The sequence below is a fragment of the Lygodium microphyllum genome, chromosome 22 (genome assembly GCF_053477565.2).
Source record: "Lygodium microphyllum isolate KBCC chromosome 22, Lygodium_microphyllum_v1.1.10, whole genome shotgun sequence".
In the NCBI taxonomy this organism is placed as follows: domain Eukaryota; kingdom Viridiplantae; phylum Streptophyta; class Polypodiopsida; order Schizaeales; family Lygodiaceae; genus Lygodium; species Lygodium microphyllum.
This window is the reverse complement of record NC_141156.1, coordinates 38,756,883-38,828,971: the sequence shown is the minus strand read 5'-3', so window position 1 is coordinate 38,828,971 and position 72,089 is coordinate 38,756,883. Positions and strand designations below refer to the sequence as shown.

Sequence of the window (72,089 nt, the reverse complement as noted above, 5' to 3'; positions counted from 1 at the left end):
AGAGTTTCTATTTTGCGAATGGATGGGTGTGCTTCTAGTTTGTAAGGGGATCAAATAACTTTTGATAACTGTTTATGCTTGTATTGATGCTAGGTATATTCCACACTTGGGGGGGAATTTTAGGGTAATTTCAAGATTTAGAGCCATGTCATTGAGTTGAATTGAATGAGACTCTTCTTTGTTTTATTGTGACAATGAAATATTTATATTGTCAAGAAAATTATTATTTTTTATTTTATTTGTTGATATGTAAACTATTTGTGCTATTTGTGTGGGAATTAAAAGTTATCAAAATGCATGAGTGTATCTTAGAGCACATGGATATTTTGGATACATACAAACATATCCATTACAAGTGTATATCCACATTGTCTTATTTGGGATTGTCTACACGGTTGTGGTTAAGCCTATTGATTGTGGTGTGTATTACTTAGCATGACTATGTTAGATATTATATGCAAAAACAATTTGGTTTAATGTGCATGCACATTATACTATTCATAGCTTCATAATTTTTTGGAGTAAACATGGCTATATTAGGCATTATATACAAATTCATCTCACTTTACCATATAGAGACTTATTTTACTATGTATAGCTTCACATTTATCTAGTAAAATTAGAAACCTAATTCCAATTTTAAAAACCCTAGTTACCAACTAGAAAACTTTCTGCATTTACTAGATACAAATCTATTTACCATCTAGTTCAGTGTCTAAAGTTCCTTGTGCTTGTATCATGGCTTGCAACCTTGGCGGGCGTGTTTCCCAACCATATGTGCACCTACCTTTTGCCCTTCCTTGCCATGCCTCAGATCCATGCAGCCCTATTGCAGCAAACACTTAATCGAGGGGGATAAAGAGAGTGCACCCCTGCAATTCCTAAATGAGGAGCAACGAGAGAGTGTGTGTGCATTGTGCTTCATCTCTTTGACTTATGTCAGTATGGAGATCTTCTTGCCCACTTCATCTCCTTGACTTTTGATGGTGATGGTGATAGTAGTAAACCTGCATTCTCTCTCTCTCTCTCTCTCTCTCTCTCTCTCTCTCTCTCTCTCTCTCTCTCTCTCTCTCTCTCTCTCTCTCTCTCTCTCTCTCTCTCTCTCTCTCTCTCTCTCTCTCTCTCTCTCTCTCTCTCTCTCTCTCTCTCTCTCTCTCTCTGTTAGTTAGTTAGTTATCTAACTATCTAAAATTAGTTAGTTAGTTAGTTTAATAACTAAACTAACTAACTAACTAATCAAGAATGGCAAGCTTGAAAACAGAGAGTTTAGATAGTATAGTTATCTATATTATTTATTTCATAGTTTATTATCTATTAGATAGTTTATTATTTATTATATAGTTTAATTATCTATATTATCCATTTGATTTTTTATTTAGTTTAGAGTTAGTCAATATCATCAAGAATGGTTAGTTAGTTAGTTATCTAACTATCTAAAGTAAGTAAGTTAGTTAGCTAGTTTAATAACTAAACTAACTAACTAACTAATCACGAATGGCAAGCTTGGCAATAGAGATTTTAGATAGTGTAGCTACTTGCTTTAGATAGTTTAGTTATTTATATTATCTATTTGATAGTTTATTGTCTATTAGATAGTTTACTTAGTTTAGGGTTAATTTAATTTTGTTACTTTAAAATATTGTTAAGCTTATGTACTATGTGAGTTTATATTATTTAAATTGTTTATTTAGTTTAGGGTTAGTTAGTTAATTTAGTTATTTATTTTACTTTATTATGTTATCAGTAAGTTAGTAAGTTTGTATTATTTAAATTATTTATTTACTTTTATTATTTAGGGTTAGTTTAATTTTTTATGGCTTACTGATAGAAACTCCTCTCTTCTATAAAGATTCATAATGTCTTCCATGTGAGCCACCTTTAGACTTTCCTTAACACTCAAGTTGATTATGTGGAGGAGGACATACAACCAAAGAGGTCATAAGTAATTAGCACTATAAGATACATGCCTTATACCAACGTTTAAAGTGACGCAAATGTTCATAAAAAGTTTTTCCCCTGTCATTGCTAAAAGCGTTGGTATAAATGTCTCTACAAAATCATCGCAAAAACCATCATTATTTGCATCACTAAATAGCGACATAGATAGCGACGATTTGCAATGTAGATAACGACGGCAATAGCGATGCATACAGAGAAATTGGCGATGCAAATAGCGATAGTTACAGAGGAAAAAAAAATATGTCAGTCCTGTGCTATATAATATTCTGCAAACTAATTACATGTTAGGTATGCAATGGTCATCAAGATGAGCGCAAAAACTACTTAAACCCACAATACTGATAACACATAGAATAAGTACAAGAATAGTGATGACAACTCATGGCATTACATGGAACCATGGAGAGAGAGGAGAGTCAAAACAAACATGAAAATCTATCTGTAAATACCACAATATGCGATTTTATACAAAGGATGATAAATACATCTAAGGAATACTACATGGAAGAGGCTTGTACAAATCACATGACCAAAAAAGAAGAGGATGTTCCCCCCATGAATCCAAGCACGCGCTACAAATCCTCACCATCTAAAAGCTCATCCCGACGTAAAGGAGCGTCAAACTAACTCTACAAAATGAACAACTAGACATTAGTCCACCATCCATGATGCATCAAAAGAAAAACTAGTGAATACAAATAAAAAAGATGATTGACTTACTAGGTTGTCGCACGCATACCTGTGGGATCGCGGTTTGTGATGGAGTGCTGCAAAGAAAACAAAATACAATTATTAGAAACACAATTATTAGTACAAGTGATATTCCAAATAAGAAAGTGAGAAGAACCAAAAGAAAACTTACAAAGTCCTCCAGATAAGTCCTTTAGTTGCCACTTCCCAGATGATGCACGACCCCTGCCTCCAATCGTGTCCTTGTTGACTGCTACCGTTATCGTCCTAGAGAATTTGTGGCCTCCTCCCCGAGTCTCTACCAATCCTCTACGTCTAGCCACTTGGGTTTGAGGCACCACTCTTGAGTACCTTGTGTGCGTGTCTCGATCGTCTATGTGAAATGTATGCACACATACACTCTATCATCCACCCAGTGAAAGACCTCTCTGTCATCGTAGATACCGGAAACTCCTCATGCAAAGATGCCACTATAAAATCATTGCTCCCCTTCAATATATTTTTCCAATGGGCCAAAATGTTGTGCCTAAATACTTGTTGGCACAACTCTCTCGTTGCAAGACATCACCCTCCTCCCCTCATCGTTCATGATTACAGCACCTATCTTGTCATCTACAAGGTATCCATACCCTGCTGGGGTATGTCTAAGGTGTGTCCTCTCCCACCTGCAAGGGCTGAAAATACACAAAAAGGATCTCCAAACAACACTTACAGCAAGGTCCTTTCTAATGATCAAATTCGAGACATGTAGGCCAAAGGTTTATGCTTTAAGTGTGGAGAGAAGTGGACACAAGACCATAGGCTGAAATGTAAATCTAAAAATAGCAAGCTCAATTTTGTCATCATTGATGAACCGGATGAAGATAAAGGACAAGAGAATCAAGAGGCAAATGTGTTTCAAGTGGATGCAAACCCTATGGTTGAAGACATGCATGATGAGGATGATGGAACCAATGATGAGTTTTATGACATTGTGGATAGCTTTCCTTTCGATCCTGGTGGTTCTTTGTGTGCCATTTCTCATGATGCATGGACCAGTTGTAAGGGAGAAAATACTCTTCGACTTGAAGGGCTGATCAATGGCAAAGCAGTTCATCTTTTGATAGACACAGGTAGCACCCATAGCTTCATTAATACCAAATCTTTATATGGGCTGAAATTGTTACCTCAACAAATGCAAGTGCCATTGAAGATCCAAATTGCAAATGGGGCTTATGAGTCAAGCAATGAAATGTGCCTACAAACTCCTATTACTCTATCTCCTTCATGTACCATACAAGTGGACTTGATTACTTTGGAAATGGTCCTATTGATATTGTTATTGGCTGTGATTGGTTAAAGTCCATTGGAAAATTTTCATTGGACTTAGAGAGCATGCAAATGGAGTTCAAATGGAATGGACACCATATAGAATTGAAGGGCATTGGTCAAAAATAGTTGGAACTCATATCCATGAAGAAATTAAGAAAAGAAATCAATGCATGAGCATGTATCTTCACTCTTTTGCTTGCAAAAGTAGACGAAGAGCAGCCACCAAATTAGCCATTCTCTTCTTCAAAGAAAAAGGATCCAAGGCTGCAAGAGCTATTGGAGGAGTACAAAAATTTATTTCAACCACCATCATCTTTGCCTCCAAAGCGAGAGATTGACCATCCTATCGATTTGTTGCCTAATACCAAGCCCATCAACAAACCTCCCTATCACTTATCAAAGTTTGAAAGGGAAGAGGTAGAGCGACAAGTCAAAGAGTTGTTGCAAATGGGTCTAATTCAACCAAGTCAATCTCTGTTTGCCTCTCCCGTGCTCTTGGTAAAGAAAAAGGATGGATCTTTCCACATGTGCATTGATTATAGAGAGTTGAACAAATCCACGATGAAGAATAGATACCCGATTCCACATATTGATGATCTCTTGGATGAACTTAAGGATGTAAAGGTCTTCGCCAAGATTGATCTTCGTTCGGGCTATCACCAAATTCAAATGAAGGAAGGAGATGAGTATAAAACAGCCTTTAGGACCGAAAGAGGGCTATACCACTTCTTGGTCATGCCATTTGGGCTCTCAAATGCCCCCGCCACTTTTCAAGCTCTCATGAACAAAATATTGCAACCTCTTATGCAAAACAATCTTAGTATTTTTTTATGACATTCTCATTCATAGCAAGTCCAAGGAGGAGCATTTGATGCATGTACGAGAGGTCTTTAACATATTAAGAAGACACACACTCTTTGCCAAAATGTCAAAGTTTTCTTTCATGGAAGAAGAAGTGGAATATCTAGGTCACATTGTGGGAGAAAAAGGGATAAGAGTGGATCCTAACAAAGTGAAGTGTGTCAAAGAATGGCCTACACCGACTTCTTCTACCTCTTTGCAGGGATTCCTTGGATTATCATCATTTTATAGAAGATTCATCAAAAATTATGCTCATGTGGCGGCTCCTCTAACTGATAGGCTGAAGAAAGAATCTTTCTTTTGGGACTCCATAACCGACAAGAGTTTTACTGAGCTAAAATCTCTCTTAATTTCAGCACCTATTCTTGTTTGCCCGGATTTCTCTAAAGAATTTACTATATGTGCAGATGCTAGTGGAAGAGGAGTTGGGGTTGTTCCCTATCAAGACCATGGAGTTATAGCATATGAGAGTCGCAAGCTTGATAATAAGGAGGGTCAACTACATATCTATGAATAAGTGGTGCACAGATCGGATGCTATATGCGTACGTAGCGAGCGCCGGAAGGTCCCTAAGAACAAAAGAACTCTATTTTTGCACATAAAACAAGAGAGAAGACTTGCACAACATGAAGCAAAAGACTCATTGGGTACAATCTTCCCCCATGCCTTGTGTGAGCGCTCCACAAAGCATGTATTTGATATATTATTCATCTCCAAGCTCAAAAAATAGCCCAAATTTACAATTAGCATGCTTTAGCTTTTGTGTTTGCTTTTATCCAACTAAAGAATAAAGCGGTTCGGCGCCCAAAGGGTTGGGTTGTGCCCAAATACAATGTCCAATAACAAATATTTAAATCTACGTCTATGTGCATACAAAATAATAAATAAATGTCAAGTGCTTCAATAAATAAGCACGTCAAAATAAGTATTAGCGCCACGCCTAAGATACGCACCCATCAAAAATGATAATTTCTTCTAAATAACTTGAATACACGCTATTGCCCAGTGCTTCCCACCAGTGCTTCCCAATGCCACTGCTGCGTGCTCTACACATCAACTGAAGCATTCACAATTATAAGAAAAATAATAAAATTAAACCGACAAAAGTGAATACCTAATAGTCTTCAGCTACAAAATAAATAAATTGGTTAGAACTCAATCCTAACCTTAATTTATTACGAGTGTGCATTCTAAACTCATAAACGTCCATTAATTTAAATATGTATTTTACGGAATCACCCACTTGCACATTAAATTGAGGAGACGCCTAAAAAAGACAGGCGTCCCCCTCGACTTTTCGCACAAGGAATCCACCTTGTGTATGAGCCCCGGTAATAAATATAATTTTACGGAATCCACCGTGGAATATGCCTCCTAGCATCATCAACATCCGATCTATGCACTAGTGGTATCATAGCGAAGCTAAGATCGAGGGCTTTCAATCGCTTACCATCTCACGCGAAGGCAAAGCTCTTGAGACGATTGAGCTCTACAGTCAATCTCGTGGCAATCGGTCAATACCAGCGTGTTCCTGGCAGTGAAAAACCCCCTACTACGCTATTGGATCGCGAAGGACCAGCCTTTACAAGCAGAGGACCATGCGGAAAGCTTCTTTATCAAGTCTTCTATTCTCAGAAGAAAGAGATAAGAATTTTTAATTAGTGTGACTATAAAGCTTAATAAGCTTTTTATAAAGCTTAATCTCCTAAAATTCAACGACAGCGGCGACAGAATGCACTCGACGACGTCGACCGTGATCACGACATGCCGCCGTCCTGAAACGAAAAAATTAAGTCATTAAGCTTTTTCAAAGCTTAAAGATTTTAAGCTTCTCTAAAGCTTAAAACAATTTTCCTCTTTAAATCTTCTCATAACAGCAGTTTCCATAGAAACAATCACGAACTTGTTTTCAACCTCCCGGCAAGCCCCTATTCACACCTGCGTTGTGACAACATTGATTTCCAGCACACAGATTGCTATACGCAGTCTATACGCATGAAGTATCCTCTTGGAAGAAGATCGTGATATCAAATTCAGCATCCACAAAGAAGAAATATTGTAATAAGCCTTTTTTTTAAAAAAAATAAGCCTTGTAAACCCAACTTTGAGCTACGCTCATCCCACTAACAAGATTTTGAGTATGTGAGGTTGCTTTAAATTTTGCAGGATGTTTGATCAAACCATGGAAGATTTTATGGCCAAAGGTGATTTACCGGAATCAATGATGAAGCAAAAGTTGGACCTAATTATGATGCAGCTTCAAGAGGAACGAAGAGCACGTCAAACTTTGCAAGCTCAATTGGCCAGTCTGCAACGATCTACCGCCGACCAAGATGGACTGCAATCTAAAGATCTTATACGACATACGATCGATGCAACACTTGGAGCGCAATCTATTTGGAAAGAAATAAAGATAAGTAAAATAAATTTCAAATTTCGTACTTTCAATGGGTCACGCGATGGAAAGACTGTACTTGCTTTTATCAGTCAATTTGATGATTATTTCCATGAAGAACAACATGCTGAGAAAGAAAAAATTAAGTGTGTCATTAATCATTTAATGGATAGAGCATCCCTATGGTGGACTGTTGTCCGCAAAAGCATTGATTGTCCTACTACTTGGGAGACTTTCCAAAAGAATTTTTTGCATAATTTTCCTCCACCCCAATTCCACGAAAAAGTAATCAAACGGTGGGATCTTCTACAATAGAGGGATCGCGAGTCTATTTCACAATATACCGAGCGTTTTTGGAATGCTTTATTGCAACTTCGAATGCTCGAAGATGTACCTGAGGCAACCCATAAACACAAGTTTATGTATGGCTTCTTGGACATTTTTATGCGGAGGTGAACATGTTCAAGCCAATGACTCTCGAAGATGCAATTTCATTGGCCTATGATGCTGAAGACAAAATTTGAGGATGAGAGAAGCGACCAACACAATTCCCAACTAATGGTAACTTCGGTTCAAAATAATTCAATTCAAATTTTCGAAGATTCAATCAAAATTGTTTCCTTCCATCTTCATTCCGTAAATCTTGGACATGACCCCCTACTTTACCATCAAACAAAAATCCAAATCCTAAGCCATCTTTCTAGCCAAATCCCAATATTTCTAAACTTCCCACTATTACCAATAATGTGTAAGGCCAAATCCATAGTCTATTACAAATGTCATCAACCTAGACATCTAGCAGTGAATTGTCAATCCAAAAAGCTAACTATTCACATCAACTATTTGGGAGCGACTGAAGATGAAGACCATGAAGAAATGTTAGATTTCACGGAAGACGATGACGATATTGGTACTACTTCAGATACTTTACCAGGTATGCCAAATCCCCATTCTTTATTAACGATGAAATGTCTTGTGCATGGTAAAGAAAAGACTGTTTTACATGATGATGGGAGCATACACGACTTTATTTCTACAAAATTGGACAAAGAATTGAATTTACATACTGTTTCCACTCATTATCGCATCAAGGCTGAATTCTTAGGCACTAGATACAATGGAACACAAGAAGTGCATGACTTAGAAATTAAAATTTGTGATTATGTTGAACGTAGAAATTTCTTAGTTATGCCTTTGCAATCTAGTGATATTATCTTAGGAATGCCTTGGCGTCATAAGTCTAATCCCGATATAGATTATTCCATGCATTCAATGAAGATTCATTCTAATGGTAAACAAATCACATTGCATGGTATGCACACTTTTGATAATTTTCTATTACTTAGTCATACACAGACTAAACGTGCATTACGAAAAGGTAGCAAATCCTACTTAATATAGGTGAATGAAATTGAAGCTAAAGAAAATCAGATGCATCCTAGGCACGCACAATTTCTTTCACAATTTCAAGATTGTTTTGCTGATGACTTACCACCTGGCTTACAACCTATACGTCCCGAAGATCACAAAATAGACCTAATTCCTAGATCAGAACCACCATGTAAAGCACCATATAGACATAACCAAATTGAACAGAAAGAAATTCAAGTCCAAGTTGAAGAATTGTTAACCCGAGGACTCATTAGGCTTAGTAGTTCTCCATTTGGTGCACCTGTCCTATTAGTGAAGAAGAAAAACAATACTTATAGGATGTGCATTGATTATCGTGCCCTAAATAAGATTACTATTAAGAATAGATATCTGATCCCTAGGGTAGACAATCTTATGGACAAACTACAAGGGTCTGCAATATTTAGCAAGATAGATCTTAAATTTGGATACCATCAAGTACGATTGGACACATCTGATATTTTCAAAACTGCATTTAGAACACAATTTGGACATTATGAATTCCTTATTATGCCTTTTGGTTTAACTAATACACTAGCCACATTCAATCGTATGATGAATCACATATTTTTGAAGCATTAGCATTGTGTCATTGTTTCTTTGATGACATATTGGTTTTTAGTAAGAATGAGAATGAGTATTATGAGCATTTATCTTTGGTTTTCAAATTATTGAAAGATAATCAATTATATGCTAATCCTGAAAAGAGTGAATTTTTCAAAACGCAAATTGAATACTTAGGACATATTGTTTCATCTAAATGTATTAAAGTTGACCCTAAAAAGATAGAAGCAATTTTGAATTGGCTGATACCTAAAAATATGCCCGAATTACATTCTTTCTTAGGTCTTGGTAGCTTTTATAGAAAATTTGTGAGAAATTTTTCATTGCTTGCATTACCTTTGATAAAATTATTAAAGAAAGGTATTGTGTATCATTGGTTCGACAATCAACAAAAGTCCTTTGATTTACTGAAACATGCTTTAACTCATGCTCCTGTATTGCAATTACCTGACTTTAATAGACCATTTTTCCTAGTAGTCACTAACGCTAGTGGCTCTGGAATAGGAGCAATCCTTATGAAAGATTCCCATCCCATAGCCTACTCTAGCTGTAAACTTAAACCCTCTAAACTTAAGTATTCTACCTATGGTAAGGAATTGCTATATGTAGTACAAGCTTTATGTCAATGGAAATACTATTTGATGGGATCTGAATTCATGATCAAAATTGACCAACAAAGTATTAAACATTTCCTTAGTCAACCACAAATATCTGACTGACACATTAAATGGGCTGCTTTTATTCAAAGTTTTCATCCACTTATCCAATATCAACCCGAAAAAGAAAATGTTGTTGCCGATGCTTTAAGTAGAAGACCGACTATTCATAATATCTCTATGATATCTTTTGATTCTCTTCTCCCTATGAAAGATACCTATGACCAAGACCCTAGTTTTCAAGTTGATTGGAATAAATTAGTTGCAAATAACTGGATTCCAATTGATTCATTCTCTTACGCTAATGGATTTATGTTCTATGAAAAAAGGTTATGTGTAACTGTTCCATTTCGATCATTTGTCTTGTATGAAATTCATTGTCCCCCATATCAAGGCCATAAAGGAATTATTTCTACTTCGCATACACTGATTGAAGATTTTTATTGGCCACACATGGAATCTGATGTATCTAACTTTGTATCTGAATGTTTAATTTACCAAAGAGTTAAACGACACCATGGTAAACAATATGGTTTATTAATGCCTTTATCAATTCCAGAACGACCATGGAAATAGATTTCAATGGATTTTATCACTGGTTTGCCCAACACTAAAGCTAATCATGATATGATTTGGACTATTATCGATAGGTTTAGCAAACAAGCATATTTCATTCCATGCAAGAAAATGTTAACTGCATCTCAAGCTGCTCATGAAAACTGTTTTCACTAATCATGGTTTGCCAAAAGTTATTATTTTTTACCATGATTCTAGATTCTGCAATAATTTTTGGATTACTTTGTTTGCTAATTTAGGAAGAAAGATTGATTTTTCATCTGCATTTCATCCTAAAACAAATGGGCAAACAGAAGCTACTAACAGTACAATTTTAGATCTTTTGCGTGCATACACAATTTCAAAACCACAAACAGATACACATTTACATTTACTTCAGTTTGCATACAATAACACACCATATACAGCTACACAGAAAGCTCCATTTGAAATCATTTATGGATATAGATTGCCTACACCAGTTACATCATTGTCAAACAAAGTTCAAGCTGCTGATGATATTCCTAACATGCATACTACTATTTTTTATGAAGTTAAAGATATGATTGCGAAAGCCTAGCAATCATATACAAAACAAGCTAAAAAGAAAAGAAAAGCTATGAGTTTCAAAATTGATGATTATGTTTGGTTACACATTGAAAAGAGAATATTACAAAGTGTTAACAAACACCCTGTTGTAAAGTTAGCTCCTAGATTTTATGGACCTTTCAAGATCATTCACAAAATCAATGACAATGCATTTAAACTAGAATTACCACAACACTGGAAAATCCACAACACTTTTCATATCAGTTTGTTACGACCTTTTAGAGGCCAATTACCTATACACCCTGTCTATAAAAACCCTCCTTTGTTAGAAGAAGAAACTGAAATCCTTAAACCTGAAACTATTCTAGATACTGACTTTATGACTACCAGAACTGACCGTAGATATTCTAAATATTTGGTTTAAGTTTAAAAATCATCCTGTTGGAGAGGCCCAATGGATGTACACTCGAAACCTAAGTACTTACCCCTCACTATTGGCTCCACATTAAGCTAATAGCAATTGAGGATAATTGCTATCCCACCCCGGGGGTATGATGCCAGGAGGCATATTCCACGGTGAATTTCGTGAGGTTTTGTGGTGGATTCCGTAAAATTATATTTATTACCAGGGCTCATACACAAGGTGGATTCCTTGTGCGAAAAGTCGATGGGGACGCCTGTCCTTTTCGGGCGTCTCGTTAATTTAATGTGCAAGTGGATGATTCCATAGCGGGTGATTTCACAAAATACATATTTAAATTAATGGATGTTTATGAGTTTAGAGTGTGCACTCATAATAAATTAAGGTTAGGTTTGAGTTCTAACCAATTTATTTATTTTGTAGCTGAAGACTATTAGGTATTCACTTTTGTCGGTTTAATTTTATTACTTTTCTAACAATTGTGAATGCTTCAGTTGATGTATAGAGCACGCAACGGTGGCGTTGGAAAGCACTGGGCGATAGCGTGTATTCAAGTTATTTACAAGAAATTATTATTTTTGATAGGCCCATATCTTAGGCGTGGCGCCAATATTTATTTTGGCATGCTTATTTATTGAAGCGCTTGATATTTATTTATTATTTTGTATGTGCATAGACGCACGATTTAAATATTTGTTATTGGGCATTGTATTTGGGCACATCCCGACTCTTTGGGCGCCCAACCGCTTTATTCTTTAGTTGGACAAAAGCAAACACAAAAGCTAAAGCGTGCTAATTGTAAATTTTGGTTATTTTTTGAGCTTGGAGATGAATAATATATCAAATACATGCTTTGTGGAGCGCTCACACAAGTCATGGGGGGAGATTGTACCCAATGAGTCTTTTGCTTCATGTCGTGCAAGTCTTCTCTCTTGTTTATTGTGCAAAAGTAGAGTTCTTTTGTTCTTGGGGACCTTCGCTACGTACGCATATAGCATTCGATCTGTGCACCAATAAGAGATGTTGGCAATTTTACATGCTATTAAAAAGCTGCATCATTATATATATGGCAGCCATCTCAAGGTTAAAAGCAACCACCGTGTGCTAAAATATTTCCTTTTCCAACAAAATTTGTCTCCTAAACAACGGAGGTGGCTAGCTACTCTTCAAAGCTATGATTTTGAAATATCCTATATGGCTGGAAAAGACAACATTGTAGTGGATACTTTATCAAGAATGTGGGCATGCTCCATCTCTACAATTTCAATTGTGCATAAGGATTGGATCAATGATATTCAAGAAGAGTATTTACTTGATGAGCGAGCATCAAAGATGATGAAGGAATTTTAGCAAGGCAAAGGAGAAGAGTATTCCAATTTCAAATGGCATAACGGTCTTCTATGGTATCATGGTAGAGTCTACTTGACACCACAATCTTCTTTCAAAGACCATATTTTGCATGAGATACACTCTTCGCCTTTAGCGGGACACCATGGGCTGTTCAAAACCTTTGATAATATCCTTAAGAGCTTCTATTGGAAGGGTATTTGGAGGGATGTCAAGGATTTTGTTATGCAATGTCTTCCATGTCAACAAAACAAGGACTCTTCTCTTCTACCCGGCGGCTTACTTCAGCCACTTCCTATTCCTCATGGTAAGTGGACTGGTATTACCATGGATTTTATTGTGGGATTATCTACAAAAAAGCATGGGTGGAATAGCATTTATGTGGTGGTAGACCGGTTGACTAAATCAACCCATTTCATCCCTACCAAAGCTCAATTTACAGCAAAGCAAGTGTCTGAACAATTTATGGAATCTATCTTCAAGCTTCATGGAATGCCAATGAAGATTGTGTCCGATCGAGACACTAAGTTTATGGGCAGCTTTTGGAGGAGTTTATTCTCTTCAATGGGGACTCTATTAACTCCTAGTACAGCATACCATCCGCAAACCGATGGGCAAACAGAAAGAGTTAACAAATGGTTAGAGGTACACTTGCGGCACTTTTGCCATGACACACAAAATGCTTGGGACATTGGCTTCACCTTGTGGAGTTTTGCTATAACAATACTTATCATATGAGTATTGGAATGTCTCCTTTTGAAGCTCTATATGGTTACAAAGTGCAAGTACCCTCTGCCTTATTTCATGAAGATGTGAATCCACAAGCTCGTGAGGAGTTAAAAAAGATGGAGGCTCTTATGAATCAATGCAAGGACAACATTTGGAAAGCTCAAGAGACCATGAAAGCCTATGCGGATGAGAAAAGAAGACATGTAGAGTTTGAGGAAGATGATTGGGTATTCTTGAAAGTTCCCAAGTTACGATATGCTTCTCTCAAAGGAGGGCACAATAAACTTGCTCATAGATTTCATGGTCCTTACCGCATTGTCAAATGAGTTAGGGATCTTGCTTATCGACTTGATTGAACTTCAAGCACAAGAATTCATAATGTTTTTCATGTGTCTTAGCTTGAAAAGTATGTTGGTCCCCAAATTCAAGTTCTTGAAGAACTCCTTCCCTTGGATGATGATGGTTTGATAATTTATGAGACCAAAAAAGATCATTGGTAAGAGGGAGAAGGTTCTAAGGAACTGAATTCTTGTGGAATACCTTATCAAATGGAAAGGTTTTCCTATCGAAGAATCTTCTTGGCAACAAGCATCATACTTGGAGCAATTTCCATGGCTTTTACAAGAGGACAGTTCATGAACATAACAGTAAACAACTTGCTGTAATAATTTCCTATCGGAAAGTTAATTGCCTTATCTTCATCAAAATTTGATTTTGAAGGCATGCCTGGATACTACATGTTGTCTTCTACATTTCTATATATAGCACATGAAAATCGGACATTTCTAACTCAAGATATGGCAAATTTTGTATACAACCTGTTTTGGACAGCTCACAACAGTGTATTCCATTTACATTGTCATTTCTTCATCAACTTCTTGATTCTTCATCAACATAAGAGCTCTACTTCAGCATGATTCCATATGCTTCAAGCTATCCCTGTAATCATCCTTATAATTTGTTCCCAATTCAGCTTTAAGGACAAAGTTCTTCTAGGCCGGGATTGCTTGTAATAAAAGCATAAAATACCTTAGTCTAGGATATGTGAGGGTTTGGTATAAAAGGGTGGAGATGTAACATGTGAGGCATCTTTTTGCCACTTTGAAGAATACAAGATTGAGGGATCCTTCCTCCCACCTATCATAGGGGTGTGTACTTATGTCCACCATAGCAAGAGGTGAGTATCTTGTTGCAGCATTCATCTTTGATTCTCGGCCATTCATGGCAATACATTTTCATGCCTAGCCACCTTGGCTATGGTTTCTTTGGCATATTTGGTGTATTCTTGTATTTTCCAATTATTTTGTTTGTTGTGAGAATTGCCTCTTTTACAGTGATCTCTCTCTCTCTCTCTCTCTCTCTCTCTCTCTCTCTCTCTCTCTCTCTCTCTCTCTCTCTCTCTCTCTCTCTCGCACACACACACTCTCTTTCCTCTCTTCTTCTTCTTCTTCTTCTTCTTCTTCTCTCTCTCTCTCTCTCTCTCTCTCTCTCTCTCTCTCTCTCTCTCTCTCTCTCTCTCTCTCTCTCTCTCTCTCTCTCTCCTTTTTCTTCATCTTCTCTCTCACACACACACACAAATTTTATGGGCTGGTTAGTTGGATAGAGAGAGAGAGGGAAAGAGAGAGAGAGAGAGAGAGAGAGAGAGAGAGAGAGAGAAAGAGAGAAAGTAAAAGGTTAGAGAGAGAAGTAGCTTGGTTAGTTGGATAGTTAAGTTAGTAGGTTCTATCTTCTTTATTGTGAGTTGGTAGGTTATTATAAGTTAGTGAGTTATTGTAAGTTTATGATGTTAGTTTGTGTTTATGTTGGTTAGTAGATTAGTTGATTAGGTGGTTAAAGACAGACAATGGAGAGAGAGAGAGAGAGAGAACAAGGGAGAGAGAGAGAGAACATGAGAAAGAGAGTGTCTGTAGGTTAGTTGTGTTGGTTATGTTAGTGAGAGAGTAGATTAGTTTATGTTTGTGTTTAGTTGTTATTAGTCATATTAGTAATAGGTTGTTTTATGTTGATTAGTTAGTTGTTAGTTGATTGTTGTTGATTTGTGTTTGTGTTGGTTAGTAGGTTAGTTGCTTGGGTGGTTAGAGACACACAGGGAAAGAGAGAGAGAGAGAGAGTACGTGTGTGTTGGTTGTTAGTTAGTATGTTAGTTAGTTATTAGTTGGTTGTTAGTTGGTTGGTTTTATGATATTAGTTTGTGTGTATGTTGGTTAGTAGGTTAGTTAGGTGGTTACACAAAGAGAGAAAGAGATATATATATATTTATTTATTTATTTATTAGTTAGTTAGCTATTAGTAGGTTCTCTATTCTACTCTCTCTCTCTCTCCCCTGCTCTCTCTCTCTCGTTCTTATTCTCTCTCTCTCTCTCTCTCTCTCTCATGAGGGAGAGAGAGAGAGGAGGAGGAGGTGAGAGAGGGAAGTAGGTTAGCTAGTTGGGTAGTTAGGTTAGTAGGTTTTGTCTTCTTTATTGTGAGTTGATATTGTGAGTTGATAAGTTATTACAAGCTAGTGAGTTATTGTAAGTTTATGATGTTAGTTTGTGTTTATGTTGGTTAGTAGGTTGGGTGGTTGGGTGGTTAAAGACAAACGAGAGAGAGAGAGAGAGAGAGAGAGAGAGAGAGAGAGAGAGAGAGAGAGAGAGAGAGAGAGAGAGAGAGAGAGAGAGAGAGAGAGAGAGAGAGAGAGAGAGAGAGGGAGGGAGGGAGGGAGGGAGGGAGGGAGGGAGGGAGAACAGGGGGAGAGAGTGTGTGTCGGTTAGTTGTGTTGGTTATGTTAGAGAGAGAGAGAGAGAGAGTAGATTAGTTTATGTTTATGTTTAGTTGTTATTGGTCATGTTGGTAACATGTTGTTTTATATTGATTAGTTGGTTAGTTAGTAGCTTAGTTAGGTATTAGTTGGTTAGTTAGTAGATTAGTTAGTTATTAGCTGGTTGTTAGTTAGTTTGAGTGCGTGTAGGTTAGTTATGTTAGTTATATTAGTGAGAAAGTAGATTAAGTTATGTTTGTGTTTAATTATTATTGGTCATGTTAGTAACATGTTGTTTTATGTTGATTAGTTGGTTACTTAGTGAAGGGAGAAGCCCAAGTGGAATCAAGAGATATGTGAGCTATGGTGGATGGAGCAAGAGAGCAAGAGCGAGAGACTCCAGATGTGGGAACTCCAACAGTCACAATGTGTGACCAAACTTCCCTTTATTCAATTATCATTGAAAGAATAAAGAATGAAGTGACAATAATGGGCATCTGTTGCCCTACATTGTGCAAGTGCGGGTACTGTCAATGTAGTAATACACAGGCAGCTAGGCAGGTGCCTTTACCCCCAATAACCTCCCACTTAAAGGCAAATGTGCCTCAAGTGAAGAGGAAATAAGAAAAAAAAAGTGACAAAGTACAATGTGTACATGGAGTACAACAAGATGAGGAATGGAGATTATCTCATCCAACACCCATCAACTTTCTTAGAAAAGCAAAATGCTCTATTGAGAGACTAAGTAGATTTGCAAGATTTTGGTCATTTGAAATCTTGACAAGGTCAACAAACTTGTCCTCAACGATCTCTCTGATAAAGTGGTACCGCACCTCAATGTGCTTTATCTTTGCATGGAAGGTCAGACTCTTGGCTAATTGGATAGCACTCATAGAATTTGAATGCAATGTAGGAACCACGTCAATCATACCAAGGTCTACTATCATCAAAGGGCCTAACTGAAGAGTCTCCTTGTTGCAAGTTTCAATGGCTACAACATACTCGACCTCTATAGTAGAGAGGGCCGTGCAGTTTTGCACCCCGGACATCCAAGAAACAGCACCCTCAGCAAAGATAAACACATAGCCAGAGGTGGATTTTCTACTATCTACATGTCCTGCATAATCAAAGTCAGTGTATCCCATGGCTCGTGTATCCTGTCCACCATAACATATGCACATATCATTTGTGCCCTTCAAGTACCTCATGATACCCTTGATGGCATCCCAATGTCACCTACCAGGTGTAGCCATATAGTATGCTACAACTCCCACTACAAAAGCTCTGTCAGGATGAGTGGCTATCATGGCATACATCAATGTGCCCACTGCGGATGCATAAGGAATCTTGGCCATCTTGGCCTTCTATTCATCAAATTGCGGACAATCAACCTAGCTCACCTTCACATGAGAAGGCAAAGGACAGCTAATAGGCTTAACATCCTACATATGAAACCACTCAGGGACCTTTTGGATATACTCCTTTTGTGACAAGTAAAGAAGCCCCTAAGAGCGGTCACACATAATGCGCATCTCAAGAATATATTAGGCATGTCCCATGTCTTTCATCTCAAAGCTCTTCTTGAGCTGACTTTTCAAAGCATCCAACTCATCAAGAGCTCTCCCAACAATCAACATGTCATCCACATAGAGTGCCAAAATCAAAAGGTTGTCATCATGAGCCTTCTTCATATATAAACACGGATCCATATCACTATGTGTATAGCCTTGGGAATGCATAAAAGCATCAAACTTGTGGTACCATTCCCTAGGTGCCTACTTAAGGCCATAAAGGCTCTTTCTGAATCTGCACACTAGGCGTTTCCTGCCTTTTTCATCAAAGCCCTTAGGCTATTGTATATTAATCTCCTCATGCAAGTTCCCATGTAAGAAAGTTATCTTAACATACATGTGATAAAGGTGGGATAGTCATCTTAACTACAGGAGAAAAGACTTTCTCGAAGTCAACACCATGCTCCTATTTAAAATCCTTAGCAACCAATCTGGCCTTATAGGCAGGCTTGGGGTGTCCAGGGATGCTCTTCAACTTGTGTACCCACTCGCATGGCAATGCACACTTTCCACTAGGCAAAGGAACCAACTTCCACGTATGATTTTTCTGTAAAGAGTCCAACTCTAATTGCATGGCCCTCTCCCAAGAGTAACTATCACCACAGTGCATGGTGTCATCATAAGTGAGAGGCTCACATGCATCTGTCACCATCACATAATCAACGGAGGGCTCAAACCATATAAGAGGATGTCTGGCTCTAGCAGAGCATCTCAAGGCAAGTTGAGGAGCCTGCACATTCTATCTAACATCATGGTCATGGACTACTAGAGCATCAATTGCTACTACAAGCTGTTTAGCTGGCTGTACATGAGTAGGAAGCTCCCACTGAAAGATAACCCTACGTATCCCGACTATCCACTCAAGCTACTTATGCATCTTTTGCTCATGGAAAACTACATCATGGCTGCATACAACTTTCTGAGTTGGTGGATCCCATAGGCGATAGCCCATCTCACCTATATTCCCATAACCAAGAAAGATACACTTCATGGACTTAGGATCCTACTTTGTGCACTTGTCCTTGGGTATATGGTAGAAATCCTCACAACCAAAGACATGCAAATGATCATACGAGGGAGGTTTTCCAAACCACATCTCCTTTGCAAGCTGAAAGTTAATAGAGTTGCAGGGAGATCAATTGATCAAGTGTACGGTAGTAGTCAATGCCTCATCCCAAAACTGTTGTGGTAAGCTTGCATGGCTAAGTATACTATGGACCCTTTCCTATAGTGCCATATTCATGCACTCAACTATACCATTCTGGGGTGGGGTGTACGGGGCGGTCAACTAACGCTTAATACCCCTCTCATCGCAAAATTGCTCAAAGGCTTTAGAGACATACTCACCCCCATTATTTGACCATAGGCATTTCAGCCTATACCTAGATTGATTCTCAACCAATGCAAGCCAGTGCTGAAAGGTAGCCAAAAGATCAGATTTTAGCTTTATGGGATATGCCCAGACCTTATGTGAGTAATCATCAATGAATGTGACAAAGTACTTGGCACCTCTTAACGACGACTGATAGGGCATAGGTCCACAAACATCAAAATGAACAAGAGCTAAAGGCTCACCCATGCGCAAAGTGCCAGACTTCTTATGCGTATTATGTATCTGCTTGCCATACAAACAATGATCACATGACTCAAAACACTTACAGTCAAGGGGCGGAAGATACTGCAAATGAGTAAGCATTTTCATTCCCTTTAAGGACATGTGCCCAAGACGACGATGCCAAATAGATAAATGTGGAACTGTAGCCACAAACAAAACATGATCCACAAATCCAAATACAACTAAGGGATATAAAGTGCCAAACTTGGCACCACGTGTAAGAACAAGGTTCCCACAGGTGATCTTCCAAGAAGAATGCCAAAAGAAAACAACGTAACCCTCATCATCCAGTGTGCTAGTAGAGATAAGACTCTTTATAAGAGCTAGTACATGTCGAACATTATGCAAAGTAAACATACTACCTAAACCAAACTGTAGTCAAATATCACCAATACCAACTATGTGCAATGCCAAGTCATTCCCCAAATGAACAGATCCAATCATATTGCAATAGGAGTGCAACCACTCTCTATGAGGGATCATATGAAAGGAAGCCCACGGACCCATCAACCAACACTGAGTAAAATCAAGTAAGGCATCAGTCAACTATAACTCATCCAAAGAAAATGTTGCAAGTATGTAATCATTATCAAAGTCACGTTGTTGCACTACATTGATCTCTTCGATCTTAACACTCGACTTAGCAACATGGACAATGTTGCAATCATCTGACTTGTCTTGCACTTTTCCTTTGCCCTTTCCTTATGCTTGTCATTGTGCAATTTATGGCACTACGGCCTAATATGTCCTACCTTCCCACAATAATGGCATGTCAAATTGGACTTACATCTACGGGACTTACTGCGAGACTATCCATGGGACTTAGAATGAGACTTCTATGAGTCTCCACCATGGCAGTCATTCCCAATCTTGCCACATTGGCAACCCCGAATAGTCGAAGCATGAGAAGTATGAGAAGCATCCACATTCTTCCTATTGATCTCCTCTGTCAAGAGTGCATAATCTACATCAAACAAATTCAGCCCATTCTTCGACATATTTACACACATAGCAGTATGGAATGTGTCCCAAGACTCAAGTAGTGTGACCGACAAGAACAAAGGTCGAAGATTGTCCTTAAAGTCGATACCCTGCAATGACAGTTGGCCAATGATAGTATGAAACTTGCTCAAATGCTGAGAAACACTGGTACCTTCTGTCATACGAAGGTCCATAAGCTATTTTAGCCAATACATCTAAGAAGTAGGGCTCTACTTATCATAGAGATTACGGATTTTCTCCCAAAGATCCCATGCAAACTACCCATTTGTGACAACATTATAGTAAACCTACTTGTTGAGAGACAGAATAATCGTGGAGCTACAAAGCTCATTTAAGTCATCCCATACATCCTAATCATGACCTTTAGGCTTAATGCTTTTACATTTGATTGGCCTAATCTGAGATTTATCCACCAACACCAGTCAAATTTGGGTCTTCCAATAGCCATAATTGCTGCCATCCAACTTTTCGATGTTGAAGATGGCACTGTCATTTGAATGACCAACCATAGTGCAAGAAAAAGAGGCACAATACATATCAAACACACTATTGTAATGCCTACAAGAAGCCCCAAAACCACTACCAAAACAAGCTGAAAACAATAAGTACAGAGCAAATATTGAGCTATCCACAAACTATGTCCAAAATAGCATCAAATGCAGGAGACAGCTCTCATAAATAGTACAATAGTCTGCAATTACAACATGTTGAAAATGAGATATAGCATACTCAATCTCACTGCAAATAAAATCCAAAGCTCAATGTAACATCTAAGTGTCAAGTAAGTGGCTCCCACTAGAACAAAAGTTAGATGCAAGACAAGCAAACAAAGCTCAAATCCTCACGTGAGTGGCATCCAAGCATCCAAGATACATCAAGTACATAGCCGGGAGCATAAGAACCAATAAAAGCTTCAAGCCCGTAAGGTCATTGACCTCTGAAGCATCCAATGAAGTCATTGACAACATATCCCAAATATCCTAAGCTTAAATGCATTCAGTAGCATACCCAAGCATAGAGCTTCAATGTCGTGCACCAACACATCCGATAGAATGCCCAGATAGCATGAAAGAGCATTAGGCATAGACTATCCATGTTAAAAGCTTGTTGTCCACAATATGTACAGTAATAAAATGACAATCATAAGATTGAGCAAAAGTGAGCTCAATCAAAGCCCAAAAGCATTCTAGGAGCATGGCCAAGCATGTGGTATCAACCGTAGACATCAATGTATCATCCCAAGTAGCCGAGAAGCATCAACAAGTAATAGACATATGCTTTCACTAATAAAATAACCTTCATCCCTGCTTACTACAACATTAAAAATGATAGTAAAACTGAGCCAAGTATGGGCTCAAATCAGTCCAAAAAGCATTCCAATACATTGGCCAAACATTCCCCAAGTGTTTAGCATCAAATGAGTATCCCGGGAGCATCACATATGCCAATAGCATGACATTTCCCAGATAAATAGCATTCAGCCCTCTTATGGCATTAATGATATCTATGAGAAAACTAAGCTAAAAGAGTGCTTAAATCAATCCAATAGCATCTCAAACCAATGATATACAATCCACCATGTATCCAGCAACAAAACATAGGTATACAAGTATCCCAAGAAGCATATACGAGCTCCAACATTGAAGATATGGCTATCCCTATTTTATGACATCATGCAACCCTATTTGCACAATTAATAGTTGAAGCTCAATGACTCAAAACCAATGCTCAATGTTAATGGTCAATGCCGAGAGGAGTGGTAAACAATGCCAAAGCCTTTGTCCGATGCTGAGGAGTGGTTGAGCAAGCACAAGTACTTGCTACCATTGTTGAAAAAACGTGTTTGTATTTCGAGCCTTGAATATTGAGCTAAATGCTCCCTGAAATAAGCTCAATGTAGGCTTAAGATTGCCATGAGATACCCCAATAAGTCACGAGAAGTCCTAGAGCAATGAGAGCTCAATATGAACCTCAAGAGGTGGAGCTATGGTTGCCAACGGTGAAACCCTGCTATAGGTAACTCGAATGAGAGCTAGAGCAATGAAGGATTAGGCTCAAGCTCACGTAGAACATAGCTCTGATACCAATTAAAGGGATAAGCCCAAGTGGAAGCATGAACAAGCGAAAGTGAGAGAGGTATGAGCTATGGCGCATGGAGCAAGAGAGTAAGAGAGAGACTCAATATGTGAAACTCCAACCATCACAATGTATGGCCGACCTTCCCTTTATTCAAATGTCACTAAAAGAATAAAAAATAAAGTGACAGTGATGGGTCCTCATCACTTGCAATGCGTAGGTACGGGTACTGTTAGTGTAGTAATACAAGGGCAGCTAGACACAGGCGCCTTTACCCCCAACAGTTATTAGCTAGCTGTTATTGGCTGAGTGTGTGTAGGTTAATTATGTTGGTTATGTTAGTGAGAGTAGATTAGTTTATGTTTGTGTTTAGTTGTTATTAGTTATGTTAGTTAGTAGGTTAGTTGGTTGGTTTTATTATTATTATTGTTCTTCTTCTTCTTCTTCTTCTTCTTCTTCTTCTTCTTCTTCTTCTTCTTCTTCTTCTTCTCTCTCTCTCTCTCTCTCTCTCTCTCTCTCTCTCTCTCTCTCTCTCTCTCTCTCTCTCTCTCTCTCTCTCTCTCTCTCTCTCTCTCTCTCTCTCTCTCTCTCTCTCATTTTATGGGTGAGTTGGGTAGAGAGAGAGAGAGAGAGAGAGAGAGAGAGAGAGAGAGAGAGAGAAGTAGGTTGGTTATGTTAGTTAGTTATCTAAATAGGGAGAGAGAGACAGAGACAAAGAGGGAGAGTAGGTTGATTGTGTTGGTTACGTTACTTTCTTAGTGAGTCAGTAAGTAAGTTAGTTAGTTAACAGAGAGAAAGAGAAAATGGTTTATATATCTCTCAAGGTTAACAGGTGCTTTTTGTCCAATATTGAGACCTCTGCACCAAATAAGAATGTGTGTGTAGAAAATATTGTACACAAAATGAAAGAGGCCATAAGGAATAAGGCAATTCGTCATGCACTCAAGTGTATTAGAGGGCACGATAGTTCTAGTGGTTTCTTGAGGATCATTCGTCACTTGTATGGGATATGGGATTGAAAAGCAGGTGAAGACATTGTCTCGGCGTCAAAATGCTTCAATTTCTCTTAGTGAGAACATTGGTGATCGGTTGCAAAAGATCAAGAGAATATTGGAAGAGAAGTATGAAGGGAACCTTGCTGATGGAGTAACGATAAGGTGAGTTAGAAGAGACCATGGGTTATATAGGTGACATTTACAAACACATCCTAAAAAATTGGTGGCCGTGTGTTGGATCTTCAAATGATTAGGAGAAGCAGCTGAAGGACATTATTAATAGTGCAGGTCATATAGAAGATGGAGTGTGTGAGTTGATTGCCCACAAGAATGAGAGCTTAGTTGCACATGAGAATATTGCTCTTGATGTGCAGCTTATTTCTTGAAAGTTTATCTTAATAGGTTTTCCGACGATATTAACACCAATGAATCACTGTGTAGACTCATCTTGCCATACTTTCCTTGATGATATATGAAGTCTTTGCATGACATTTGGAATGAGTTTTGATGAAAATCTCCATTTTGAAGTACATTGTTAAACTCTTGTTAACTATGATACTATTTTTAAGTCATTTCGATAGTGCATTCTTCCCTTTGTCTCACTCTCAATTACTGATGTTGTGACCTGGCCTTGAAGTTCCCTCGTGTGTTGATGCTCCGTTCTTCCTTTTAACCAATGTACCTTGGGGCTTATGTGGCAATATATGATTTTGTTAAATCAAACATGGTGGGTACAATTTAACTAAAGCACTTCAATTACTTGGTTTAGATACATAAAATAGTTTAAGGTTAAAGGTGTTGGGACACAAAAATGACTTCCTAGCATGTTTTTGTGTGGAAAAGTGATGTCGTCCTTGAATAGCGGAGTCAAGTTTTGCGATTGATTTGTTGTTCAGTGTGTGAGTTGATTGCCCACAAGAGTGAGAGCTTGGTGTGCCGAAGAACATTGCTCTTGATGTGTGGCTTACTACTTTGAAAGTTTATCTTAATAGATTTTTGACAATGTTAGCATAGATGAATCATCGCATAGGCTCATCGCTATAGCTTGCTTAATATATATGGTCTCTATGCGACATTTGAAATGAGTTTCTGATGAAAATCTCCATTTTGAAGCACGTTGTTAAACTTTTGCCGATTATGATACTATTTTTAAGCCATTTTGATAGTGCATTCTTCCCTTTGTCTTACTCTCAATTAGATGATGTTGTAACCTGGTCTTGAAGTTCCTTCATGTATTAATATTCCTTTGTTCCTTTTAACCAATGTACCTTGAAGCTTCTGTGACAATAAGTAGTTTTCTTAAATCAAACATGGTGGTACGATTCGACTAAAGTGCTCCCATTACTTGGTTTAGATACATAAAATAGTTGAAGCTTAAGGGTCTTGGGATACAAAAATGATTTCCTAGCATGTTTTTGTGTGGAAAAGTGATGTCGCCCTTGAAAAGTGGAGATTTGCAATTGAATTTGTTGTTGAGAAGTTATGTGCTTACACTCTACCACTACATTCTTTGATAATAAATTGTAATGGTATATCGTTCATGCTGAAATGAGTGAGTCTCTAAGTGTTCTAGAGGTGGGTAATGATACAATCGTGGGTTTATGACATTCCCGCTTGGTGACCCTTATATTTTATTGAAGGTTTGGTGTGGTCATGGAACAAATCAGAGCCATGGGAGATATTCCAAACATAGTGCTTTCAACTCCATTGAATCCAGTGGATTCGATAGAGTTAAACAAAACATCCACAATATCATCTCCTCGACACTTGCAACTTGGAGCCATTCACATGGGTATGACATTTAGTTGTTTTGATTGTGCTTGCATGATGGTGCTATGCATATTTTAGGAGATAGCCATTTGTATGCTTTGTGGTAGCCAAAACATAGGCTCCAATAGAGTGAATGTGTGAAAGATGAAAGAGGTGGCAAGGAGACAAGAAACACATGTTGCTGTGTGCAAAAACTACAAGGATTCAAAGAAACACGAGGAGTACTACAAGTTCTTCAAACTTTAAAAACCTTGAGACAAAGATGAATGAGTTGATGAAAATGCAAATGGGTCTATGTGCATGTGTGGATCATACACTTGCCATGTACTCGATAGAGTTGCATGAACAAGCTGTTGTGTATGAGACAAGGCACACCTAGAGTGTTCTACACGAGGTGTCGACTAATCTAGGTGGTGAAGTAAGGACACTCTCAATGGTTATTTCTAAGACAAGTAGGTGAACGAATCTACCAGTGAATGATATGCAAGCATCATTCTGGGGGCTCGAGGATAACCATAAGCCTATGATTTGCCAAAGGGGTTGCCGATTACCGTTATTGCAGTTTCAAATGAACGTTACTAGTGGATGATACGTGGGCATCATTCTGGGGGCTCGGGGATGACCATGAGCCTATGATTTGCCAAAGGGATTGTCGATTGCCATTCTTCCAGTTTTAAGTGAATGTTAGGAGGTTTAATGCCTTGTTGCAACAATTGAGTCATTAGTAGATGGGTGGTCACAGCAAGGAAGGGAGTCCTGCTTAGGGGGGAAACTTATAAGCTCATACAATATCCCATGTTTCAAAGTGCTTGGGTGAGCATTTTTTGGTGATAATATGTGCTTTTTTTGTGAAGCTTATGTGGGATGTGCTAAGATGTCCAAGACTTCCTTAGGAGGAAACTTATAAGCTCATACTATCTTGCATGTTTTAAAGTGCTTAGACTAATGGTTTTTTGTGATAATATATACTTCTTTTTTGTGAGGCTACATGGAATGTGCTAAGATGTGCAATGCTTCTGATGTACGAAGGCATATTCGAGTAAAGTGTCTTGAGTATGTACAATGTGATGTCTCTTTCTCAAGGTTTACATGGAGGAGTTTTGATAATGCAGGCATGGTTAGTATATTTACATTCAATACTTGATATTTAATATTTAAATGTTTAAATATTAATGGTGTATTCAATATGCATGTATGTATATATTGAGTCATGCCTTTAATAAAGTGTGTTGATAACATACTCTATGGGCATCTAATCAACATGGGGTGTTCACATCGAACAACTAGTAGAGATTATGACTTGCATGTTCGTAGGGGTGTGCTTAGCTCCACAAGGTGTGAACGATGGCAAGTTGCTAGGCTTAAGGTTCAAAGAGGGATTTTAGAGCATGACAAATCCATTCGTAGGGGCGTTCAAAATCTATCTTTCTATCAAGAGATTTCAAATACTTTTCCATCACCGATTGGTTGCAATGATCGACATCACATGGTGTGGAAAATAATGTGATTAGTATGCCTTTTTACATTGGGAATGCAAGTGGCAATAGTGAGCTAGCTCAATGATGGTTTGGTGTAGATTTGATTGTTGTTTTGGCATTAGCAGGTGGTTGCACTGGGTGGAAGCGTACGAGTGTGGAAAAACATGTGATTATTGAGTCACAAGTTAATAATGTTTCAATGTTTAACTACCAAGATGGAGGAAATCATAATGGAGTGGTTTATGGGAATAATGACCCCGTTGAATAGCATATTGATGTGTATTTGACTATGGTGCATATTGATCATGTTGTGCCTGATATTTTAACATTAGCCGATGGTTGTGATGTTAGAAATCACTACAATGTGAAAAATTCCATGGTTAATGAGTCATTTTTTATAATATTGCAAATTTTGATTTTTGAAATGGTGGGTTGTGCTCCATTTTGCGTACTTTGCATGTAACTGATGTTCATCAAGCATCAATGGTGTTGCTATTTCAAGAGCCACATGTGCATTCCATCGGGAGTATTTTTGAAATATGTGAGATTTATTTAGCTAAATTGTGGAGATGCAAGGCTTGGGTAAAAGGATCAATTTTGTTTGAAAAGCACCATTGTTGGAATGAAAAAGTAATGTTGTCACCATTGCAATGTTCATCACAGCCACTGCATGATTTGTTGCATGGTATTATGCACCCTCAGAGTAGGATATTTAACAATAACATACGAGCATACAACAATACTCTCGTGTTTGTATCCCTCGAAGCTAATGTTGATGAGTTGCCTGTTATCGGGAATGGTTACACCTTTAGAGTGCATGGCTCTATCTATCACTATATAGGTCCTCTACTTCCTAATATGCAATGTCGAGAAAGGCCAAGATTTGCACAGCTCTATATTTATGATACTGAGCACGAGTTGCTTAATCAGTTGGGGATCATGCATGATCTGTTACCAGATTTACTTGGGGAGCTGCAATCTATGATCCATCGACACAACGTATATGTGCAAGCTTTTAGGTCTATGGATGTGCAACTATAAAATAATCCCATGCGAGAGTTAAGAATGAGTATTTTTATGTTCAAAGAACCAACAAACAGTACTCGGCTTCTGTGGAAATTGAGGTTACTGCAATCATGTTGAGACAAGGTGATGAGACTGCTCTTGATTATCGGGATATTCATGTTTACACTCAGGGTGGTCGATGCATTGCTATTTCAAACTTACATAGAGAATATATGCTAATGCTATATGTTCTTCTTTTCACAATCAGTGTTGATGGTTGGCATGTAAAGGTTCCCTATAGTGATATCAGTGTTCTTATTAACACACATGAATTGTCCAATAAAAATTGTGTTATCCAGATGCAATTTTATGCATTTCGACTTCAAGTGCGTAAAGGTACTGAGGTACGCATATTGTGTGGTGGTCGACTATTGCAATAATCTATTGTTGATGCTTATTGTAGTATAAAGTAGTGCAGGTTGGCTTGGTGTTGTTAGAATTAGTTAGTGTTGTGATTCGAGGCCTATAGAGGCTTGGTAGACATGGTGGGGGCAAATGATAGTGGGCAAGTGCAAATTGTTGGTGCCTCTGTTGGTAGGAGAATAGTTTTGCAATCATCATTTATGTGTGGGCCAAGGCACATGTACCAATTGTATCAGGATGCCATGGCTATAATGCCATGCAAGGGGAAATCTGACCTTTTTATAAAAATAAGATGTAATCCAAAGTGGTTAGAGATAACTGATGCTTTGTTTCCTGGATAAAGTGCTTATGACCATCTAGATTTGATTGCTCATGTGTTTCACAAAAAACATGCTGATTTGATGCACACATTGTTGCGAAGAGACCTCTTTGTAAAGGTCGGAGGCTATGTTACTATGAATGAATTCCAAAAGAGGGAACTACCACATTGTTATACTTTGCTAATTTTTGAGCAGTCTTTCAAACCTTCTGGAGCATGTCACTATGATAGAATGGCTTGTGTTGAGTTGCTTGACAAAGTTAAGTTTCCAGCCTTATTTGAGACAATTTCAAAATGCAACATTCATGGCCCTTGCATATAATTGAACTCCAAGAGTCTTTGCATAGAAAATTGTAAATGTACTAAAGGCTACCCCCAAAAATTAGTGGGCATAACAACAATCGATAGTTCCAGCTATCCCATCTATCAAAGGTTAGATGATAGAAACACGATGATCATAAATGGTAATGTCATTGGTAAGCAATGGGTTGTTCCGTATAATCATTTCTTGAGTAAGAAGTATAATGCGCACATCAATGTGGTGGTGTGCTCAACACTGGCAGCTATTAAGTATTTATATAAGTACGTATATAAGGGGCATGACTGTGCAACCATCAAATTTTCTACTGGTGTTGATCCAACGCAATATGGTGGCAGTGTTTGTGAGGCGGATGAGATCCAGAGTTATTTGGATGCACGATATATTTTTACCTCTAAGGCATGCTGGTAGATCTACGATTACTCATTGCACAATGAAAAGCCTCACATATAGTGGTTGTAGGTGCACTTACCTGGTGAGAACTATGTGGTGTTTCAAAAATGTAGATAGTATATTAGATGTTATGCAAAATGAAGATCATTAGAAGTCTACTCTTATTGATGAATGATTTATGAGCAATCACGTTTATTTGGAGGCTAGAACTATCCACTATCAAGACTTCCCAGTATAATGGGTGTGGAACGCATGGCATAAGGTGTGGACAAAGAGGAAGTGTGGGAATACATGTGGTTGGATATATTTCGTGGAACCTACCTGTGGTGAGCTTTACTATTTGTGGATGCTTTTAACGGGGTATTGGGGGTGTACTTCTTTTGAAAATATGTATATTATTGACAATGTGGTCTATCATACTTATTGAAATGCTTGCATTGCAAGGGATATGTTGGAGAGTGATGATGAGTATGCTATGTGCTTGGAAGAAGCTGCCTCTGTGCAAACTGATACTCGATTTCATACTTTGTTTGTTGCAAATTTGGTCTTTTGTGAGCCAACTCGTCCTGGCCAATTATGGGAAAGATTTTTTGTGCTAATGGTAGAGGATATCCTACATAGATTGCAATCACAATGCGTGCACGCCTCTCTTGGTGTTATGCAATATGAGACATCTAACCTAGCTTTGTTACATCTTGAGGACCTTTTACGCCGTATAGGGCAAAGACTGTTTGATTTTGATGGGTTGCCAAAACCTCGTTAGCCAAATTCTCAGCTACATGCTAACCCCCTTTTGCAAGATGAATATGCATACAACACGTTTGAATTGCATAGGGTTCCTAAATCTATGGAGGCAATGTTGAATGATGGATAGAGAATCATCTTCAGTGTAGTTATGGATATTGGACAGAGAATCACCTTCGGTGCAGTTATGAATGATGGATAGAGAATCCCCTTCGGTGCAGTTATGAATGATGGACAGGGCTTTGGTGCAGTTATGGATGTTGTTGATGCAAATATTGGGGGTATATTCTTTATGGATGGCGTCGATGGATCTTGAAATATTTTCTTATATAAGTGCTTGCTTGCAAAGGTGCATAGTGGTGGTCATGTAGTGTTGGGTGCAGCGTTGTGTGACATTGTTGCTTGCTCTTGTGACGAGTGGTCGTACAACTCACTCATGATTTAAAATCCTAGTGGACATAAATAGTCGGTCCACCTGCAACATTCTTGTTCAAAATGACCTTGCTCAGTTGTTGAGACAGTCAACCCTTGTTTTGTGGGATAAGGGGCCTATGGCATCGATATGCCTTTGAAGTAGTTGATAGAACTTTGAAAGATGTTATGAGCTATGATACACCATTTGGTGGAAAGGTTGTTTTGTTTGGAGGGGATTTTAGGCAGGTCTTGCAAATTATGGTGAAGGGAACACATGACGATATTGTTAATGATGCACTGTTTTTCTCTGATTTGTGGCATTATATGAGGGTGTTAAGGCTATTTGGGAATATGTGGGTGTCAGTGGGCTTGTAATTTGGTGGACAATGGGTTCATTTGTTGGATTCAAGGGATAGGAGATGGGGTAGATATTATTAAAAACTGTGATAAGTTGTGTGTTCCACCTGGCATGGTGTTAAATGGACACTTTATTGAAACCTTGATTGTTGGTAGTGTGTCTACAGTGACGTATCAAGTGTGGGCGACTATACAACGTATTTCAGTGAGTGAGCTATACTTGCGTTGCGGAATGCAATGGTGGCTAATTTCAATGAGCATGCATTACATTTGATGCCAAGGGAGGTTAGGCAATATTACAATGCATACTCGACTGCAGTGACAAATGACTCATTTTTGTTCTTCATTGAGTATTTAAACATATTGGATCTTGGAGGTATATTTCCTCCTCATTTATTATTGCTAAAGGTAAATGCACATGTTATTCTTCTTAGAAAACCAAACTTAGGAAGGGGTTTGTGTAATGGTACACGGTGTTGGTGGTAAAGGCGCCTCCGCCTAGCCGCCTGTGTATTACTACACTGACAGTCACCGCCATTACACATTGCAGGTGGCGGGTGCCCGTCACCGTCACTTTATTCTTTATTCTTTTAGTGACAGATTGAATAAAGGAAGGCCCGGTCACACATTGTGACTATTGGAGTTCCCATTTCTTGTCTCTCTCTTTCTTGCTCTTGCTCTCCCGCTATAGCTCTCGAGTGCACGCTTCGATTCTTCTCACCTTTCGACTGGTATCAGAGCACAACTTCCCGACTCTTGAGCTTAGCTCATGGCATTCTCAGCTTCCTATTGACTCCCCACTTGCATTGGGTCTCCTTCCCGACAGCCATAGCTCATTCTCTTGAGCTCCCGTCACTCCCTGGCTTCCCAAGCTTCTTCCCGGCCTATTGAGGCACCATCAGGGCACTGACATTGAGGTATTGCTTCATTATTTTAAAGTTTTACTTCAGTCCACATGTCTAGGTAAACAGGGCAACCACCATTGAAGCTTCCAACCTTCACATCTCTTTGCCCCCGATTGTGGGCTGCTAAAGGCTTGTTCCCAGGCCCCCTTGGCTCATGTTTGAGCCCTTCAACCACTCTAGAGTTGCCACGTGGACCAACAGGACCAGCAACAACTCCACACAGATTTGTGCCTATTTTTTGGGCAGCCACACAATCAGCCACTTCAGCTCCAGCTCTAGCTTGGCATTGATCACTTGTTCAGGCTCCATTTCGGGCTTCTTGCACATGTATTCATACTTGGCACTGATCCTTTGAGATTAGGCATTGGTTGGTGGTGGCTGAAAATAATGTTTCAGGACTGTTATAAACAGTCCACAGACATTTGATGCTAGTGCTACATTCACAGTTTATGACTACATAACCGGTTTGATGCCTGTTGCATCCCGATTGACTTGGGGATTGAAGCTACATGTAATGCTATGATTTTGGCATGATTGTAGGGCTGGAAATAATCAGTTTATAACAGTAAATGCATGTTGAATACTCTTGGGTTGAAGCTATCTTTCATGCTTTGACATATGCCTATTGGTTCCGGGTGTATGTCTTGGGTTATGCTATGATGTATTGATCATTGAGGGACAACTTCAAGCTCATCATTGGATTCGGATGCTTTTGGAAGCTTGAGCTTATTTCAACCCACACTTATTGACATTGGTCTATGCTTGACAGTGGTCAGTGCTTTGACAATTATATGCTCCTTGGGTACATTCTTACCCGACGCCTATGGCTTGATGCATTTGTCTTGGCACAGTGTACCATGTACCTATTGAGCTTTAGTGCTCTCTGAAGACTTGGCTTGGATTCTCATTTGCTATTTCGAAATTTTGTATTGGATGTCATTTTGGTTGTCAGAGATATTTATTGGGATGTATGTCTTGCTCATGGATGCTACCTACAATTGCTTTGTAGCCGTCATGCTCTTGGGATGCTATTGAGGCATTGTCTTGGTTACCTGTCTTTGGTACTTTGACTTAGTTTTGATTGAGCTATTGAGCTCGTTTATTCTCCTTTTGTGCTAGTGGGAGCATCTTGTATGTTTGACCGACATTGAGCAGGAGGTTTATGCTATTTGAGTATTGTGTAGATACTTGAGACTTTGGGATCTCTTACACTTAAATGTTGCATGGTTCATGCACTGATATCTTGGAGTTGCTTTTGACCTGAGCTTGGGCTTTGCACTCTTGTGAGCATACACCTATTGGTGTCAGGTCTTGCCAGTGTTATGTATATTTTGCCCTATTGTCCAAGGGGTATGCCTACTCACTAACGGATGCTTTGGTGACATGTTTGGGTGTTTGCTCAGGGTCTTGATGACTGTTTGGTGCTGATTTATGCCAGTTTATGGCTAGTCATGTCTTGGCTATCATTTATTGACTTGGTGTAGTGATTTGGTTAGCAATTGACTCTCACAATACCTTGCTATCATTTATTACAGCAAGCATATAACTCCGGACTAACATGGATTTTTCATGCTGAAATATTCTGAAATGATGTACTTTCACTAGTACTTGGTGGGCAGCGACTTTGTTTACACTTTTCTTGCCATTTTCTCTCGATTTTGGTGATTTTTTTGTCATTTTCTGCAGTAAATAGCAAGCAATTTTGAACTGTCTGCAGTCTTCCAACCTGGATTATGGCGAGTTCGTCCACTAATCATGCTATTTTCAACATCACTAAGCTTGATAGTACGAATTACTTTTATTGGAAGAGCCAGATTTGGCAGGTGTTGGTGCAAAAATCGCAGATCAAACCATTGAGGTTCAGTGGGCAGCCGCCTGCAAGTATGCCAGATGAGGAATGGTTTGAGCTTGATGAGTTATGCAAGTCCACTATTGTATTATCTCTCACAGAATAGGTTCATTACAATGTATTTGAGGAAGAACAGAGTGCATGGCAGTTGTGGGATAAAATCAAGAATCTCTATGACAAGAAAAGTCCAGCGAGTCAGATGTATTGGTTGAAGCAGCTTATGGATCTGCGCATGAAGGAAAATGTGACCATGTCTACTCACTTGAGCCAGTTCCATGCTATACTCAAGAACTTGACTTCGCAGGACATCACTTTTGCAAAGGATGTCACTCCTCTTTTCTTGTTGGGTACTCTTAATGAGTCATGGGATGTATTTCACACTACATTATGTGCCTCTGCTGCTACCTTGAAATTATCTGATGTTGAGAGTGCTCTTCTGCAGTAAGAGGTTAGACATAAGAATTTGGATGCCTCTCGTGTGTCGCACGCTATGACAATTAGAGGCAGGAATGATGGATATGGAAAGCATGGCAGTGGTAGTGGCCGTGGATGGGATTCTCAGAAATCTCGGTCCAAGTCTCGTGGGAAGTCACGTAGCAAATCCCGTGGTAGGACTGTAGATGTTACTTGTCACCATTGTGGGAAAAAGGGCCATATTAGGCCACAATGCCATGAACTGTGCAATGAAAGGCGCAAAGATAAGGGGAAAGACAAAGTGCAGGATAAATCTTCTGATCGCAGCATAGTGCTTGCAAAGTCTAGTATTAAAATTAAAGAGATCAATGTTATGCAGCCTGAGGATGTTAATGATGATGATTATATCCTTGCAACTTCTTCTAGTGCTTCACAGATGACAGAGATACACTCCTTGTATGCACAGTGTTAGCTCTTGGACTCAGGTGCATCCTTTCATGTGACACCTTGCTGAGAGTAGTTTCATTCATATCATACTGTTTTGGGTTCTGTGCGCTTGGGTGATGATAACTCTCTTGATATTGTGGGCATTGGTGATGTTAGGCTGCAGTTTCCTTCTGGCAGCAGTTTTGTTATGCAGGATATACGTCATGTACCTGCTTTGACACGCAGTCTCATGTCAGCTGGACAGCTTGATGATGCAGGTTATCATGTATCTTTTGGAGACTCTGCATGGACTTGTGATTGTGAGAGGTGCCAAGGCTGGCAGCCTCTATCCCTTGATTGTATCCACTTCTTCCCTTGATCATGTTTTGTATGTGGGTTCTATCCCACATGTATCTCTTTGGCATGTCCATTTGGGCCATATATCTTTGAAGGGAATGAAAATGCTTTCTGGTTTGCAGTACTTACCGCCCCTTGATTATGCATGTTTTGATTCATGTGAGCATTGTCTTTATGGCAAGTAGACTAGGTCTACGCATAAGAAGTCTGGTAGGCCACGCATGAGTGATCCCTTAGCATTGGTACATTCGGATGTCTATGCCTTGTCAGTCTATGGGTGGTGCAAAGTATTTGTTACTTTCATAGATGATTTTTCACGGAAAGTTTGGGCTTATCCCATTAAGCCGAAATCCGATGTCTTGGTTGTATTTCAGAGATGGCTTGCATTGGTTGAGAACCAGTTTGGGTTTAGGCTGAAATGCCTAAGGACAGATAATGGGGGTGAGTATGTCTCACGTGCTTTTGAGCAGTTATGTGATGAGAGGGGTATCAAGCGTCAGTTGACCACCCCCTACACCCCCCAGAATGGTTTGGCTGAGCGGATGAATAGAACCATCCAGGAGCGTGTACGCAGTATGCTTAGCCATGCATGCCTACCACAGAGCTCTTGGGCTGAGGCAGTTAGTACAGCTGTGCATGTCATAAACAGATCACCTTCTAGTGGTTTGGATTTTCAGGTTGCAGAGGAGGTATTGACTGGAAAACCTCCCTCTTATGCGCATCTTTGTGTCTTTGGATGTGAGGCATTTTGCCATGTGCCCAAGCACAAGAGAAGTAAGCTAGATCCTAAGAGTGTCAAATGCATTTTCATTGGTTATGGGGATGCAGGCGAGATGGGTTACCATCTCTGGGATCTGCAGACGCGGAAAGTCATCTGCAGTCATGATGTAGTCTTCCATGAAGACAAGATGCATAGGTAGCCAGAGAGAGTTGTTGAGATCCGCAGGGTCATATTTCAGGAGGAGTCGAGAGCTCATGCACAGCCAGTTGGACAGCCTACAGTTGTAGCAGATGCTCATGGTCAGGGTGTTGGACAGGTAGCTGGGCAGGTAGTAGAGCTTGCCGTGAGACGGTCTACTAGAGACAGACGTCCACTTGATAGATTTCAGCCCTCAATGCATTACGTCTTGGTTACAAATGCAGGAAAGCCTTTCACCTATGATGAGGCTATGCGCAGGGGTGACAGTCACTCCTGGGAGAGGGTTATGCAGTCTGAGATAGATTCCTTGCATAAGAATGAGACTTGGGATTTGGTTTCCTTGCCTGAGAGCAAGAAGGCTTTGCCATGCAAGTGGGTGTACAAGTTGAAAAGTTCCCATGGACACCCCAAGTCAACATACAAGGCTAGATTGGTAGCAAAGGGTTTTAAGCAGGAGCATGGTGTGGACTTTGATGAGGTCTTTTCTCCTGTGGTTAAGATGACCACCCTGCGCTTAGTCTTGGCTTTAGTTGCTCAGCTTGACTTGGATTTATGCCAGATGGATGTCAAGACAGCTTTCTTACATGGGGACTTGCATGATGAGATTTATATGGAGCAACCTAAGGGCTTTGCAGAACCTGGCAGGGAGCACCTAGTGTGTAAATTGAAGAAAAGCCTTTATGGCTTGAAGCAAGCACCTAGAGAGTGGTATCATAAGTTTGATGCCTTTATGTAGTCACAGGGCTATAGCAGGAGTGCTATGGATTCCTGTCTTTACAGGAAGAAAGCCTGTGATGGTTATTTATTGATTTTGGTACTCTATGTGGATGATATGCTGATAGTAGTAGGAAAAGCTCATGATGAGCTAGATGCTCTTAAGGCTCAGCTCAAGAAGAGCTTTGAGATGAAAGATCTGGGACATGCCTCTCACATACTTGGTATGCGTATTAGATGCAACAGGCATCAAGGACTCCTCTACTTGTCATAGAGGGAGTACATTCATAAAGTCCTTGAGCGCTTCCGCATGCAGGACGTAAAGCCTATTGGCTGTCCATTGCCTTCTTATGTGAAGGTATCACAGGCTGATTGCCCGCAAACAGATGAGTTAAGGGCCAAGATGGCCAAGATTCCCTCTGCATCCGTAGTGGGTAGTCTTATGTATGCCATGATAGCCACTCGTCCAGATATTGCCTTTGCAGTTGGTGTTGTGGCACGTATATGGCTACACCTGGCAAGAAGCATTGGGATGCCGTAAAGGGTATCATGAGGTACCTGAAGGGCACTACAGATATGTGCATATGCTATGGCATCCAGGATACAGGAGTCGTGGGGTACACTGACTCTAATTATGCAGGGCATGCAGATATTAGGAAGTCCACTTCCGACTATGTCTTCACCTATGCTGGAGGTGCTGTTTCTTGGATGTCTAGGGTGCAGAAATGTATGGCCCTTTCTACTACAGAGGTCGAGTATGTTGCAGCCACTGAGGCTTGCAAGGAGGCCATTTGGTTGGGTCGTTTGGTTGTTGACCTTGGTATTAATGCCATCCCTACACTGCATTCAGATTCTATGAGTGCTATTCAGTTAGCCAAGAATCCAACCAAGAATCCGGTCTTCCATGTGAAGACGAAACACATTGAGGTGAGGTATCACTTCATACGTGGGGTCGTTGAGGATAAGTCTATTGACCTTGTCAAGATCTCAACTGACTAGAATCTTGCAGATCTGCTCACGAAAAACCTCTCTACAGAGCGCTTTGCCTTCCTTAGAAGGTTGATGGGCGTGGGATGAGATGACGTCTTTCCTCATCCTGTTGTACACGTGTACATGTTGTACTGTCTTTTTTCTTTTTCTTTTCACTCCTCACTAGGGCAGATTCGCCTTCAAGTGGGAGGTTATTGGGGATAGAGGCGCCTCCGCCTAGCCGCTCGTGTATTACTACACTGACAGTCACCGCCACTGCACACTGCAGGTGGCGGGCGCCCGATCATCACTTTATTCTTTATTCTTTTAGTGACAGTTTGAATAAAGGAATGCTCGATCACACATTGTGACTGTTAGAGTTCCCATTTCTTGTCTCTCTATTTCTTGCTCTTGCTCTCCCACCATAGCTCTCGAGTACAAGCTTCGATCCTTCTCACCTTTCACATGGTTGATCTATAAGGCCTTCAATAGAAAGGTGATACATGCTAAGATAATAATGGGGGCAAATGTGGGTAAAAGAGTTTTTATTCCTAGGATTACTTTTATTTCCAATGCTACACAACTACCATTTACTATGAAACTGAGGCAATTTCTCATCCGATTGGCATTCGCTATAACAATCAACAAGTCGTAGGGGGCAAACTCTATCCATTGTTGGGCTTTATTTAAAAGTCTTAGTATTTACGCATAGTCAATTGTATGTTGCATTTTCAAGGGTGAGATCTTTGCATGGTGTGAAAGTCCTATTGGGTGACAAGGATGGGGACATGACCACAAACATTGCGAACAAGGATGTACTTCAAAAGGTGCAGTGATGCGTGTTGCTATTGTTGACTGTGTAGGGTCATTGGTTTGCCATATGTATGAATTGCTTTTCATGCTGGTTAGCATATACTCTTTTGAAAGTAGATTATTTTTCACGTTTTGATATTTATTTGACTTTTGTAGATGCCTACCCTAGAGTGGGGCTATTACTCGGCTTCTCACTATCAAAAGGAGGGACAATGTACTTTGCATGCGGTAACGAGCAATGATGTTATAAGAAGGACACTTGCAAGAGTTGTTAAGCGTTTATATGATGTTGTAAACATAGATATTAAGCTTACAGTTTTTAATAAAGTTGTACATTGTGGATACACGCAATGTTTGCATATGTATGAGGTTGACCAGGGGAAGAGATTTCGACGTTGTCATACTAATAAGATACCGATGCATTGGATTCACGTATTTGGGTTGTTTTGTTACATTGCATCAACATTTATCGGTACTTATTGAATGGTTCACAAGTGTTCAGCCATGTATTATTATTTTGGAAATAATATGGCCTTTGTTAGTTATTCCACATGCTTATGTTAAGATTTTGTTCAAATGTAGGTGCTACAAAGAGAGATAGGACCATCGCATTCCCTATGCGATCACAAGCAAAAGTTGTGAAATCAACCTTTCCTCCGCCTTCGCATGTTTTGCTTGAGGATGGCAATTTGGCCAATGATTCCTCAAAGAGAAGGAAGCTTCGTTTTTGTTAGGAAACTCTAAAGCAATACCTTTTTTGTTGGCATTGGCCATTTACATGTGATGCTTGGAAACAGTCGGGTGTGTGTGGATAGAAGATAGGATATATTAAACTTGATCTTTGTGGCTTGCGAATGGAAAGTAGGATGTCTTATATCTTCCCTCCATGGCATGATCGGTAGAAAAGGCCAACGATAATGGCATAGGGCTCTACTTAACTTATGAATGCCTTGCTTGGAGATGAAAACGATTCGCGCTTAGAGAAAGTCCTTTTGTTTGCAGTGCTTGGTCTTTGCTTCAATGGTGATCCATTTTTTAGTATAACATTGCTATTTCTAAGTATCGTGCAAAGTAAGCATGTGATTTTTTGCCTTTGTGTAAGGGTGAATGTTTATAAGCACAATGCATGGAAGAGATTGTTTGGATTTCTGGCTTTCTATGTTGCAAATTTTATAAGCTGTTTTTAGTTTTAAGTTTGATGAGAGAGAGAGAGAGAGAGAAGATGAGAGAGAATAGAGTAAAACAAAAGGCAGAGGGAGAGAGGGGAGAGAAATAAGATTTATAGAGAGAATTGGGGTGGGGGAGAGAGATCGAGGGGAAAAATATCTAAATATAAAGAATTCGGGAGGGGGGGAGGGAGAAGGGGAGTGGGGCACAAGGAGAGGGAGAGAGAGAGGGAGAAACGAAACAATTTAGAAATGGAGAGGGGAAAAAAAGAAGAGAAAGAGGGAAAATGGATTATTGAGCGAGCCTCACGGTAATTTGGCTTGCTGTGCGCGCAGAACGGTCTAGTCGTATTAAGTGGGCTTCAAGCATAAAGTCTAGTAAGTCTGCATTTATTAAAAAACAAAAAGTCCATTTGCATGGGTGTCTTCCAGAAGGATCTGTAGATGGTCGTCAGAGTTAACACGCGTGTTGTAACTTGTAGTCTCGCGAATCGCAATTCAATACACTGATTGTAGCTATTACGACTTTTGATTGTCCACGCGCCATGATCCATCTAGGATTTGCACCGAGAGTACTGCTTAACAATTAGTGCTCCTCCGAGTACCGTCAGCCTACAGTCAGAGGCGAAGCAGACACATAGAAGACGACAGCGATCCATTGAATCACAAAGGCTTTGCCGTGAAAGACGGAAAGCGCCATATGCAGAAGCCTCCAAGGAGGCGTGCCGATCAAGCTTGCGATCTCGCGGCTATGGCGATGAGGCCGTCCGATGTGAGGTGCTGAGGCATGACTCCCATTCACGGCCTAACAAGCTCATAGCCACCATTTAGACGATCTCTGATCGCAGTTTTCGAGGCTGGTAGGTTTTTGATCGGGTCCTCCCATGCCTCATTTCGGGAGCTGCTGATACACGACTTTTTTCCTCGTATCAAGTCTCAAAGCGAGTAGCTGCTTGATTGGAAATCTAAGGTGCGTCCGGTTATCCGTCTTCTTCTTTGTACCACTATCTTTTCTCCTGCTTGTGCGTAACAGTGCAGGACGAGGATAGATCGCCTGCCTATCAGTGTCAAAGATTGCGTTTGACGTTGAAAGGTTCCTGAGACAGATTACTGGTATAGATTGCCTGATAGCAACAAATATGATCCGGGTGAAAGGTTTCTGAGACAGGCTAGTGGTGTAGATTGCCTTACAACAGTCAGCAGAAGCTCTCTGAGGACAGAAACATAGATTCTCTCATAACAGCCAACAGAAGCTTCCTATGCAGGCTTCAATGTTGGTCTAACTTTTAGGCGATCCATATACAACCACGGACTTTGTAGACTATTACCATTTTGAAGTCTTGACTGATGGAACTCCCGTTTTAGAGAAAGAGGTTCCATGAAGACGGCACTCTCCACACATACAGTAGCTTGAAACTTGTGCGGATTATCATTTAGCTTCTCTATAGTTTAAGTTGTACCTTTTTGCACAATTTGCACAATAATACATGTTTAGTATCCTCTTCTCTTAACTTTTTTGTTTGTCAACTTTTATTGCTGATCTTTGCTTTCTGACTTTGTGTATTATCGGACTTGCTACAAAATACTTTTAGGAGATTCATTAGTGTGTGCAACTTGCAGGTCTCATGTTTTAAGTCTCAAGTTTAGTTGGTTGGGAAGCTTTACAATATATTGTATATGTCTTTGTTGTCTGTTTTTGATATAAGAACAATGCACTGCAGGGATGATTGACCTATTCATGCCTATATACAATTTTATTGGACCCTGCTGTTATGGTCCGATGATCAGATACATTGTTTGATGTCAGGACCCAGATATACTGTGGCGAACCATACACGATTGGAAAATGCTCAAGCTAAGTGTACATCAGTTAATTTTGATGAAAGCTATGGCCTTAGTGTCCACATTTCATGCAGAACTGGGAGCTATGTTGTTGATTAAGCTGAATGCCTAACTTCAAGGCTAGACAGTGAAATGATGGCCAACAAGCTGTATCTACTGCTGTCTACCTTGAATCTTACATTGGAAACAAATCTATATGCACTCTTATCATGCAGGCGTTCAAAAATTACATCCTCTGTGCTATTGTTCATTGTACCCTTAATCATGATCATGATCTCTAGGACTCTCATCCTCAACTTGATTGTTCAAAGGAGAGTAATCAAACTATTCCTTGAACACTTACACAAAGACTAATTGATAATTTCAGGGAAAAGTATAGGCTATAAAGAGGGAGGACAATTAGTAAAGTTTGAGACTTGTGGTGGAATACAAAACAAGATGAAAGCTTACTTGTGAGGTGGAAGTGAAGACCGCCTAGAATATAGAAGCTTTGCTACTTGCTAGTTCTTACAATCAAGTTACTATGGAATAACAAATAGAAAAGTATTGTTGTGGGCTGCCTAAGCAAGTTCATTATTATGGTACAAAGACCAAAGTTCTCATGGGGATGTATATGTTTATTGCTTTGCTTTGGCATAATTAAGTTGTGCATGTGTGAGGTGCACATGTGAAGTGTAAGTTAATTTGGGCATGTGGACAATCCAAAATCAAAGTCAAGTAAAGGGGGACATTGGCAAGAGTTGTGACAAGTTATGTTGTTTGTGGGTGCCTAGTGACAATCTTGGTCTTAGGCATTAAATTGACCCTTAGAAATGATGTGTGGTGTCATTTGGGCTAAGAAAATTTAAACATTTAATGTTTAGACTAAGGTTAATGAAAGTTAGAGTAACTTTCAAGCATGACAAATGTGGATGGGCGGTGGCCAATTTGTGGGCAGGTTCCACAATTAATTTATTGCTAGAAGTTACAGTCTAGAGGCTGAGACTGCATTAGATTGTGTGCCACGTGGAAAAAGGAGAGAACTTGCCATCCAAGCTAGTTTGATTGGGGGTTGGCTGAGGTTGAGGATGGCTCATTCTAGCTAGGGTGATTGCTGTTGTGTGCATTTTGTGGGTTTTGGGATTAGCTTGGAGATAGGTGATAGCAGAGTGCACATGTGTGACAGGACAGGGGCAGCATGTTTTATTCTCTGCTTTAGTGAAAGGCAAAGGTAGAAGAGGAGGGCTTGTTAGCTATTCTGGGTTTTAGTCCCCTTTCAAAGCTGTTGGCGCCCTTAGAATTGGTGTTAGAGTTGTTAGAGCTGGACATTACTTGGACAGGCTGGCAGGAGCAGCAGGCAACATGTGGCAGCATCAGGCAGGTGATGTGGCAGCTGACGTGGCAGGCGACATGTAGCCGCTGATGTGGCAGTCGGACAGACTGGTCAGACAGTTTTGTGTCCAATCGGCTGCATTTAATGCAGCTAACCTGGTATTTCTGGGTATTTTTGCTGGCCTATTTATTGGCCCTGGTTTTTGCAGTCTTTGTCAATTGTGCTCCCAGTTTTTAGGCTGCAGACTGTGGAGACTGCCCTCAGGGCTGACAGAGATTGAGATCTTTGTCAAAAGATGACGTACCAGCGAGACAGTAGGGTTTGCGGGGAGGATCACGGAGTGAACTCGGCAAACATGGAGAAGAGAAGAGAAGAGAGAAGAAACTCTGATGAATGGTTGATGAAGTTCTGAATCATGGAGTGAATGTGATACAAGGGAACAAGGGTGCTGTAGCATAAGGAAGATGATGACGACAGCCACAAACCACGAACCACAATGTCCTCCTGAAGGGGTGTGAGGGTAGTGGAGAGGTTGGAGAGGAGGTGACGGACTGAATGAATCAGCCGTAAAGGAATGAATGAGAGAGTGGCCTATAAATAGCCATAGTCAGTCTAGGATGGCACCCCTTTTTGGGGCTGCAAACCCTAACTGCAAACCCTAAACGCAAAAATGCAAACTGTGGGTGAAGCATTTCTCAACATCCCCTCTCAGGCCCAAAAAGGAGAACAAGAGGAGTGAGGTGGAGATGCAATGCTACATGCTGAAGAATGCTCATGCAACAAGTGTCACTTGGACAGTGTCCCTTGTGGGGAAATTGTTCACTTGCCCAAGCGTCCCTAGTACAAAGACAATGAAAACGTGCAATGCATAGGAATGCCGGACTTTGTGTGGTGTTGAGAACCATAAGGATATGCTCATACTCGATCTCGGGAGTTGGCTCCATGCTGACCAAGTGACCAAAGTAAGAAGAAGGGAAGGAAGAAGATGTAGAGGATCCCTAAGATCCAAGATTTTCCCGTGACAGGTAACTTGTAGTAAAGAACAATAGATAGAGTGAATTGGAGAACCCGAAACTCAACCTCGGGAGAGAAGCCACTAGCTTCGTGTATCCATGCAAGAAGGAATACGAAGGCCTTGTCACTAAGTTGCGACTAAACCTCCAAGACCCTGATCTAGGTAGATCCTTGAGATCCTGGGCATCAATAGGTGAGATGACTGTTGGAAGAAAGCCACCCTATCCAAGGGTAGAAGAAGGTAAAAGGCCTTCGCGCAGGTATGCGAAGGATGGAGCAGTGGGTGGGGATCCCTTTGAAATTGGAGGAATAGGAGCCCCCTCTGAAGTTGCAGTAGATGTAGATGCCCCCTCGGGGGGCAAAGAAAGATCAGCCCCTCTGAATCCCCCTTTGAGGTAGTAGGGAATCCAAAAGCTCATGGATCATGGACTCTGAAATGTCTGAGGATGAAGGAAGTGCCACCCGTCGTGCCAAGGAAGGTATTTGGGGTGGTGAAGAATTCCCAGAGGTGGTCTCTCGAACGTGAGTAGGTGAGGGTGAAGGGTGGGGCTTAAACTGAGCAATGAGTGGACAACAATCGCTGCTTCTCAATGGAGCGGACTGGGAAGCCAAAGAAGAGGAAGGAGTCGAGTAACCACTGTCTCTTGAAGGAGTGGACTAACGAGGAGACAGTATCAAACAATCACTGTTTCTCGATGGAGCAGACTGTAGAACTGCGGGCCATGGTAACCATTGTATCTGAAAATAGGTGGGAGAAGATTGCCGGTTGGCGTTGTGATGATCTTCAAGAGGTCATAGAGCCAATCAATCCTCCATGTGCTTGAAAGGACTTAGTGCGCATCGGATGCGTCTTATTGCCTTGAGCACAATACTCCGATAGCTGATGTAGAGCGATCTCTGTGGCCTAGAAAGGAGAGGTGGCACAAAGAGTGCTTGGTGGAAGACGCATATACTTTGGGGGGGTGGGGAGCAAAGGTTGAAGTCGGCAAGCATCAGTGGTGTGTTCGATGATGCCACAGTAGGAGCACCTAGCAGTCTGGTCATTTGTCGGTAAAGAAGCCATGGGTGCCATTGTGCCTTGCTAAAGAAGGAAGAGGTAGAAGAGGTTAGCCACAAACCATGAACTGCAATGTCCGCCTCAAGGGGTGTGAGGGCAGTGTGAAGCATGAACCGCAATGTCCGCCGCAAGGGGTGGGAGGGCAGTGAAAGGGCTAGAAGTGAGCTGCGAGCGGAAGGAGGATGTTGCTAGTAGTAAGAGGTTGGAACCAGTAGAAAAATGCAGGTGAGGAGAGAGAAATAGTCATTTGGATGCTCCCATGGCTGGTCGTACTAGAAGGCAAGCTTATATGCATGATAATGCACATACCATGGAGTTTGTTATGGCAGAAAATACAGTTGATGATGAGGAGCTTGAATGTTTTGAGGATGCACAACATAGTGTGCATACAGTTGATGATGAGGAGCTTAAATGTTTTGAGGATGCACAACATAGTGTGCATTGGATGGCAGCAATGCAAGCTGAGTTTTGATTCCATCATTAAGAATCAAACATGGGATTTAGTGTCTTTGCCTATTGGGAAGAAAGCCATTGGAACAAAATGGGTCTACAAGCTGAAAAGGAATGGAGATGGATCCATTGATAAATATAAAGCGAGGCTTGTAGCCAAGGGCTATGCACAAAAGAAAGGCATTGACTATGAGGAGACATTTGCTCCTACCTTCCGCATGAATACTGTTAGGTCTATGGTTGCTTTAGCTGCCCATTATGGATGAACTGTGCATGCTCTACATATAAAGACTGCATTTTTACATGGGGAACTTCATGAAGAAGTATATGTACAACAGCCCATTGGTTTTGCACTTGAGGGATCTAAATACTTGGTTTGTAAGCTGAAAAAGGCTTTATATGGCTTGAAATAAGCTCCTCAAACTTGGTATGTAAAGATTGATGCTCTTTTACTCAGCCAAGGGTTCATAAACAACTCATAAGAGTTTACTCTTTACGTATGTAAAGAGGGGGGATCCATACTGATCATTTGGCTATATGTTGATGACCTTTGGCTTATAGGGACACACGTTGATCAGATTTCAGCATTTAAACAAAATTTGTAGCAAACTTTTGAGATGTCAGATTTGGGGTCTTTGCACTATTACTTGGGCATTCAGGCCATTCATGATGCTAGAGGTATTGGTTTATCACAGTCAAGATACATTGGTAAACTTCTCGAGAAGTTTGGCTTCAAGGATTGCAAGCCAGTCTGTACACCAATGGAATCTGGACTGAAGCTTTCATTGCATGATGACAGTGACTTGTTTGATATACACACATATGCTCCAACAATTGGATGCCTTATCTACCTATGCAGCATTAGGCCGGACATACAATTTGCAGTTTCAGCCTTGAGGAGATATATGCATTAGCCACTCATGTCACAGTGGCAAGTTGTGAAGTGTGTTTTTCATTACTTACAAGGTACTAGGACTCTTGGATTGCTTTATGCCAAGGGGGGACCATTGCACTTACATGCTCACAGTGATCCTAACTAGGTTGGTGATTATGATTCTCGTCACTCCACTAGTGGCAATTGTTTCTTTCTTGGCTCATCTTACATATCTTGGCTTAGCAAGAAACAGTTCACTGTTGCCACATCGTCATGTGAAGCTGAATACAAGGTAGCTTTCACTACCACAGTTGAATGTGTATGGCTTAGACACTTGCTAATTGATCTAGATGTATTTGTCACGGAGTCTACTCCTTTGTTCATCATTGACAGTTAGAGTGCCATTGCAGTGGCACGGAACCCAATGTTTCATGCATGCACGAAACACATTGAGATCCATTATCACTTTGTCAGAGAGAGGCTACTTGTCAGAGATATCAGCCTTTTCTATTGTCCTACCACCAGTAATGTGGTAGACATCTTCACCAAAGCTCTTCCTTGTGACAAATTTGAAGCATTCCGCAATGCTTTAAATTTGATCTCCGTTGGTGGTGGATGACCCTTGATCACTCTTCACTGTAGGGGGGTTTATTGTGTTTCACTTATGCCTATGATCACAGAGGAGTATCGGTGATCTTCAGTAGGACACTGGGGCACTTTTTACTCTCCGTACGAGAGGTTTTTTCCCCTAGATTTATTCTTTTTATTTTATGTGCCTATGTTACACATTTTCAGGCACTTATCGTGTTGCGCACACTTCAGGTGTGAATACCCTCTTACAACCCTAAGGTTTAAGGGTTGTACCTTGTACTTTCATCTTACACTTTCAATCTATTACATTGGGTGTTGTGCTTTCACTCTCCATAGTGTCTACTTCACTCTCAGTTGAGCTTCGATCCACTCCCAACTCTCATAGGACACTTATAAGGGAGAACAGTAGACATGGTATGCTAGTGGTGCCTGAAACTCAACCTTGGGAGGGAAGCCACTAGTTCCATGTCTCCATGTTGGTAAGAATATGAAGGCGTAGCCACCAAGTCATGGTTGAAATATCCAAGGCCCCAACTTGTTAGTGAATATGTCAGCTCATGTGTGAGTTTGTCTGTGTAGTGGCTGGGCAAATTATTTAGGATATTTTAGGCATTTTTTGTGGTCTTCATTTTGGTCATATTTAGCATTTATTGCTGGCCGACTTGATCATATTGAGGACATATTTTTGTCCTATATATTCAAGCTGCTCCTCCTCATTGAGACACTCATTTGCCATCACATGTGTGGAGACTCCGTGGAGAGAGGAGCCAGTGTTGGTGCCCATGCAGCTAGTGATTTACTGTTGTATGTGACTGTCTCGTGTTGGATATATGGATTCCATTTCCTGAGCATACATTTGAGTTCTCATCTGTATTTTGTTCTTCTACGTTCTTGCTTTCCTTTTCTCTTTATTCTTGTGTTTCAGTAGTTTGTTACAACATATATCTATGCTTCCATTGTTGCTCCACTTCTGACATTGTATCAGATTTCAGATTTCAGATTCTGTCCTCTTGTTGTGTTTTCTTTGCTGATTTTAAGATTGTTTTGACCATTGCTGATTAGGCGATTATTGCTCCAACCAGACGTCTTGTTTTTCTTGCATTTTTGCTGATGTGAGCATCCGTACAGCTTGTGTTAGCACCTCTCTTACCTGTGTGTCAATTTGTGTGAGAGTGCGCAGCGGAAGAACACGAACACAGAGGAGAGGAGAGAGAAAGCAGAGAATGAAGGAAGAAAGTCTGCACTGACTGAGATGAATGCTGAATACACTGGAATGGACAGAACAGTCCCTGCACGCAGCCCGGAGCGTCAGTGAGGGAACCAGGACAGACTAGAAGCAGAGGCAGCACCAATGCCGGAGACGGAGACGGAGGGAGCAGTGCTGTACCTGCAGAGAGCAATGCTGGACTGACTGGGGGGGCTGATATAAATAGCCCCCAGGCCAGCAAACTGGCCGACCAGCCAAACTGACCGACCTGGCCAGATTTGGCCGACCAGCCAGATCTGGCCGACTGCCCAGAAAAATGGGCAGTCAGGGCAAAAACAGCGCAGTTTGGGCTGGAACAAAACCAGGACTGCATGCTGAACAAAAATGTCCTGACAGAGCTCCTCTGTCTCCTGTCAGACTCTGACAGGAGCTCACAACCAGGAGATGACAGACTGAGACTGAAGAAGAGCAGGCTAACAATTTGAGCCTGCGTTTTGGTGTGTGTGCATCTCTTGATGTCTAGGCGACTACATTATGAAGTCGTTTTTGCTATTTTAGGCAGTTTATGGCTTATTTTTCGACTTTTCGCAGTAGATTTCTTCTTGCTTTGGTTAGATTTTGGTGAATACTGCATGTGAACTCTCATTTTCTGCAGTCTGTGCTTGTGGTTTGGATGTTTCCTCTCCAAATACCTTCTTTTCTCTATTTCTCTTCTAAATCCTCTACAGATGACTCCTCCATGCACATCCATTAATTATAAGTTCCATGGAGATTCTAGTGAGGCTCTTGCAGCTTCAGAGAGGGGTTTGAAGAAGTCGAAGACCCAGTGTTACCACTGTTGGATGAAATGTCATTTATGGAAGGATTGCAAAGAGTTAGGTGCTTCCCGGAAGGAGGAGGAGAAGAAGACAAAGCGGGATGTGGACTCCTCTGATGAGCTATCATTTTCCTCCGACTCCGATCCTCCAATCAAGGAGAAGTCTAAGGCATGGAAAGGAGAAGCTTCTTCAAATTGTGGGAAGGGATTGATGGGCCCTCCTTAGCTGCTTTTTGGTGGTGGTGATGACGATATCCCTTACGACTCTCCAATGCTAGAGGAGAGTGAGAGAGTGGTGAGATGGGGCAATTGCACCTCATCTATATATCTATACAAATGCACAAGATCGAGAGAGGGACTTCCTTGACGCATCGATTGAAGTCTGACAGGTTGAAATCCTGGAGCTAGGATTGACATTCAAGTTCATGATAGGTTGTTTATTTGACAGAGAGCGGGCTTGGCTCCTAGTCTTGAGCTCACATGAGGGGACACTTTGGCGGTCTAGCCAAAGGCGGGGTGTCAGACGGCTCTGAAGAAGACCATAAAGCCAGAGAAAAAGCAATAAAATAGATGAGCACGAGCGATCCCTTCACCTCCCAGCCTTGCCTAGTTTTATTGCTGGCCAGACCCATCGTGATCCGATTGCCAGCCGTCAAACCTTAGTGAGTCCTACTATTCTTGGACTCTCTTTGGTTCTAGGCTCCCCTAAACCCCGTTCGGGCGCCCAAGACCCCGGACGGTCATCCTCGTGCATGTTTCCCTTGATTTACCTTAATGTCACATTAATGTCACATTTCCTTCCCCTTAAGAATCGGTTTCGTCCTCGAAACCGATACTTGGAAGGTCTAAGTGTAAATTGGGAAACCTTTCATGCCCCTTTAATTCTAAGGTCTGCACTACATGGATTTGTTTTTCTTTTTCCTTGCCCTTGTCCTTATCCTTTCCTTTGTCTTCCCCCTTTTTCTTTTGAGGGCAATTCCAAGCAGCATGGTTAGGGGATAGGCAATTGAAACACAACTTTTCTTTTTTGGCCTTATCAAAGTCATCAGGACTTAACTTTGGCCTCACATATTGTTTCTTTTCAAAAGGTTGTTTTTTACCCTTAGAAAATTGCATTTTTCTTTTAAATTTGCCCACAAATTTTGAGGTTTCCAATTCCTTAGACTTGGGCTCCGTATCAGCGAGACTAGTGAGTGTACCTGGACGCATACTATCTTCATTGATTAATGCAAATTTAATTGCCTCTTCCAGCGTCTTAGGTGAACTACTTTTTACTTCCTTTTTACAGGCTTTATCTAGTCCCCTAATGAATCCTCTTGTTTTTTGAAATTCATCTATTCCTTCCAATTTGAGGATTATCTCACGATATTCCTCCATATATGTCAGCAGGGGTCTTCCCTTTTGTCTGACATAATCCCAATCTTCCCAATTTCTTTCCATTTCATTTTCAGGTAAAAAGACGGATTCAAATTGAGCCCAAGTTTCAGGTATGTTATTTGCCTCCTTTAAAGTTCGCCACCATTTATATGCTTTGGGCCCCAAAGTTAAACTAGCCTCCAGTGCTTGGAGATGTGGTGGAGTATTTTTAAGTTTATGCAAATCTTCCCATTTTTGGAGGAAATTAAAGATTGTATTTTTATTTCTATCTTTTTCCTCCTTGTGAAACTGAGGGGGTTTCATATTCTTTAGAACTGGATTATCCCTCAACTTGTGGTGGGGTTCCTTAAGATCTCGCATAGTCACATCTAAATCTTTCGATGAAGATGGGACATCCGAGGTTTCTATCTTATTTTTATCTCTTTCTAACAATAAAGTTAATTGAGATTTTATTTCAGTGAGTGTTTGAGTTAAAAATTCCATTTGAACCCCCTGAGCCTGTACACGAGCAGTAAGGTCATCAAATTGTTCTCGTGTAGCAAAAAATTCTTCCCACTGTTCTTCTTGTATCTCTGGTTCACGGGGATCTACCATAGGGTGGTCCCCAGAACTAGAACCTTCCATTACTCTCTCTTTCCCTTTTTCTGCCATTAATACACTGGAATTGGAAAGCAAAGATAAGAAATTTGCATACAAAATAAAGTACTTCCCTGGTTTTAATGGCAGGCAACTGTTGCTGGTTTGTAAATAAACCCGAAGAGTAAGGAACAAATTTTATCTTTCGAACTAAACTGGTCACGCAGGAAATGGAGCTTCTTTGCAGAAACGACTAGTATTCAGCCCCCTTCTTAATGATCACGCAGGCCATCAATGCACCTTTCCTGAACTTGTTCTCTGCTCAGCTTGTACTTGTTATGCAAGTGCACTTGGGGCTGGCGAGAGGAATACCAGACAAATAAAGATAGCGTGCAGTCGGCTGGTCACAGAAGGACCAGAGAATAGCGTCAGTCTCACGCAACTGGAGGGCCAGCCTGCGGAAAAGGGAACAAGGTGGTCCGTTGATGCGCTTTAAGACGGGCTTGAGCCAGGATTCGGCGCGCGATTCAGAATACGACGTTAGACATAGAAGATAGCTTCCCCGCCAAATGATGAGTGACGTGGTGAAATTAAACGTCACGTCAAATTTTATATGACGTGTCACCAGACGCCGGAAACGAACAGCTTCACGAGACCCGTTGGCTCTGTCTTCTCGTCGAACAGCTTCATGGATCCACAAAACGAGATCCGTCGGCTCTGATACCAATGTCAGACGGCTCTGAAGAAGACCATAAAGCCAGAGAAAAAGCAGTAAAATAGATGAGCACGAGCGATCCCTTCACCTCCCAGCCTTGCCTAGTTTTATTGCTGGCCAGACCCATCGTGATCCGATTGCCAGCCGTCAAACCTTAGTGAGTCCTACTATTCTTGGACTCTCTTTGGTTCTAGGCTCTCCTAAACCCCGTTCGGGCGCCCAAGACCCCGGACTGTCATCCTCGTGCATGTTTCCCTTGATTTACCTTAATGTCACATTAATGTCACACGGGGAATCCATGGTCACGTATGTTCCAGAGGCATTTTTGATAGGATGTCATGTATGCTACTGAAAGACATTGGGACCAACATAGAGATATGCTATGATCTTCTCTATTTTCCGGCGTTGGCACGATTGACTTCGACATCAGGTTCTTTTCGAGGCACCTTGGTGGTGGCTTGATTACCCACTGCTTGGGTATCCATGGTTTTACTCGGTGATTCTATGTTGTATGGTTTATGATTCACTCTCATTGCACCATCGTATTGTATTAGATCACCATGATTTGAGAGAGGGTGTTAGCGGACATGTCAGCTCACGTGTGAGTTTGTGCATGCAGTGGTTGGGCACATTATTTAGGATATTTTAGGCATTTTTTGTAGTCTTTATTTTGGTCATATTTAACATTTATTGCTGGCTGACCAGCATTAAATGTTGGCCAATCTGATCATATTGAGGATATACTTTTGTCCTATATATTCAAGCCCCTCCTCCTCACGCAGACACTCATTGGCCATCACACGTGTGGAGACTCCGTGGAGAGAGGAGCTAGTGCGGGTGTCCATGCAGCCAATGATTCATTGTTGTATGCAATTGTCTCTTGTTGGATATATGGATTCCATTTCCCGAGCATACATCTGAGTTCTCATCTGTATTGTGTTCTTCAGTGTTCTTTCTTTCCCTTTCTCTTTTGTCTTGCATTTCAATAGTTTATTGCAACATATCTTAACACTTCCATTGTTGCTCCACTTCTGACACAACCTAGGTAGAAATTATAGACCTAGGTATCAATAGATGAGATAGTAGCTCCGATGTTGACCACCCCATCAAAGGAAAGATGAAGAATGCAAAGGCTTTTATGCCAAGGTATGTTAAGGACTGCACGATAAGTAGTGACCACTCTAAACTAGAGGAAGCGGATCTCTCTCCAAAGATGGAGAAATAGGATCCCCCTTTGAAGCCCCTCATGAATCGCCCATTTGACTCATGGATCATGGCCTCCGAAGTGTTTGATAACAAAGGAAGGACTGCCGGTGGTGTTGGAGAAGGTATGTGAGATTGCAATGGAACAGAGGCCAAACAATTTCTAGAGATGGCCTGTCGAAACTAAGTAGAAGAGGGATGGGAGGTAGTGAAGAAATGCCCTAAACGAAAATACACAAATACAATTGTACAACAAAGCACAAATTGATAATAGAACATAGTTAGAATTAGGGTAACTCAAAGACAAATGAACACAGTGAATAATCTAGAATGGATGAACTTGAATAATATAATACTTATGTAACAAATACAATGTGTAGAATAAATATTGTACCCTGAACTCTTGTGTCTCGAGAATTGAGGCAAAGGTAATGGATTGGAGAGTGCGTCGTTCTCCAATAGATCCCAAAACGCAACAAGCCAACCTCTGAAGATGTTTGGCAATAGTAAACGTAGTAATGTGGATGCTAGAACAATGTTGGATAGGCAGAGGAGAGAGAAAATCAGCAAATGCAGCCTCCATAAGTTGGGGTGATAGGCAGGAGAGCACCAAGATGACGTAAACGTAGAGAAAGATGATGATGCCAGCTGAGGAGATCAAAATGCAGCCTCTTGGATACAAACATAGCCTTGGATGATGTCACCACTAGCTAGAGAAGCATAGGAATGGTAAATGCCGCCTAAAAAGCGCCTTGGATGATGTCGTCACTAGCAAGAGAAGGCATAGGAGTAGTAAGTGCTGCCTGCAAAGCTACCGCCAGCCGCAAATGCAACCTATTGCAAACATAGCCTTTGTTAGGATTGGCAACAGTAGTAGGAGGTGGGGTTGTGAGGTAGAGGCTAGAAACATGCGCCAAATGGGTGTAGACTGTGTTTGGCAACTTTGGTTGAGATGCCATCTACGAATGGAGTCTGGGTGCGAAGCTCTAGCACTTGAAGCCTACAAAAACGAGATTGGACTGAGTGGGAGGGCATGCTATCTATTTATAGAAAGTTTGGGGCCTCCCAAATTAGGGTCTACATGTGGGACACTGAAACGCTCTCGAACCGCTCTTGGTTTTGAAGAATGGTTAAAATTCATTAATTGACTTGAGTTTTGGGGTTGTCTTACAAAAGGCAATGGTAATTATGGTTAGTAGAAGATTCGAATGGTTGCGTTGCATAGACTTACTCCTCCAGATAACCATTTAGATAGGCACTTTTGGCATCCATGTGTAGATTGGCCAACCATGGTGAGTGTCACTCAGCCTTCCAGTATTGCTAGTGATCACTTGCCATCATCAACAAGTGGTTACATTGCTGCATTTACTAGTTCTAGCCCCAAAGATTGTTGTGTTCTAGTTTCCAGCCTACTGCCCTTTCATTTCTAGCATGGGCTTGATTTGCATTTGCATCTAAATAGGTCGTTTTTGTGTTTTCAGCACCTTTCTTCATCAACCTCTACTCCGACTAGTGGTACTGCACTTAATATTTGTCTTTGGTAGATGGCACACATTGATACCTCCTTGCGCCTGCTCCCATGAGAGCCACCCGTTGTTGGACAGCTTTGCCCTTAAGCACTTTGCACATTCTCTCATTCATTTATAACGTTGATTCATTCACTTTAGAGTTCTTTTTCTTCTCTATTTGTGTTTGTGTTTTTGCGATTTGCATTTTGCATTTCACGTTTAGGGTTTGTGTTTATTGCGTTATTGTGTTTCAACTATATTCATACATTCTGTGTTTCTTTTGTGCAAACTCTAGCATATCTTCACATGGTATTAGAGCTGATGCTCTCTTAAAAAATATCCTATGGCTATTGTAGAGAGCTTGGTTTTGTGGGAGATACACAAATGATACATAATTGATTGGCGATGGCTTAAATGACTCCATTGTTGGATCCTCTAATGCTTTCTCTAGCGAACCTTCAACGGAGGCGTCGAGGAGGCATTATGGTTTTGATTTGAGGATGATGCTCTTTCTACTAACCTTTCTTATAGGGATCACTCGAGGAGGCCCAATTCTTCTCGTTTGATATTCCTTCACAAAGTGCATCTCAATTGGAGCACCCTACTGACGAGACCGAGCACCTCTTAGTTGAGAACATACTATCCAGCCAAGACTCAGTCAAAAGTTCAGACTTTTCACAATCAAGCCTAGTAGCAGGTTTGTATAATCCATTTTTGTGTGAGTTTAATTTTGTTTATATTGCTCCTTTTGTTATGTAGGAATCAACAATAATGTCGGATTTTTCTCATGCCTATGCTCACATAGGAGTGTTAGTGATCCGCACATAGGACACCAGGGCACTTTTTACTCTCCGTAAGAGAGGTTTTTTCCCCTGGTTACATTATTCCTCATCTGTTTTTTTATGTTACACATTTTGGTCACTTACCTCACATTACGCACATTTGTGTGTGAACGCACTTTAAGTCACTTAAACAACCCTAAAGTCTAAGGGTTGTACTTTGTACTTTGGTACTTCACTTTCAATCAATCAAGTGTCGAGCTGTGACCACACACTCTCTCTCTATTGCTGTTCACTATCTCCAGCTGAGTTGAGCTACTCTCTCTCATCCTGTTTATCACCAACAAGTTGTATCAAAGCCAAGAGCCACCTTGGCCACCCTGCAGCTTTGCCTACCAGCTCAGCCAGGTTGCCACCCTGCAGCCATCTATTGGCTGCCTTGTAGTCCACAGCTCCCAGCGGTGCATGCCCGCCAGCTGCTGCCAACTCCACAAGCGGCTGTGCCATCTTGCCAGTGCCGCTTGCAGTCCACCCGCCTCCTGCAGCTCCATCCGCCTGCAGTGCCAGCCTGCCAGTCCTGTAGATTGCGCCGCGTGCAGTCTGCCCGCTTGCAAAGGCTCCACCCGCCAGTAGCAGCTTAGCTCGCCAGTGGGCAGCTCCGCCAGCAGCTCCACCAATTGTTTGCGATACGCCTTGCCATGTCACTCACCCTGGTTTCTGCGCAGTAAGTATACAGTCGACTGCCACTTAAGCATCCTTTTGGCTCGTCTTCAGCTGCCACATGTATATTTTATTATTTTATTCAGAATATTAGAGCCAAAGCAAAGGGCTTTTGCAAGGAAAGGTCAATTTCTAATTCAGTGAGTGCTTCAGTGCACAAATTGGAGAAATTTGCAAGCATTTGGGTCAGTAAATTTGGGGCTTTTGTGTCTTTGGTAGATATTGGTATATGTTTTGAGGGTTCAGTTTGAAATTGACTAAAATCTTGCACATTTGATGGTCAAATTTTGGGACTTTTGTGTTTTTAGTGCTGCTGAGCACTCTTTTTGCATTGGGCAGCATGTTGCTTACTGTAATATGAAAAAAATTCAGCACATTGAGGTAGTACTGGTCAAGTATAACACGATTTAGTTGATTACCGCTTGGCATTTGCTGTAATTTCTTGAAATTTGCAGATTTCCAGGTCAGGCCAGCTTTTGTTATCACTCTTGTACATTTGGGAGAGTGACATTTATCATGGCAAATCAAGGATAGAGTGATGTCTTCACTTATGTATCAAAAGAGAATAGATTGTATGGCAACAACTATTTTGTGTGGTCCTTCATGATGAAGAATGTGCTTGTTGCAAAAAATCTTTGGAATTATGTCAGTGGGGAAGAAGTAGGTTTTGGTGATATGGCTCTTGCAATTCCTCCACAAGGAGGTTGTGGTCAAAGGCAAGCTCCCGTTCAGCCACCACCCCAAAGAACAGTTGCTTGAAAGGCTTGGGACACTAGGGATGCCCAAGCATTGTTACTTATTGCATTGGCAGTTCAGCGGTCTATAATCTTGCATATCCGTTGTCTGCTACTTCATGAGTAGCATGGCTTACAATTGAGCATATGTTTACTGGAAAAAATGATACTCTCATTTCTTTTTCGAAGGAGCTTGAAAATGTGAAGATGGAAGAAGGTGATGCTATGCAAGATCACCTTAATAAAATTCAGGACTTATGCGAGTAGTTGATGAATGTAGATGAGTATTATTTAGATGCTCAGACGATTTCTATGACTTTGAACTCTTTGCCTATGGGCAGTGCCCAATGTTTTAGTCTTCAGTTCTTTTTTAGTTCTTAGTGTGAACATTGCTAAAGCTACAAGTTGTGTCACCACTCTTAGAGTTAGAGTTAGAGTTAGTTAACTCTAGTTGAGTTAGAGCTAGGTCTATCTTAGACCTATCTTGTACCTTTCATTCTCATTCTTTCAGCTTAGCAATACACTCCACTCTTTTGCTTCAACACACTCTCACTGTCTCTCTTTTCTCTCCTCCATAGCTGGCTATCATTTTTCAACATTTGGTATTAGAGTAGGTTCTATGTACGGATTTCGTTCAGCCACTGTCAACCGGTGCCACCCCACCTAAGGTCTTGTTGCTTTCAGCCAGCTCTCTATTCGAGGAAGAGAAGGACGAGATGTTGCTGTTTTTAGCCTGCATGCAATACTACGTGCGGTCCCGCACGCAGCCCGAGGAGCTATTGTTTTGGGGGAGTTGCTGTTTTGTCAGCTATGTCCCTTATTTTCTCATCTCTGTCCGCCATATGCTCAGTCGTGCCTGTGATTTTCCGCAAAACCCTAAGAAGTGCAAAAACCCTAATTTTTAGATTCAGGGTTTTTTCACAATTTCTGCAATTTCACATCCGTTTTGGCCATCTCTTTCCGAATCTTAGTTCGTGTTGCCCAAAATTTGGGGCTTTTGTCAAATTTCGCTCCTCGAGTTCAAATTGACAACCAATTCGAAGAAATTTCTCAACTTATTTGATATCCTCACAAAAAATTTTGGGGCTTTTGCCTAATTTGCAATCCTACGTGTGAATCTTCATTGGAGATGCCGACTTCGCACAATTTCATCAACATTTGTTGGCCAAACTGCCCCTACTTTGGCATTGTTTTCTTCTTTATATATCCGGTTCCCTCTTCATTCAGATTATCATCACCTACAAGTTCTATGGAGAGAGGGAGTTGGTGCAAGTACCTAGGAGCTAGTGACTCACTATTATACACGTCATTCTCGTGTTTGGTATATCGATTTCATTTCCTGAGTTGAGTTTTTTTTCTTTGAAGTGTTCTTCTGTTTTCTCTCTTTTGTCTTGTGTTCAACAATTTTTTCAGTACGTGTCTATGATTCAAGAAATTCGGGGCTTTTTGTCCCAGAGGCTCCAACACACATTACGAGGCTGTTGTTTGCTATTGACATGCACCTGAAGGTAACATTATTGCAGAAATTCGAGTTGTAAGGTACAAACTTCATCGATTTCTTTGAAATTTTAGAAAGAAAATTGGGACTTTTACTTGATATGCATTCCAATGCAGCAAACAAGCGGTATAGCAGTATTTAATTCTTGTTACTGTCAGATTGAATAGAATTTTTTTTTGAAAATTCAATAAATTTTGATAAGAATCGGCATTAAGTTGTTGTAATTTGTTCTTTTGAGGGTACGCATTACGAGGTAGATGTGGTACAGCTGTGCATTGTTAACTTTGTGGAGGAGGACTATGCATTTTTGACTTGCAATTATGATTGTTCAATGGCTGATTCGATATGCTGCTTAAACACAACAAACATGGTATTTTGATAGTGGGGCATCAAAGTACAACACTTCTAGGAAGTGTTTGTTTACCCCTTTGCATTCAGCCCCTGCTGGGAAGTGTGTTACATGTGCGAACAGCAGCAGTTATGATGTATGTGGCATTGGGACAGTCACTATTACTGTTGCAGATGGTTGTGATTTCATACTTCTAGATGTCTTGTTTGTACCTGGCATTACAAAGAACTTGTTGTTTATCTCTGCTTCTAATAAGCATGGCTTTCATGTCATCTTTGAGGATGACAAATGCATTGTTAGAGACAGAGAGATGGATTATGCACTTAGGCTGTCCGACACCCTACATAAGGGTCTATTTTTTGTTGGATACATATGACAGACAGTCTCATGATGCCTTAGCAGTCACTACTCTTTGCACATTAGTTCTAAGAAGTGTTTGTTTTCTTCTTTGCATTCAACCCTTGTTGGGAAGCATGTTACATGTGTGAACATAAGTAGTTATGATGTTTGTGGCATTGGGATGGTTTTGACTTCGTGCTTCTAGATGTCTTGTTTATGCCTGGCATTACAAAGAACTTGTTGTCTATCTCTGCTTTTAACAAGCATGGCTTTTAGATCATCTTTGAGGATGACAAATGCATTGTCAGAGATAGGGAGATGGATTATGCACTCAAGCTGTTTGGGACCTTGTATAAGGGCTTATTTTTGTTGGATACCTATGATGCATAGCCTCATGATGCTCTGGCAGTCACTACTCTATTGTCCACTATGTAGAATGCAGAGCTATGGCATGCCCACTATGGACATATGAGTTTTGGGAGTTTGATGACCCTTTAGAGGTGTCATATGGTAGATGCATTGCCTCTAGTAGAGACTCCATCTCCTCATGCATACGAGGGATGTATTTTGGGCAAGATGCATAGATTTGCCTTAAAAAAGGATGATGCATTGCATGCTGTCCGGAAATTGTAGCTTATTCACTCTGATGTTTATGGTCCCATGAGGACATGTCTACTTGGAAGTCACCTTTACTTTGTTGCATTTATTGATGACTACTCTCAATATACATGGGTGTATGGATTGAAAGAAAAATCTGATGTGTTTATGCATTTTAAACATCTTGTTGCAAAGATTGAGGTTGAAATTAACTTGAAAGTGTAGACACTTCGTACGGATTTTTGGGAGGGGGGGTACATGTCTCGTGCTTTTGAGACATATTTAATCGATCATGTCATTACATATGAAGCCATTGTTAGAATGACTCCTCAATAGAATGGTGTTGCTGAAAGGAAGAATCACACTCTTATGGAGATGACTCGTTATATGCTCAAAAACAAGGGGTTGTCTCATAAATTTTGGTTAGAAGGCCTTCAATGTGCAAATCATGTGTTGAATTGTGCACCCACTAAGGCACTAAAGACAATCACCTTGTTTGAAGCTTGGTATGGCAAGAAACCCAAGGTTGACTACTTTCAGGTGTTTGGTTGCATAGCCTATGCACATGTTCCAGAAGAGCTTCGTGGAAATCTTGATGACAAGGTTTTAAAATGCATATTTACGAGCTACAGTTCGGAAAATAAGGGCCATCGCTTGTATAACCCACGCACAAAGAGAGTTTTTGTTAGTAGGGATGTCATATTTGTTAAAAATGTTGCATTTTCACATGATCGGTTTTAAATGGAATATCTTAGGTGAGTAGGTATATGCATAGCCCATAGACTACATATTAGCAAGTTGTTAAGCGGATCTTTAGATACTTGCAAGGTACTGAGTCACATTCATTATTATTTCCCGGGGGGCTTATAGTGATTAAGATTAGGCTGGTGATGCAGACACTAGGTAGTGTACTAGTGGACACTATTTCTCTTTGGGCTGTCTATGCATTTCATGGCTAAGCAAGAAACAACCTACAGTGGCAACCTCGTCTTGTGAGGCTAAGTAGAGGGAAGTCTTCACGGCAATAGTGAAATGTGTATGGTTGTGCAGATTGTTGGTTGATTTACATTTACCATTGGAGGGTCGTATACTTATTCTTTTTGACAATCAGAGTGCTATTATAGTGGCACAAAATTCTGTATTTCATGCTTGCACGAAACATATTAAGATGCATTACCATTATGTCAAAGAGAGATGCTATATAGGAGAGATCAGCTTGATGTATATTCCTGCATAGAAAAATGTTGCAGACATTTTCACTAAGGCACTATCTCGTGAGAAGTTTGAGACTTTTCGCGAGTTCTTAAACTTGCTTCCCTTTGGTGATTGATCATTCTTGTGCATTGGCACTGCAAGGGGATATTAGAATTTGCCAATTTTATAGATAGTGCCTAATGTTTTAGTCTTTAGTTCTTTTTTAGTTCTTAGTGTGAATACAACTAAAGTTATAAGTTGTGTCACCACTCTTATAGTTAGAGTTAGACTTAGTTAACTCTAGTTGAGTTAGAGCTAGGTCTATTTTAGACCTATCTTGTACCTTTCAGTCTCATTCTTTTAGTTTAGCAAGTACACTCTACTATTTTGCTTTAGCACACTCTCATTGTCTCTCTTTTCTCTCCTTCATAGCGGGCTGCCATTTTCCAACAGATTTCTACGCAGCCACTTACTTTTCTTTAGTTGGTTAGCTTATGGCTAGAAGAACGAACAAGGAAGAATAGTGGGTTGGATGTTTTAGCTTCTGAACAAGCTTTTATGGCGAGATAGAAGGGGAAGGGCAATTAGTCCAAGAATGCTCCGCAGAGTTTTGGAAGTTTTGGAGCTTCACAGAACAACAAGAAGTAGGGGGCACACAAGCCAAGAAGGGTAAGGGCCATTACTGTGAGAAGCCAGGTCATTATATCACAAGAAACGCATTACCAAGGAGAAAAAGGAGTCTGGGATGTTAGTTTCAGATGCACTTTGTACTACTATTGCTACAGAGTTCGCGTCGTTCATCATTGTTTTTATACTTGCAGTTATGATTCTTCTTAGGTAGATAGAGCATTCAACTCTACAGAGAATGCTAGCACTTGGTTCTTTAACAGTGGTGCTTCTAAGCACATTACATCCCATAGGGATTTGTTTACTTCTGTTGTTGCAACTCCAATTGGCAAATCAGTGCAATGTGCCAACAATGCATCTTATCTTGTTAGAGGAGTTGGAGAGATTGTTTTGAAAGCCATTGATGGCTTCTCTCTCCGTTTGCAGGATGCTTTATATATGCCAGGGATAAAGAAGAATTTGTTGTCCATTTCTTCTTTAGCAAAATGTGGAATGCAAGTCACTTTAGATGATGATAAATACATGGTCAAGGATAAGGAATTCTTTACTTTGGTACTCATTGGCACATTATGTCATGGACTTTATGAGTTAGATACTTATCCAGTTGATCAGTCAGTTTATTTGGCATCTTCTATTAATCCTGCTATGTCACAAGCAGAGTTATGGTATGCTCGTATGAGGCCTGTGAACTATGGCAATTTGATGCTTTTGTAGCGTACTCAGATGTTGGAAGGCTTACTTCTCTTGGAGAGACCTCTCAAGCATATTTGTAAGGGATGCATTTTGGGAAAAATGCATTGATTTTATTTTCTTCGTGATTTTGCTTTTAAAGCTACAGTCAGGTTGCAGATTGTGCATTCAGATGTGTGTGGACCCATGTAGACAAAGTCATTGGGTGGATGCTATTACCTTGTCACCTTCATTGATAACTTTACACGCTTTTTTTGTTGGGTTTATTCATTGGTTAAAAAATCAGAAGTGTGTGATGCATTTTTGGCTTTGATTGCACTTTGTGGAAAATCAATTTGGCTATTAGATTAAGACTTCATTCGAACCAAGGGGGAGAATATATGCCTTTGTTGTTGAATAGAATTTTGATGCAAAAAGGCATTGCACATCAATATACTACTGCATGTACTCCATAGTAGAATGGGATTGTAGAAAGGAAGAATCGGTCACTTATGGAGATGGCCAGGTGTATGCTGAAAGCTAAAACATTGCCACATGGATTTTGGATGGAAGCAATTATGCGTGCTTGTCATGTTTTGAATAGGTTCCCTACTAAGGCATTGAAAAATATTACCCCTTTTGAGGTTTGGAACAGCCGTAAACCCTCAGTTGGTCTCCAAAGTACTGAGAAAAAGGTTGCACAATAAGGCTGTCAAGTGCATATTTGTGGGGTACAATAGTGAAAGCAAAGGGTATAGATTGTATGATCGTGTTTCCACGAAAGTTTTTGTCAATAGAGATGTGATTTTTGATGAAAAATCAAAATTATCTCTTGTTGGTTTTGACACATATTAGGCTGCAAAAGATGTGTTTGAAGGACTGTTGCCTATCTCTTTTGATGATACAATTGGAGCTTCATTAAATAACCAAAATATCCAGCTAGCTGCTCTTTAAATAATGCAGAAATTCAGCTTATGGCTGATCTGAATATTCAACAAGATGTTGAATATGAGGTTCATCAAGAGCATATACATATTCAGGAGGCTAGACATATATCTAGATGGCACTTGTAGACTCTACAAGATAGTCATTTGGATGCTCCTCTTGATGGTCGTACTCGAAGACAAACGCGTCTGCATGATGATGCTAATGCTATGGAGTTTGTTATGACAGCAAATACACTTGATGATGATGAGTTTGGTTATTTTAAGGATGCACGACAAAGTGTGCATTGGATGGCAGCAATGCGAGCTGAATATGACTCTTATCATAAAGAATCAAACAGGGGATTTAGTTATGGCCTCTTGGAAAGAAAGCCATTGGTACTAAATGGGTTTATAAGTTGAAACGAAAAGAAGATGGATCCATTGATAAGTACAAGGCCATGCTTATGGCAAAAGGCTATGTGCAAAAGAAAGGCATTGATTATGAGGAAACATTTGCTCCTACATCCCGTATGTCCACTATTAGGTGCATGGTTGCATTGGCTGCCCATTATGGTTGGATTGTGCACCATCTTGACATTAAAACTGCATTTTTACATGGGGAACTTCAAGAAGAAGTGTATGTTCAGCAGCCCATGTGTTTTGCAGTTAAAGGATCCGAATACTTGGTATGCAAGCTGGAAAAGGCTTTGTATGATTTGAAACAAGCTCCACGAGCTTGGTATGCCGAAATTGATGCCTTCCTATTCAGCCAAGGTTTCATTACAACCCATCAGAGTCTACTCTTTAGGTATGCAAAGAGGGGGAATCCTTGCTGGTTATTTATCTTTATGTGGATGATCTTCTGCTCATAGGGCCACATGCTGGTCAAATTTCAGCATTTAAGAAAAGTTTGCAGCAAACTTTGATATGGTAGATTTGGGGTCTTTGCATTACTATTTGGGCATTTGGTTTATTCATGATACTAGAGGCATTGGATTGTTATAGTCCAGATATATTGGTAAACTCCTTGAGAGATTTGGCTTCCAAGATTGCAAGCTAGTAAGCACACCAATGGAGAATGGACTTAAGCTGTCTTTGCATGATGACAACGGTATGTTTGATATCCATACATATGCTCTAGCAATTGGTTGCCTTATTTATTTATGCAACACAAGACTAGATATTCAGTTTGTAGTTTCAGCCTTGAGTAGATATATGCATAGCCCATGCATGTCACATTGGCAAGCTGTGAAGTATGTTTTTCATTACTTGCAAGGCACTAGGGCTCTTGGATTGCTTTATGTTGGGGGGGGGGAGGGGGACACTGCAGTTACATGCTTACACTGATTTCAATTGGGTTGGAGATTTTGATTCTCGTCACTCTATAAGTGAAAATTGTTTCTTTCTTGGCTCTTCTTGTATTTCTTGGCTTAGCAAGAAATAATCAATTGTTGCCATATCGTCTTTTGTGAAGCTGAATACAATGCAACTTTTATTGCTATAGTTGAATGTGTATGGATGAGACGTTTATTGATTGATCTTGATGTATCTGTTAAGGAGCCTATTTCTTTGTTTACTGACAGTCAGGGTGTCATTGTAGTGGCACGGAACCCAATATTTCATGCATGCACGAAACACATTGAAATACATTCATCACTTTGTCAAAGAGAGACTTCCCAATCTTAGCACACATTGTCTTTGATGCACATCAAGGTTTTAGGTGATCACTAGACACTTAAAAAAGTATACTACTTTGCACCCCTAATACATTGTTAATAGGAATGCCACCCCTTAACATTGTGCCTTTCACACACCCACAAGTGCTTTTTTCTCTATTCTCTGGTCCTGGTGTGTGGGGAATTTTCCTCTTGCACACTGTACTACCCTTCTCGGTTACTCAAACACATGAATCCCCATCTTGTGCTGATGAGTTACCTCCTCCTTTGAACCAAACAAGGAGCTTTTGTTTTCATCGGAAAGAAAATCTTAAAAGTAGAAGGAACCACCTCCACATTTAGTTCCAAGTCCCTCTTCCCCAATCGACCCTAAACACGGACCATGCTCCAATGCTCATGGTAAGTCTCCTTCTTTGAAGGAAAAAGAGAATTGTACACTCACTTCTTTACAAAGATTCTCTTGGCACTTCTTGCCTAAAAAGAAAAGGTTTTGTACATTTTGCTAGAAACCCGGCTATGTAGATGACAATTGCCACTCAAAGGCCAAGTGTCTTAGACCCATTCCTAAATCAATCCTAAACCAATCTTAGCCCCTTTTGGCAGTGGTAGTGCCACTCCAAGGAGGTTGAGAGGAGTTCTTTCATAGGGAGGTACTGCAATTTCTTCGCCCCCTAGTTTATTTTGTGACTATGAAAAATTGACCTTTTCTCTTCACCTAATCTATATTCATCAGTGGCTGGCCACTGGTGCAGTGGATCTTGGATCTCCCTCTCAATTAGTGTCTTATGGCATCTTTGACAGGTTCAGTGATTATCTTCCCCTAGGCTAGTTTCTTAGGCATCCTATATCATCCTTAGGAACTTTAGGCTAGTTTTCTTTAGGCTTAGCCATACTTTTTCAAGTCTTCCATTGCACACTTCTTACATTTAGTTTTATTGTATCTCACTCTCACAACGACCAAAGCATCTTAATATGAAACATTTGGTATGCTGATTTCTTTAGTGATATTTTCATGCTATGTTTTGTATTTTAGTTAGGACTAACATTGCTTGGGCTAAAGGTTTGTTTTTCGGTTCTTGCCTTGGCGAGCATTGCTTGTATGAGCATGGAGATGAAGATAGTATCTTTTCTCCTGAGATCACGACTTGGGAATCTTTCTTCTCTTGGCAGCTATCTTTCTTTTGTTTTAGTTTTGTTTTTTTAAATTATTTAACCATCATTTTCTACACTCCTAGTTTGTTTTCTTTTTTTGACTTGATATATGTCAGCACACAAGATCAGGTAGCTGACATCTTCACAAAGGCATTGGGTGCAGAGAAGCTTCGGAAGTTCTAAAGCTTACTTGGAGTTGCAGAGATAGAGTTGAGCTTGAGGGGGAGTATTGAGATGGCAAGCTCAACACGTGCAGACATTGATGATGGACCGCCTGGCTAGATGGGTCTGCACGTCTACACTTAGCACGTTGGTGGTCATTATGATACTCACATGGCCACTAACTTATCACTTATTATATTTAGTTTATTACACCTACCTAAACTCATGCCTATGACACTTAGTCAACATTGGAGGCCTTTCCCGCGCTCGAGTACGGGTACATCTCAATTGTCTTGGTAGCCGACCTTTCCCTACTCTTCTAGTTGGGGAGGGTCAGGTCTTTCTTCTTCATCCATTAGATATGTTTGCACGGTGGATTTTTATCTTGGCACCTCTCAACTAGCACGACGCTCTCCCGAGGTTGAGATTCAAGCTTGCCTATGCTAATTGGTCAGCATAGGAGCCCCCTCTTGAGATCGAGTATGAACATGTTCCACCAATAGATAACTGATTCAATTTTGGCCATTTTAACTAAGTTGTGACAGGTCTACCTTCATCATTAGATTCTTCATGGTTCTTGGTACCACGCAAAGATCAACATCGGGTTTCTCTTCCTCCTTCGACGTTGGCATCCATGGTTGAGAGGGGATTGCTACCTCTCATTGATAGCCTATAGGCTGTGGCATTTGTCTTTGACATCGGCCTCCCTCCTGTGTTATATCTTTCCTTTGCATTGCATGATGATGACCATCTTTGTAAAAGTTCCATTAAATGGTGTGTGGTCCTAGAGAGTTTCTTTCTCCCATAAGCCAAACCCTAATTTAGGAGGATCCTTCTACGTCTATAAGTAGTCAAGCTACCCACCATTCGATCCATCCCTTGTTTTGCAGGTTTCAATCATCAGCCCTATTTCACTAGCTCCAGCCCCCAGTGATTGTTGCTACATGGTCTACAGTTGTTGCCGAGCCTTCCATTGCTGCTGGTGATCAGCTGCCATCATCTTTAGGCAGTTGCATTGCTGCGTTTACCAGTTCCAGTGCTGTGTTATATCGTTCTTTATTTAAAGAATGAGAAGGATCATAGGAAGCACTAGCTGTAGTCTTTTAGAGAATGTCTCAAGCACAAGTCGGTCATTAATTTCAAATAGAGTGAGTTTTTCTTGGAAGAGATTCATTTTCTTGGGGCACATAGTGTCTAAGGATGGTTGTAGGGTAGATCCAATCAAAGTGAAGATAGTTCGTAATTAGCTAGATTTGTGGAATTTACATGATGCTTTGCAATAGAAGGGAGTGCCTTTCAAATTGGCCGAAAAAGGGATTGCAACTTTCAATCAATTGAAGGAAAAGCTTACTTTGAATCCACTTTTGATTTGCTTGATCTCTGAATAGGTCTTGTGGTATTGTGTGATATATGTGGGAATAGCATTGGTGCATTTCTCATGCAAGATGGTTGCATGGTGGCCTAAGAGAGTAGAGTTTTGTAGGGTGCTCAAAGAAAATTGTGAGCTTATGAGAAAGAGCTTCTAGTAGTCATTCATGTTCTTTCTATGTGGAAATAGTACATGTTAGGTTTTGATCTCATTGTCCAGATTGATCCTTAGACTTTGAGATATTCTCTCACTTAGACAAAGGTCTGAGAAGCATATGAGATGGACCAATCTCTTGTCCATGTTCCACTTCTAGATGCAATGATGAAAGCGATGGAGTCTTTCTTTTATTGGCTTGCTTTGAAGTGTAATGCTGAAGCTTTTGTGTGTACATGCATTGAATGTCAGAAGGTTAAGTATGACTGACAGAAGTCACTAAGGTTGCTACATTTGTTGCCTATTCCAAACATATCGTGGTGGGAGAACGTAGCTGTGGATTTTATCTATGATCTTCCTAGGACACTTACAAGGAATAATGGCATTTGGACTATCATGTGTTGTGTTCAGTAAGTAGACTTTAATCAAGTGATGAAGAACATGAAAGCAAATCATTGGCAAAGTTGTTATACATATTCGAGTATCATGGTACCAGAGTTTGTCATTAGTGGTAGAGATCCAAAAATGACAAGTTTGTTTTGGAGAAGGCTTTCATCCATAGGTAGATGATAGTGAGAAGAAGCAATTCTCTCCTGTTATAGTTCTGAAGTGTTATGCCCCAAAGCATAAAACCATGTGGGAACATTTTCTTCCACTAGTGGGCACTGTTCATAGTTCCACTAGCAAGGCTCCCTTTGAGATAGATAGTTGAAGGTGGTAAGAAGTTTGCACCTATTTTGTATACAAAGGATACAATTTTTGAGGTAGATAAATACATTGAAAGTATTGATCAAGGGTATAAGAAAGTAAAACAAGCTCTTCAAAGATTATAGGAAATGCATAAGAGAGCAATAGACTGTAACTGCAGACATGCGAAGTCTGCCAAGGGTGATTGGGTGTTTTGTGCTTTGCAAAGGCAAGGCTTAAGAAGATGAAGTGAAAATAGTGCCTACTTCCTAAACTAAGCATGGGATATTATGGGCATTTTTTTTTGTGACAAAAAAGATCGTTGATGTGGCTCACCAGCTGAAGCTACTGGATCATCGGAAGATTCATAATGTATCCCATGTGATTCTTCTTCGAGCTTTTCATGGAGATGTGCTAGTAAATATGCTGGATGAGATGGAGCTAGAGGCTGAGGATTTGGATGAGATCTTGGGTCCTTAACAAATATTGGTACATAAGGAAAGAAAGACCAGAGGTAAAGTTTCATGTTGCTATCAGTGAAGTTTTAGGACTATTCACTGATGGACATGAAGCGGATGAAAGAGGGTCATTGAGCAGATTCACCTTAGTTGTGGTAACATTACCAGTGAACTTTGATTGTGGCTGGGATAGGTACGATGCAGTGCAGATTTGGAGCATTGCCTGGTGAGCTTCGAGATAAACAAATTGGCTTCAATATCTAGAAGTTGCTTGGTGATGCTATATGCTCATCTGACATACTGTTGGCTGGTAGCATATCTAGTTTGTGGCTTCTATGATGAGTGGTCATGACATTCTAGTTGTAACAGTTCGTATGGGTGCTGCAGCTATGACTACCATAGTGGAAACTGTTTGTTCAGCGCATCTTAATTTCTTATTTGGAATGCGTGCATGTGACCATAATAATTGCAGATGTTGTGTGGAGCACTTGGTTGCATGTATTGCCAATATATGCCTGCCATGTTACAGTCGTACTCAGATGCAATCAAGAACACTTGCCATCTTTCAAGAGGGGGGTTATGTCACTGGTATATGATTCATCTTTGGAACTGTCTTTTGGTTGGTCCAAGACATTGCGAGAGTTGTGCCGAATGTGGGCAGGTCCATCAGTGCTTTAAGGCTCTAACACGCACCACTGACAATTGTCAGATTGTTTTTTGATTTTGTGTGCAACAGTTAGGCAGAAACTAAAGTTGTTGCGTTCTTATAATTTACTTTGTTTAATAGTACTGCATGTTGGTTTGATTTATCTGAAGTTCGTTATTCAGATCTTTCTCAAGGCATCACATGTGCCCTTGGTATTGTTTGTTTATTGCATTCCTGAAAATTTTCTTATAACTAGTGGATTATGATTTGTCTTTACAAATATGGGTCTTGTTGGAACACATATGAAGTGAATGGAAGCTGTTAAACAGTTATCTTTGTGGAGTGCTTCTACAAAACAACTTGATAGCACAATAATATTCTGATCAGCTATTGCATGTAGGGGTTCCAAGTTTGTAGGATTAAGACAACTTAAGTCTGTGAATACTTATTACCGATTGTTATGTTGGAAATGTACATATATTGTTGCCTTTCTTTGCAGCTTTCTATAACAGCTTGACATGATATTTGCAGCATTAGACAATGCCATTGAGGAAGAATGGGAGCAAGCATCGTGGACCTCTTTCTCCGGAAGAGGAGGGGGCCAAGGTATGAAAACATTGGCAAAGTGAGCCTTCTGTAAATAGTTGCATTTTACATTACTTTTTTGTTTTTGGATTGTAAATTCTCATATTTAATTACATGCAGCTAAAAGAGCTTCGTAGCTCTCTTGGCACCTTGACTAGCCGAAGTGCTCAATTCTGCACTGATGCAAGTCTTTATCGATATTTGAGAGCCACAAATTGGAGTCAAAAAAAGTCTCGAAAAATGTTGAAGGAAACTATCAAGTGGAGAGAGCACTACAAGCCAGAAGAAATTAGATGGGTATATTCTTGTCTCAGTCAATGGTTATTCTGTATGGGTCATTGTGTCTGCGCTTCTTGTGTTGTCCCAACTTGATCCCTTATTCATAGAGCTGTGAGTGCCTTTCATTGATCATCAGCTATTAGAATTGGGGTTGTCTTCACATTCATTGCTTCAGAAGATGGTTAGTTTTCTTCTCATACAAAAATCTGAGCAAATGATTTCTTTATGGTGTTGGATTTAGAGAGAGTTTTCTGCCTATGCAGTGCTTCATTAGAGTAAGCAGCAAACATGAAAACCCCCCAATCAAATTTTCTTGGGGCTTGGGCTGTGAGGGAAGGTGCCTTATAATTGGCAACTTTAGTATAGGCCTCATCATAAAACTTTATAATCTTTTATGTGCCAACCTCCTAATTGGTGTGAATGAATTTTACTTTTGACAAAATGCATGGTCACATGGGATGAGGGCGGGATGGATAAGATGGATGGTGACAAGGAAGGAGATGGGCACAGGCAAACGGAAGGGAGGGGGATTGGAACGGGGGCGGGGGGGTGGAGGGGGTATTGGACGGTATACATAAGTAACATTTTATATTCACCAGATGTTGATCTTATCATGGGTGGGCGAATGGGTGTGTGGTAAAAAGTATGTGCACGTGCAAGCAATGGGTTGGGATGGCTGTCTGTAACTATGACAAAATGGCCATTGAACTGTTGCCACTAGCCACTAATAATAAAATATAGTCCTCCGCACCGCCCTTTTACCCAAAGCGATGACTATCTTTTGTTTCTTGTCCTGACTTGTGGTATTGAACCACTGTTTACAGATCCTGTGGAAAATCAAATTGCTGTTTCGCCTTGTCTAAGGCCTAGTAATTTTCATAGTTGTATTGCTAGCACATCACCTTTTGAAACGTCTAGCATGGGGGTGAGTGGTAGGCGAGCATCCCAGTGTGTGCAGTTGTCGCGAGTGGACTCCGGGGAAAAATAAGATAATTACACAAAATAGCAGTGTCTATTTTTTCACATTAGTGCTCTTGAATTGCAGGAGGAAGTTGAAAAAGAAGCAGAAACCGGGAAGATTTACCGAGCTAACTTTTGTGACAAAGATGGAAGGACTGTGCTTGTTATGCGTCCTGGAGTTCAGGTATACAGGTTGTCAGTTGATGTCTGAGATAGTTAGCTGTCCTTTACAGACTGACGTGTTCGTCTTTGTCATGACAGAATACCAATCAGTTGGATGGCCAGATAAGATATTTAGTATATTGCATGGAGAATGCCATAATGAATCTGCCTTCCGGCCAGGAACAAATGGTATGGCTTGTTGATTTCGAGGGTTGGAACATGTCGATGATACCTGTTATGACAGCTCGGGAAACAGCACATATTCTTCAAGAACATTATCCTGAAAGGCTTGCTTATGCAATTCTTTACAATCCTCCCAGGATTTTTGAAACTTTCTGGAACGTAAGTAATTAGAAATAAGAAACGTAATTAAGCTGTTCATCGGCTTTCTCATATTTGAATTTGCTAAACCTTTCAGAATTGTTATTGTAGGTTGTCAAGCCTTTCCTTGATCCTCAAACGCAGAAGAAAGTGAAATTTGTATACCCAAAGGATGAAGACAGTGATAAGATGATGGAAAGCTTGTTTGATTTGGAGAAGCTGGAGACAGCTTTTGGAGGTAGAAATGTATCCAAGTTTGATAAAGATGAGTATGCAAAACTTATGCGGGAAGATGATATAAGAACTGCAATGGCATGGCAGAACCTGTCATCCATGAATCTGAATTCAGACACCTCAACGTCTCAGCCATGCAACAATGGACAGCCATCTGCCTTGGCTACTTGAGCTTCAATACACATAGTTCATGTCCTTAAAACAAAAAGAGACCTTGTTTGGTCTTGGTTGACTCACTTTGTTATAATTTGGCAGTGGAAGACATGCCTGATTATAAATTCCAGTAATAGGGATCACAAAGCAAGGTCTCCTCATCCTTGCGATCTCTAAGTGATATTAATGGAGAGAAGATATATGTGCCACCGCACCCCTACCCCAAACCCCCAAAACCAAAAAACAAAAAAAAGAAACCCCTTCGTTTTTATATTTTCTATCATGAAGAGTATCTGAAAGAGTTCAATAGCGGCCCTATTTTGTGCAACACAGATAGCCAACGTATACTGTGTTGGTGAGCTCTTCTTTGAACCTTAACAGTGACAATTTGAAGCCTTTGATTCCGCCTGTCTTAATAGAGCTGTTTTAGGGAGTACAATGAGACTTTATGGGTCCACGTATTCCACTTTCACAGAAAAGCCTGAGTTGGCAGTATTTATATGTCAGGATTCTTATTTATGGGTCCACGTACCAGATTTGGCGTTCTTCTCCTCTTTGGCCTGCCGTATGGCATTGTCAAGACCATTAAAATCAATGCCGGATGTTGTTGAGGAAATGCAGTAGGAACAGCAAAAGGTAGTAGAACTTTGGCGTTTAGAGCATGCAGGGCAGCAAAATAGCCACCTCCTGGATGATGATGACCAACAAAAGAAGTACATGGATATCAAAACGCAACCGATGGAGGCTGTTGCAGCATAGACTGAGGGATGGTTGATTGACGAGGTACTTTTGTTCTCTTGCATCTGTTTCGATTGTAAGTATTTGAGAATGCTGTTCATACTTTTAGATGCACTAGCAGCGGAAATGAAGGCACCGAGGGTTGTAGATTGCAAGAAATGATGATGCCATGAGGTGTA

At 40.4% G+C, this 72,089-nt stretch overlaps 1 protein-coding gene across 4 annotated transcripts; it reads left to right on the top strand.

The window, feature by feature from the left end:
* Positions 1-39,640: 39,640 nt before the first annotated feature.
* Positions 39,641-71,481, top strand: LOC148017045 (uncharacterized). 4 transcript variants are annotated; one of them, XM_087662618.1, is made up of 7 exons: positions 39,641-40,170; positions 40,922-41,054; positions 69,010-69,084; positions 69,184-69,360; positions 70,388-70,486; positions 70,564-70,806; positions 70,897-71,481. In XM_087662618.1, the coding sequence occupies exons 3-7, from the start codon at positions 69,019-69,021 to the stop codon at positions 71,188-71,190; spliced, it is 879 nt and encodes a 292-aa protein (XP_087518744.1). In that variant the 5' UTR covers positions 39,641-40,170; positions 40,922-41,054; positions 69,010-69,018; the 3' UTR covers positions 71,191-71,481. The 4 variants fall into 4 exon arrangements, with proteins under 4 accessions (XP_087518744.1, XP_087518743.1, XP_087518742.1 ...); XM_087662617.1 differs by having other exon boundaries at positions 40,922-41,059; XM_087662616.1 differs by lacking the exon at positions 40,922-41,054 and having other exon boundaries at positions 39,642-40,170.
* Positions 71,482-72,089: the final 608 nt, after the last annotated feature.

Bases quoted from the DNA above. Each gene is read 5' to 3' on its own strand.
- LOC148017045 (XM_087662618.1), top strand. From the start codon at position 69,019: ATGCCATTGAGGAAGAATGGGAGCAAGCATCGTGGACCTCTTTCTCCG. The intron at 69,085-69,183 runs GTATGAAAACAT...AATTACATGCAG, and splicing joins CGGAAGAGGAGGGGGCCAAG to CTAAAAGAGCTTCGTAGCTC. The intron at 70,807-70,896 runs GTAAGTAATTAG...TTGTTATTGTAG, and splicing joins TTTTTGAAACTTTCTGGAAC to GTTGTCAAGCCTTTCCTTGA.